At 40.7% G+C, this 70325-nt stretch overlaps 4 protein-coding genes across 9 annotated transcripts in view; 3 read left to right on the top strand and 1 right to left on the bottom strand.

The window, feature by feature from the left end:
* Positions 1-8546: 8546 nt before the first annotated feature.
* On the top strand, positions 8547-14513 carry LOC140301922 (eukaryotic translation initiation factor 4 gamma 2-like). The gene is made up of 19 exons (XM_072380605.1): positions 8547-8653; positions 9155-9280; positions 9432-9534; positions 9621-9749; positions 9833-9899; positions 9990-10141; positions 10252-10362; positions 10455-10637; positions 10727-10865; positions 10957-11120; positions 11217-11324; positions 11461-11565; positions 11652-11747; positions 11835-12050; positions 12153-12411; positions 12535-12739; positions 12893-13101; positions 13203-13324; positions 13435-14513. Exons 6-19 carry the CDS (start codon positions 10058-10060, stop codon positions 13498-13500), a joined length of 2067 nt encoding a protein of 688 aa, XP_072236706.1. The 5' UTR covers positions 8547-8653; positions 9155-9280; positions 9432-9534; positions 9621-9749; positions 9833-9899; positions 9990-10057; the 3' UTR covers positions 13501-14513.
* Positions 14514-14636: 123 nt separating this feature from the next.
* On the bottom strand, positions 14637-23709 carry ctr9 (CTR9 homolog, Paf1/RNA polymerase II complex component). Of its 2 annotated transcripts, none has more exons than XM_072380606.1 (23): positions 23562-23709; positions 22338-22436; positions 21832-22071; positions 21617-21734; positions 21439-21528; positions 20146-20402; positions 19943-20050; positions 19606-19842; positions 19259-19477; positions 18934-19117; positions 18757-18845; positions 18485-18670; positions 17622-17709; positions 17389-17537; positions 17175-17291; positions 16944-17089; positions 16764-16835; positions 16343-16478; positions 16061-16213; positions 15815-15963; positions 15633-15726; positions 15410-15522; positions 14637-15322 (listed from the first exon to the last, which is right to left on the bottom strand). In XM_072380606.1, exons 1-23 carry the CDS (start codon positions 23604-23606, stop codon positions 14926-14928), a joined length of 3486 nt encoding a protein of 1161 aa, XP_072236707.1. In that variant the 5' UTR covers positions 23607-23709; the 3' UTR covers positions 14637-14925. The 2 variants fall into 2 exon arrangements, with proteins under 2 accessions (XP_072236707.1, XP_072236708.1); XM_072380607.1 differs by having other exon boundaries at positions 15815-15953; positions 16057-16213.
* A 10407-nt stretch (positions 23710-34116) lies between these two features.
* mrvi1 (murine retrovirus integration site 1 homolog) lies at positions 34117-66228 on the top strand. 5 transcript variants are annotated; one of them, XM_072380611.1, is made up of 22 exons: positions 37930-38177; positions 41856-42074; positions 46334-46440; positions 46541-46602; positions 51844-52017; positions 53649-53726; positions 54078-54127; positions 54340-54396; positions 56294-56731; positions 56850-56928; positions 57367-57487; positions 57578-57608; positions 59960-60100; positions 60286-60417; positions 61714-61867; positions 62163-62212; positions 62362-62496; positions 62883-62944; positions 63605-63727; positions 64444-64572; positions 64763-64814; positions 65287-65368. In XM_072380611.1, the coding sequence occupies exons 2-21, from the start codon at positions 42003-42005 to the stop codon at positions 64809-64811; spliced, it is 2244 nt and encodes a 747-aa protein (XP_072236712.1). In that variant the 5' UTR covers positions 37930-38177; positions 41856-42002; the 3' UTR covers positions 64812-64814; positions 65287-65368. The 5 variants fall into 5 exon arrangements, with proteins under 5 accessions (XP_072236713.1, XP_072236712.1, XP_072236709.1 ...); XM_072380612.1 differs by lacking the exons at positions 37930-38177; positions 64763-64814 and adding an exon at positions 34117-34199 and having other exon boundaries at positions 65287-66228; XM_072380608.1 differs by lacking the exon at positions 64763-64814 and having other exon boundaries at positions 65287-66228.
* Positions 66229-68430: 2202 nt separating this feature from the next.
* Positions 68431-70325, top strand: part of lyve1a (lymphatic vessel endothelial hyaluronic receptor 1a) — a 2174-nt gene continuing 279 nt past the window's right edge. Inside the window, exons 1-5 of the mRNA XM_072380614.1 lie at positions 68431-68608; positions 68727-68910; positions 68989-69128; positions 69578-69772; positions 69872-69944. Coding sequence (XP_072236715.1) covers positions 68527-68608; positions 68727-68910; positions 68989-69128; positions 69578-69772; positions 69872-69944 — 674 coding nt within the window. The 5' untranslated portion in view covers positions 68431-68526. The remainder of the gene's footprint in view (positions 68609-68726; positions 68911-68988; positions 69129-69577; positions 69773-69871; positions 69945-70325) is intronic.

A 70325-nucleotide genomic window follows, 5' to 3' on the forward strand; every position in this document is an offset into this window, starting at 1 on the left:
GGGGACCAAATCATTAAATACACTTCTGTTTATAATGCAGTCCAGTGAAACACCAGCATCCACCACCACCTCGATAATAAACGTAAAGTAGAATTATCACCTTTCTGACATTATTAAAAACTGTGGGGGCTTCTATGAAATTTATAGCAGATCTGCTGTATTGGAATCCTTTAAACTTCCCAGTTGTTCTCAATAAAGAGATGGTTGCGTGTAAATCATAAGCTCAGTTGTTCCTTGTTGATTAGATGCAATGCAAAGGTAGTGCAAAACGTTGAAGGAAATGCAATATTTACAGCGAAAATAATGTATCAATAAAAAAGGCTTATGTATGTGATAGTTCTATTCTGATGTGATGCCTTCATCTCCTCAGGACGATACTATTTGTCAGCAAATCACCATGGAAACACAAATCAATTGATTGAAAGGCAAACCAATGTAATTAATAAAGTATTTGCACACAGTGGGTTGGGTTAAAAGACTCACTTTAATAATGTTAAGATGTACACTTACCAGACAGCGCTTGCTTTTACAACTTTTATGCCCCACTCTACCTTTTGGTAGAGCATATTTTTCAGTGACTTTACTGTTTCTTATTAAACGTTTTAGAAGTAAGTCTGTCTGAGTCATGAGTGTGTAATTAGGTATGTAAAGCTGTAAGTAAGTATATGTTATGCCTATGCTTTTTCAAATTTTTATACTTTTACCATTAACTGTTATGCCAGGCATGGAGTCTAATTTAAAAAAAAAAGCCGAATTAACATTTCTCTATGTTTATTTATTCATTTTTTAGTGCAGACATTAAAGGGTTATTATGCCTATACCTGCCTGAGAGGAGTGAGTTGACATTTCAGTGTAATATCCAGTAAGACCAATACCTAAAGTACACAACTAAAACAAAGTCACTGGTAAACGGTATTTGATGCGATATCAAACTCCTTTTGGGAATCAAAAACTAAATGATTAGCAAGTTGTCTCGTGTCCCCTTTTGGCTTATTACAGAGAGAACACTTCGACTTGTCTCCAGTGAATGCTCTTGTCACCAACAAATGTCATGATAGTAGCACCAGATCCAGGTGGAGCCCATCTGGAGTGTAAGCAGAGCTAAAATCAGACACAGGGCTTGTCACTGATGACTCAGGCAGTCCCTCAAGCCCAACACAATTTGGCACACAGGACAGCCACCATAGCTCTACCTCAGCATATTCATGTAGGGTGTGCTCAGAATATCAAGCACACGTTGAGTCTGAGCAAGTCTGTGAGTCCTGTATGTTAACTTGAAATGCCACACACAATCACTACCATGTACAGATCACTCCATCACCTATAATAAATGCTAATTAGATGGCATGAAAGGAAACTCTGATGTCATAAATATGAGATGTGTCCTGAATGATTGAGGACAGTGGGAGTAAGCTGGAAAACTGCAATAAGTTTTTGACACAATATATACCTTGTTGTACAGGGTGAGGGTGCTATGAGGAGAGCAACTCAGTAGACCAGAATGTATGAATAATTCAGACAAACCACAGTTGTTTTCAATATGATTTGTGTTCTGTATGCGCAGAGTCCAGTCAATTAAATTTGCATTCCAAAGAGGATTTTTTTTCTCCCCTGCTGCTCTGATTCCTTAATGGATGATTTTCACACTTGTAGAGCCATTCTACGTCGTAGCGTTCAACGCGGCAGGTATGGGGTAGTAAAAGTCTTAATCTTAAAGCATTTGCATGTCTCTCTGGGGTGTGCTAATTCTTAAATGTAGATATTTTATGAGATTAAGAGTGAATATTGTGGGAGAGAAAATGTAGATGTACTGTACAACCGAAAGCATGACATCAAACACACATGAATGTTTGCAGTGTGCTTGTTGTGTCTCTCTGTATCACTTTGGCAGCTTTAAAGAAAAAGAAGATTGAATTAAATCAAGCCGGTCCAAACAAAAACAAATGTAGAATCTGTGCCAGCATGCTGTGACACACATAGAAATTTGACCTCCACATTTAACCCTTTTGAAATCAAGAACACACTACGAGCAATTTCAGCTCAAATCTAAAAGCAGTGGGCAGCTGTAGTTACAACACAGAGAGAGAAAATTGGGGCTAAGTATGGGTGCCTTGAGTCAGGGCACCTCATCCCAACACAGATCATCTTCTACCCACATTTTGTTCTGATGGCAGGGAAGCAAACCTGCGCCTTTTGGGTCCCAAGCCACACTTTTAGCCCCTAACCCATCTGCTATTGTGGTTGGCCTGGATTACAACTGACTGTCACATTTCTTCCAATAAATATTTTAACAGAACACATATGCACAAGTGCAACACATGTATGTGAAATGTCTTGCACTCGTTCTACAGCTATCTGTAATCTGGTTAGTCAACTCAATAAATGCTGTTTATATTCACAGCTTTAACGCTGCACATAACATTAAAAACAAAATGTGTCAAAGAGCTCATAGATATCATGTCATACATACTATTATACTACTACTGACACCATACTGTATTCACCACAATTTAATTCAGCTCTGCCTCCCCACCAGAATCCCTTTCATTGTTTGTGGTTTGTTTATTGCACAGTCGAGTCATCCATGTAATGCGACCTTGGGTTTCATGAAAGACACTGTATGAACTTAGGTTATCATTATTGAAAATGATGTACATGGCACCTTTCTTTGGAAGTTCAATCAAAAGAGAAAAAAAGGGTAATGCAGTCAGACCTGAATCAAGGTCACTGCGGTAAGACACTACGTTTAACCACTTCTCAACAACACATTTATTCAAATATTAGAGCTCCTTTTAGTATTAAGCAGAACCATGGGAATAATTAACTATCTGCTGTTTAAAACATAGCAGATTTTTTAATGCAATGTATCAGACCCTGCTTCTCATTTTTATTTGATGAAGCGAAAATATTACAACTACACTTGATTCAGATGTTCAAGTCTCTGCTAAGAGCTTTTTTTGCTACAGCAGCAGCAGATATTTTTACTCGAAAAGCCCAGCTAAAGCAAATTTTCTTAATTATGGCTCATTTATTAGGAGTCCCTGTAAGGCATGACAGTGTGGAAGCCTGCACACTGCAACCATCTGTCAGCCATCTCACTTAAATGGAATGCAGTCGTTTCTATTTGTTATCAATTACACTGATAAGCTGACAAAATGTCAGCTGTAAAAAATGTGTTTTGATCGCTGGAGAACTGACACCATTAACGATGTTTGTTACACCTGTGCTTTTCAGCATATCATATATGAAAATGTACTTAAGAGACGTGCTTAGGTGTACTTTAAATGTACTTAGACACTTAGAAATAACAGCCTACAATACGCTGAGCGAGAGCTAATTATACCCGTACAACAACCTTATCACGTGGATTAATGTTTTTGTTAGTCTGAGTGGTAAAGTTGTTTGTTTTTTGCATTTTAAGAATATCTGACTGCAGTGTTTTTTCACATGGTGTTCAGTCACATGCAAATCCACAGTTTGCTGATCTTTGTATGGTAAATAACATAAATCTTACATTACTTTTTAAGGTCTGACAGGCTGTTTGTACGCCTCTTTCATAATTAAGAAACTTTACTGTTATTGTTTTTCAGTGACCTTTATGCTAAGTTTCAAGAGCACAACTGATGTTTTCTGTATGAGCAAGAGAAAAACTTGCCAGGAAGCACTATAGTACCATCTACTGGCTAAGAAATGATCTTCGATACAACACAGGTTTAATTTGTTCAGCTCAGTATTCCTTCTTACATCGTATTTAATTTTCAAAGCTTAAGCTTAAACTATAAATATATAGCTTGTTATAATTTCTCTTTAGCTACCTTTAATGAGTCTATCCTAGTGGTTTATAATCCTTTTTCATGGCTAAAATGACTGAATTTGAATTCATATTAACTTATTTCTTTTTATATTGTTTGCCCTGATGCATTCTGTTTCAATTCCTTTGTAAATGTTATGTCATTGTTAAGCTTTATCGGTCTAAAGGAAAATACATCTCAGAATGCTTTGATCTGACCTCAGCTTAATGCATTTTATTGTACTGGACAGACTACAAATGTTTTCATACCTTGCATGCTTAAAATCACCTGGTTTAAAACCAATACTCCGGGAGAGGCTCTACTGGAGAATTTCTCAGCATTTAGTGTCAGTTCATGTTTATTCTATCTGTATAAAGATAGAATCGATCATCAGACCTGTGCAGCAATGGTTGGGGGTGAAGCTGGTGAAAGACGGATGCTGTGACTCGCTGCTCCTCCTCAGCAGAGCACTTTGTCTTCCACAGGAGTTATTTTCATTTTCCTTTCATTAAAGGTTATTGGCCCTTTTGGAAGCTGCAGATATATTCTCTTGCCTTTTTCCCCCCTCAGGTCACTTACAAAGATGTTTTATAGCTTTTTTAACCTACTGCTGTACTTCTGGCAAGAGCAACGGTAATTTTGTAAGTTGCTGTCCATTTGTCTTGGTATACCTCTTGATCTGAATGCTTTATGGATCTGGCCTAATTGTGGGTTGTTCCACAATTTATCATTTCCAGGTGTAACTACATGGATTTATGACTGGTCTCATATTAGTTTGGTAGATTTTGCGGAAGTTTGAGGTTGTAATGACACAATGAGGACAGATCTGTTTAACATGTCCAGTAAAATGAAAGAGTATTGTTCATTTTAAATCAAGTTAAAAGGATGTTAATTTGTTTTATTATGGGGATCTTCTACATTTCTTTAACTTTTTCTTTAAATTGTAAAAAAAAAAAAGAAAAGTAAATATTTTTTATATACCACAGTTGCAACCACACCATTTTTAAGACACATTTTTAGTCCTACTAAAGTTTGTATCCATCATCTGTCTGCTTAATATCAAAGATACAAACATGGTTAAAACAGCATCAACGGACCAGTGAAGTCCACTTCAGGGAAAAGCAAATCAAAGCAACACTAACTTCCCACCAGCCCTGACCGGCTACATGACTATTTTGCTGTTTTGCTGACTATACTGGCACGCTGGGCTTAATTAATGTGGAGTGTTTACTGTGAGACAACTGGCTTCATCTTGCATTTGATGAATGATTGATGTCCCATAGGAGGGCAGAAGAAAACAGAGCAGGCATGTAATGAGGTTCAACCCATCTTTGACGATAAAGAAAATAATCAAATATCCACTCAGAGACTCAGGAATTAAGCTGAATGAATACATTTTTAGATCATATTCTAACTGCTTCTTCAGTAAGTTCATGACTTGTAGACATGCCTATATCTGTGGCCGTTCACCAGATTAGCTCTTTTGAAAAGAAAATATTAGAAAGATGGCCTAAATTATTATTAGCCAGAAAGATTAGACTCGTGACTAGGTAAAAAGACTTTCAAAAGTTTTTCTGTTCTGTTGTTTTGCTTTAAAAGAAACAAACAAGCCAAACAGGTTTGAAATCCCTGATGTAGTTACGAGGAAAGTATCCCTTTTGACCATTAAAGTTAAATTTGTTCCAGACACATGTGGGTATCATATAGCAAAACACGCCGTTAAAAGAAAAAGGCCAGGCAGTCTGGATATGCAGGTCCGACCACATCACAAGTAACTAGAGTGTACAGATTTAACATTGTGTTTCCACAAGAGTAATTCAAAGGCATACAAAGAAGTCATAAATTCTGGAAACTCACTTTATGAAAACCTTTGTAACACGCGTTGTGTCTTATCTGGATTGTTTTTGTCATCGTGCTAGCCAAGGTTATGCCTGCCCTTATCTTTCATAATGGGCTGCACAGAGTAAACTGAGTCAGAAAGAGGCATTACCTGTCTAATCTTACCCATCCCTCATTTACTGGCAGCAGGTGAGTCATCCTGCCATGTTCGTGTGTCAAGAAGATGTAATCATATTCTCACAAAAACACACACTCCACAGTACTTCTTATAGCCCGCACACCACCTTGGCTGGAAAAATAAAATAAGGTTATACAGCCCAGCGTTGGGGTTAAAATCATGCAGTCCTTCCTGAACTCTGAGCTGAAAAGATTTTTTAAAAGCTGCTCTAAAGAAGGAAAATGGGGGGAATTTCTCCAAATGGTGGTACGACCGAAAAGATCAGGTGATCACTGCCAAGGTTCTAATTCCTCCTCTGAGGCACAGAAATACTCACTGGACATTTTATGGAAATGTTTCATTAGTTTTGGAAAGGTCGGATGGTCAGAAAACTCAGGAGGACTCCTCAGGCGGTAATTCATGTCTCTATATTATTCTTCGCAACCCCACACTTGAGGACTTGAGGAGGAAGGAGTGTGCAGGTCAGTAAATATAATTCTATCAATCATTTATGTGCCTGTCACAGCAGATTCAAACTTCTACTATTAGCTGGCTCATAGAGCATTTGGGCATCAGTGAGAGAGGCGATATGTTTGAGTCCTTTATCAGCATCTGTCCTCTTCGTACGGCTTCTTCAGGTACGGCTTCTTCCCCTAAGCCTTGCACTCAGGGGAATAAAACAGAATCTCCCTGAAATGATCAAAACATTATAGAGTTTTGGTAGCGACCATTTTTGTTCCATTTGGTACATGTTATTATTACAACACAAAATCATACAATTAACCCATTTTTTTAACCAATACTGCATAAATGGCCTTCAGTTGTTTCCTTCAATATCTAAATTTGATCTCTGGAAATATTTTCCCCTTCTTCATCAACCAACTCACTCCCATGTGCTAAAAATGATCTGTGTGTGAGTTTGGAAAGATGAAAATGAACGGGACTGTTTTGCTTTGTGTGCAGACTGACACAGAATCAATGATTTTTGTGAGGTGAGTTGTCTGTGCAGAGCCAGTCCGCACAACCTGCAGCCATCTGAAAACTAATATCTGCTGGTATACAGCACCATCGGACAACCTCCTCTTTATGCAAATGAGTTAATCATTTATTTATTCATTTGTAAACTTTTTCACTCACTTCTGATCAATTTTCAGGCATATATAGGTCTGCAGGATGTCTGTAAATAGGTTCCATAATCTCCATAATATTGTATGATTATCAAAGTTAAAATATACATATTGAATATTTGTTCCGAAAAGTCTTCCAAGTATTCAAATAAGTACTTTAGGCTTGGTTTGAACGTACGTATGTGTGATGTATTACTACTGAACTCCCAGTTCATGTAACTTGGTCGGTAATTGTTCATTTGTCCTCCGAACAACGTGTAAAAGAATCTACCCTACCTGTTTGGACAGGATTGGGAAATAATTGAGTTGCGAAATGTTCCGACTTGACTGCACGTTACGTTGTTGGCGTCGATGACGTTTGAGACAGCCCCCCCATACAAATACCGGCGTTCACATGACGTACAAGAACAGTCAGCAGTCCTTCTTCGTGGTGGACACATCTGAGCCTTAGTGTGTCTGATCCTATAACAATATTACGAAACTCAGTGGTGTCATCACATATTCTTTTAGTTTCAAATCTGTTTTTATTTTTTATCTTTTGGTTGACGAGCCAACTATTAAGCTGACGTTCCTTTTGTAAAGGTAAGATATGTCCGTGTTTTCCTGGGCTAGCTAACGTGAGCTAACCAACTGGTCTAGTAGGAAGTTCGTCGAGGGTTTTTTCAGCTAACGAAGCGGAAAAAACCCCACAAAGTTGTAGTTTTTTGTTTTTTGCTGTTTTAGCTTTCACTCTCTTCGTTTAACTCCATGTCGTGTTGGTTTAGCGTAGTGGTAAAGTCGAAGTGGGTGTCGGGAGATGTTTACAGCTTTTTAGCTATTAGCTTACCGGCGGCCTCGAGAACAACCCCCCCCCCCCTTCCCTAAGATGTCGCGATGTGGACATCCGGTGTCTGAACAAAGACCTCATAAAACCAGCTGATGTGACTCCCCGTCTTGACTTGATTTGCCACAGAAATCTTTAACATCTTTGTTCCCGAAGATTTCCTCAAAACTAAAGAACGAACACGCCGATGAAAACGAGGTTTTAACCGGATCTCAGCGTTTTGATCACAATAAATCTCAACAGTTGGGTATATTAGCCTGAAACTGGTATTTGCAAGTAAACAGAAAACTGTTCTGCATCACGTTAATAACGATCACTGGGATTTTAAAAAAAATCCCCTTAATTCAGTCAGAGTATTTGATATCTTTTTCTCTTTTTTTATCGACTTTTAGGGACGGCGTTTCCTGTTGAGCGGCCTCTCATGATTGGTGTGAGGTTTAACTGGGTCACTGAGATTACGTGATTTCCAGTTATAGGTGATTTATGTTTAGGAGAACCGGGGGAAAAATGGAGGTTGAGATTAGCGAATCTCGCAGCTGCTGGGAATCTGGCGTTGACACGTAATCGTGTTGTTTTGTGGCTGGCTGTGTGCTAAGCTAATATGCTAGCGCTCGCTCACACAGGCACGTGTCGGCGCTCACGTACTCAACTATTCGGTGAAAATCCATTAAATGCTCACTGGAAAAAACTGACCTATGCCGGTCGATATTATGCCACTAAAAATGATAGACATGACTGTGTTTGTCTTCACTTTCTGTTTTGTTTATCGTTGGCTAACTCGTTACCGTGTACCTGTCTGTCCCCTCTAGGTCGCTCTTTCCTGCCCCACACCTAGAACTCGATTCTTTTCAGATATTCTTTGTCAAGCCGCCAAAGTGGAGAGTGTCGTTGCACCAGGGGGACCTTCTCGTTTCCGGTATTTAACATACACACTGCACAGTCAGCATTTTCACACACACATGTCCCTCTTTAAGAGCTCAACCTAAACAATAGAACTCAAATGTCTTAAATGACTCAGAATATGTAAAGCAAAGTAAACTTCGTTTGTGTCTCACAGTGTAGAGGGGGGAGGTGGGGGTGCACCCCAGCACTATCCCAAGACTGTCTGCAACGGGTAATTTACCCCTTTTTTAAATGATCTCTTTAACTTGTGAATTATGCACAGGTGTAACTCCTTCCCATCAGTACATGTTGTCCGTTCAGAATGGATTTGTCAGCCCCATTTAACATAACAGTATGACTCCTCACCCAGATACTGCTGTGGTTTTCAATAAAGTCATAAGTTTCCCATTTCAGCACTTAAGATAAATGTTGTTGTTTATAAACAGCAGTTGGCTTGTCAGCTTTGCCAGCACATCACAAAGGTTATGGAGATGTTGCAGATATTGTGACACTGACCATGTTTTGTCCATAACAGCGAGTTCCTGGGGAAAACCCCAGGTCCCAACGTTCAGAAATGGGTACCTTCTCGAAGCACTAGACGAGATGCCAACTCCTCCAACGAGAAAGGGCAAAATGATTCAATTTTCAGGAAAGTGAGAGGGTAAGTTCCCATTGCAACTCCCAAATTACAACGGTCGTTTTAAAGAAACTTAAGTTTGTTTGAATTGTAAGTTTGTCTCTAAAATTACCAGGAGTGTTTGAGCAGTGTCATGCAAATCATGGTTTTGAACCTTGTTATTCTTCTTCGTTAGCATACTTAACAAGTTGACTCCTGAAAAGTTTGACAAACTATGCCTGGAGCTCCTCAATGTAGGTGTAGATTCAAAACTTGTCTTAAAAGGAATCATCTTGTTGGTGAGTATTCTCGTCTTTTTTCTCCAAGTTGTCCTGTAATGTATTCAGACAGCCTATTCATTTGTTGCTTTTTCCCTCCTTTGTAGATTGTTGACAAAGCCCTTGAAGAGCCCAAGTACAGCCAGCTTTATGCGCAACTATGTCTTCGCTTGGCAGAGGATGCACCAAACTTTGAGGACCCATCAGAAAGTCAAGGAACACAAAAGCAGAATACTGTAAGTTAATTTTAAATGATAAAAATAATACTTCTTTTTTTTCTCTGCAATATCAATTTGTCTTTACTTTTGACTTATTCCAGACCTTCAGAAGGCTTCTGATATCCAAGCTTCAAGATGAATTTGAGAACCGTGCCAGGAATGTGGACCGTGAGTGCATCATTTCTGATACCTGTGGTCCATTAAGAAATTCCGTTGTTGCGTTTTGCTCCAATTTTCCTTGTTTTCTCATTTGTCCAGTCTTTGACAAAACTGATGGCCCACTCACCTCTGAGGAGGAGGAGCAGCGTGCTATTGCAAAAATCAAGATGCTTGGAAACATCAAATTCATCGGTGAACTTGGCAAACTCAATCTTATCCACGAATCCATCCTTCATAAGTGCATCAAAACAGTAAGTTCTTTCAGCTAACGGTTTACATGGAAATGTGCGTTCCCAAAATTGGACAGTCGGTCCTGAAATAGTTGTAAATGCGAGTAAATGGAATGCGTTTTCTTCTTCAGCTTCTGGAAAAGAAGAAGAGAGTTCAACTCAAGGATATGGGTGAAGATTTGGAATGCCTCTGTCAGATAATGAAAACAGTGGGACCTAAAATCGATCATGATAAGGCTAAGGTCAGTGCGCTGAAGCAAAGGGGATAAGTAATCAATATTGTACCTGTGAAATATTTTTGCACGTTCGACTGACAAATGGGTTTTCTGTCCAGTCTTTGATAGATCAGTACTTTAGCCGCATGCGATCCTTGGCGGGCAACAAGGAACTGCCAGCCAGGATTCGCTTCCTTCTGCAGAACACCGTGGAGCTGCGAGACAACAACTGGGTTCCTCGCAAAGCTTATATCGACAACGGGCCGAAGACCATCAGCCAAGTTCGCCAGGAGGCAGTGAGAGTAAGTTTACTTTCTCCATTCACCACAGACCCGTAAGAACTGAAGGCAAGCAGTCCATAGTCTAACTGCAGTCTGTCTGGGTTTTGCAGGATTTGGGTGTTTTTATTCCACCTTCAAATGATATGAGGAACGACTTCTTCATGGACAACACCTCCTTCCTGCCAACAAAGATTAAGTTTGACAGGGAACCTCTCGGTGGGCTTGCTGACATGTTTGGACAAATGCCAGGTGCGTTAGAGCTTTTTCGTCCAATAAAGTTTTGCTACTTCCTGACTGAATCTCAGGAGCGTTTTCATGACTCTGCGTTTTGTGTCGATAGGGATTGGCATTGGGACTGGTCCAGGAGTAATTCAGGACCACTATTCCCCCACCATGGGTCGTCATCGTACCACCCCGCTCTTCAATGGCCATATTGGAAATGGCAACAGCTCACATCAGCCTCAGTTTGAAGCAGGAAGCAAGCCGTTCGTAAAACAAAACCAGGTAAATGCAACAGTTTGCCTCTTTTTTTTCTTTTTTTTTTTCTTGCTTGTTGATATTCTGCATTTATCATTGACTCTTGTATGAACTATCTTAAAGGGGCAGAATTCACCAGTTTTCAGCCATAAGCAGAATCACTCGGTCCAGATGCAGTCAAAGGATATGGCTCCAAGGTTCAGCAAGAAGGGGAAACTGAATGCTGATGAGGTACAAGCACTTACACTGACAACAATTACAACCGTTGTCATTGGCTCTATCTAAACTGGGGTTGACAATTAAAAAGCTGAAGTGGCAATCTAATGGTATAACGAAGTAATAATCTCGGTGTCTTTGCTGTGTTTAGATCAGCCTGAGGCCAGCACAGTCCTTCATCTTAAATAAAAACCAAGTGCCAAAACTGCCACCACAGATGACTATGGTTCCTCAAAACGGTTCCCCCATCGGACAGGTAACTTATTGACGAGTTGTAAACGAATATATTGAGCTGATGTGGCAGTTGCACATTCTCACTTTGCTTTCTCTTTTGTCCCACAGCTTGGCCTCAAAACAAATCCTCCACCTATTCAAGAAAAACCTGCAAAGTCCAATAAAAAAGCTCCACCTACAAAGGAAGAGCTGCGTAAAATGACGGTAAGTTCTTCGAGCACACACTCTTTTCTGTCTAACTTGTCTCGCGTACCAAATCTGACAGCATGTGGGGGGGTTGTCTTGTTTCAGGAAACACTAGTGGCAGACTACCTGAACAGCAGCAACATCGATGAAGCAGTGAACGCTGTGCGGGAGATGAAACCTCCCAAGCACTTTCTGAGTGAGATGCTCAACAAGATCATTGTCTACTCCCTCGATCGTTCGGATGAAGATAAAGAACATGCAAGCGACCTCTTCCACGCGCTCTACGCTGAGGGGATAATCACGGGTGAAAATCTGATGCAGGTGAGTAACTTTTTAAAAATGATCGGTGTATTAAGTGCACGCTTTAGCACCTAAACATGGAGCAGTTCTCCAGCATTTAGCATGTTCATGCTGTTTCTCTAGGCTGTGCTGGGTGTTCTCGACCAGTGTCCCAAGATCGAGGAAGAGATCCCTCTGGTGAAGTCTTACTTGGCTCAGTTTGCAGCACGAGCTATAATTGCTGACCTGGTCAGCATTGGTGATTTGGCCCATCAGCTGGAGGACGGGGCGCATTTCCCACTGTTTCTGCTCTGCCTGCAGCAGATGGTCAAACTGAAGGACCGCGAGTGGCTGAGCGACCTGTTCCAGCAGAGCAAGGTCAACATGCAGAAGATGCTGCCTGGTAAGCCCAAGACTCCACACTGTCCTCGTGACGATTTTGATTCGTTAAGAGCCAGATTTGGTTTTAAGTAGTTTAACAGAAAGTCTCGTGCTCCTTCTGATTGGTTGTTATTTACGCTGTCAGAAATTGACCAGAACAAGGACAGGATGCTGGAGATTCTGGAGGGCAAAGGCCTCAGCTTTTTGTTCCCACTGATGAAACTAGAGAAGGAGCTGCTGAAGCAGATCAAAGTAGATCCCTCTCCACAGTCCATCTACAAGTGGATCAAAGACAACATCTCTCCTAAACTCCACACCGACAGAGGCTTCGTCAACATCCTTGTGACCAGGTACGGCAGTGAACCGTCCGCCCGACTGCATCAGTCTGCTGATGAAGCGGTTGCCTTTTATCAGCAGCCTCCTATTGTGTTCATCTAACGCATCGCTGAGCATTTTAGGCAGAAACATTTCCCAGTGGTGCTCACCGTCCTGTTGTCTCTCAGCTTTCTGCAGTTCATTGCTTACGAAATTAACCCCGAGGACGACGAAGAGCAGTTTGCAACTCCTAGTAAGGAGCAGCTGGATGAAGAGAAGAAGCTGTTGTTGTCTTTCAAGCCCGTGATGCAGAAGTTCCTCCACGATCACGTTGACCTGCAGGTCGGAGCGCTGTATGCTCTGCAAGTGCACTGCAATGCCAAGGGATTCCCCAAAGGTGCTTTTTTTTTTTTTTTTTTTTATTTAATATTTATTTTTGTATTAATTGTTGTCACGTGGTGACTTCCGGTGTTTCATGTTCGTTTTTCTTGTTCGTAGGCATGTTGCTGCGCTACTTTGTGAACCTTTATGACATGGAGATAATTGAAGAAGAAGCCTTCCTCTCATGGAAAGAAGACGTTACCCAAGAGTATCCTGGGAAGGGCAAAGCATTATTTCAGGTAGTTTTTTGTTTTGTTTTGGACCACAGCTGTTGTAGATTTTCTTTAAAAAGCTTTCCCATAACCTGTTGCGGTTGTTCATAAATGGAGGTTTTGCCTTTGTTTTCCAGGTGAACCAGTGGCTGACCTGGCTGGAGACTGCTGAGGAAGAAGAGTCAGAGGATGAAGATTATTAAGAAACGGGCCAAAGCCATGTTATCAGGATGCAATGAGTGAACTTTTCTTTCTTTTTTTTTTCTCTTTTCTTTTTTGGTTGTTGTAGTTGTATCATCATGTGTACTTTGTCTCTTTACCTCTCATGTCATAACTGTTACAGTTTATTCCACCATGAAATGTTTTGCCAAATCAAACCAGCATCACCATCTTACTGTATTGGAGTTATTCACTTTCAGTCCAATTCGATGTTCTCCTACATTTCAGTCATCTTCGGGTTACGTTTGAACAGTAAGCAGTATTTTGCAGGGAAATGCGTCCGAACGCGATCCACTTTTAATCACCTTTAACTTCTGGTAGAAGTCACCAAGTGCTGCCACGATGATTTCCTTGAACTGTTTACAGGAGAAAAGAACAAATGACCAAAACTTTTCTCATTTTAGCTGCATTTGTAAATCGGTTTGTAGATGCACTTTTGCTCAACATCATGACATTGCAATGGTGAAAAACTTAGTCTCCTTGATTTGTTTTAACTGTTGCAGTTTGATGCTGATGGGGTTTCATTCACCTGAAAATTTGACTATTTTCTCTAAACTTTTTTTTTTTTTTAAATTCTTGATTTTTAACAGTTGAGGCCGTGTTTTTTTTTTTTTGTGCACATTGATTCAATTTCCCATCTAGTTAAATCAAGATATTTTTTAATGTAGTGTTTTGTGCTATTAGGAATGAATCTGTGGCCTTTTTTAATTTATCAATTCATGGATATACCTCTTCTGTATCTCTGACTATACTTGAATGTCTTGGTTTTTTGACATTGAGACAGCCAAAGCTCAGTTTACTTTGCTGCGGTCGTCAACCACTTGTGGAAATTATACATCTGTTTGCAATATTTGTCGAGGTCTTAAATGGTCTTTTTATCTTCATAAAATTGCAGAGAATGTACTGTATGTGTACACTTCAATCTTTAGAGATGTCACTGTAATGTTAAGTCGAGTGTACAACTACAGCTCAGTCTCAAATAAAGTTTAACATCTAACTTCTTTTCTCCTACGTCTTTCTTTAAAAGTTTGGGTATAACTCAAACAGAGTCTCAGACTTCGTGTATCATAGCGACGACATTGTGGATCTTAATCGAGTGACAGAAGCAGTTTGACGGTGTTGAATGCTTTTAATTTCATTGAAGCATATTCCCATTTTTTTTTTTGGGTTAAATGTCTCATGAGTCCATCTGAGAAAACAGTTTTTACACTTCAAACTATCCATTTTTAACAAAAAGTCTTCCAAAAAAGGTAGTTCAAATACACGAATGACCCCATAAAGGAAAAACACTGATGTAACCCCAGACAGACTGAAATCCCTGCCTCTGGTACATACAAAAGGAGAAAAAAAAAAAGGGGGGGGTGTTTTTTTTGGGGGGTTTGAGTCAGTGATTATTTTATTTTTTTTCTTTAATCGCTGTCGTCCTCCTCGTTGTTGGAACCTTCCTGTTCCGAACCGTTGTCAGAGTGGCGCGGGGAGCCCTCGTTGTCCGAGCCAGCCTCAGATCCTCTGTCCGACGCTGCTGCAGCTGGTGCTGGTGAACCGGCCCTCGACTCGTCGTCTGATCCCGACCGACTCCTCTTGCTCTCGTTGTCCGACTGCTCCGAGTCGGACTGCCGCTGCACCCTCCTCTTCTTTACTGGACGGTCGCTGCCGGACTCGTCATCGTCCGAGCCAGCGGAGCGCCGAGGGCTGGCCGCCTCACTGCCGGAGCGGTTCCTTCCGCCATCTGAGTCGCTGTCAGACGCAATCCGCTTCCTGTGGGCGCCCTCGTCGTCAGATCCCGAGTCACTGTCCCTTTGTTGTCTGTACGAACAAGGTGCAAATATGACCATTTAGCAGAAATGTGTGTATGTTGTCAGTTCAGGGTAAACTCTCACTTTAAGCTCTTACCTGTCCTCAGCTATTTTCAGTCCATCCTCGTCTGAAGAGGACTCGGATGAGGAGATGATGGCCTTAGATTTAATCTTTCCTTTAAAAGATGGCGGCAGACGCTCAGGCTGGGGCTAAAATGAAGAGAGAAAAAAAGGTTTATTTCTCGCAACTAGACCCGAATGCGTATTTTAGGATTTTAAGAAGATAAATCGCGATGGGAGAGCTAACTAACGTTTAGTACCTTTTCAATCCTTTTGCGTCCCTCTTTGGGTTTGCGCTGTTTCTTTTGACGAGGAGCTCCTTCCTCATCGTCGCTGTCATCTCCTTTAGTAGGTCTGAAACACAGAGTTTGACCCACAGATCTAGCTTAAACCTGCAGTCTAAACAAAAGAAAGTGTTTATTCCACGGAGCAGCAGCCTCACCTCCTTCTCTTCTTTTTCTTCTCTCCGTCTTCAGTCTCCTCCTGCTCGCTGCCACTGGCGCTGCCCTTTCTCTTCTTCTTCTTCTTCAGTGGTAGGTCCTCATCAGAGTCGTCGTTAACAAAATCCTCCATGTCACCTCCTTTCTTACGCTTAAATAGAAACAACAGAAAGCATGTTGTTGATGTGCTATGTGCCGACCTGTAATAAAAGACAGTTTCTGAGCTTGCCGTCGCTGCCGACACTCACACGTCCTCCACCACCTCCTCCCTTCTTTTTTTCTTTGGCCGCTTCCTTCGATCCCTCGGCGAAGGTGAGCAGGTTCTTGGTCTTCTCCACAAACAAAGCTCTCTGCTCCAGGAGCTTCTTCTGCTCCACCGCCTCTCGGTTCCGTTTTTCCTCCTACATGATGATTGTAGGGAAACAAACTCATCATTGAATGTGAAACTTGTGATTGTCGGAGAGAAATCTGAAGCAAAACCAGATTTAATGCAAACAACCCTTTTTTTTGGACAGTAACACCATAGTTACCTGTTCTTTTAACAACTGCTGGCGCAGCAGGTCCCTCTCCTGTTCTTGTTTGGCACGAAGCTCCTTCTCCTCTTCATCCTGCTTTCTGGCCCTGGCCACATGGTACTGAGCCTGACTCAGCAGATCAGAGCACTGCCTGGATTCCCACAACACGCCGACAGCCACAGTTAGATTGCAACACAAATGAACACAACTCCATGTAATTAAAAGTAAACAACAATCTAATTGCCGGCAATTATCCGTGGTGTCTGCTGATGTAAACTAAAATAGAGGGAGCTGCTTTTAGGGACCAGAGCTGACAGTTACGAGATCTCTGCCAAACAATATTACTTGAAACATAATAGCATGTTCGTAGCATGGAACTAAAACAAAAAAAAAAACACAGTGTACCTTATTTTAACAGAAATAAATTGAGTCTGACCTGGCCTCAGATGCAGCAAGAGCGAGGTCAAACCTCATCTTGTCTCCAGCCTTGCTGAGGTAACTGAAATACCTGTGTGAGGAGGAGGAGGAGGAGAGGAAGGGTGAGAGGAGGAGGAGGAAACTCCAGGTTTAGACCGTGGAACAGACCGAGAGGCTGGGCTGTAAATCATATCACTACCTGTGAGCCAGTTCAAGCTCTTTGACAGCACTGAGCACAGCCTTCAAGTTGCTCTTCTCATCTTTCAGCACAAGAGTGGCCAGTCTCTGAAGCACCAGGGCCACGTTGAACATCAGCACCGTGTCACTGGGGGCCACGTGGCGGGCCTTGACGAGCGCGAAAGACGATGTTATATTATCGTACGTCGCGGAGTAAAACTAAAGCTGTGAATTGGTCCCCACCCCACGTTACCTTCAGCAGCATCTGCTTGCACTCTTGGAGTTTCCCACATTTGAAGAGAGCTCTTGCGAGGTACAGCAGCACCTCCGTGTTCTGGTATTTATAAAATTTCTTCAGGCAGTTCTCGTACTATAAGGCCACAGGGGGAGAAAAACCAAGAGAAAAAAAAACTGTCAACTGAACCGAAACGAAACAAAGACAAACACGTTAAGATGTTTGTCCTCACCATCTGCACAGCGCTGATGTACTGCTTCTGCTCCACGTAGATGTGAGCCAGGTTAAGCCAGACGTCACTGATGTCCGCCGTGGCCTCCCTCACTTGAGCAAACACGTCACGCGCCTCACGATAATACCCCTTATGAGCGAGCACGGCACCTGGAGAGACCGTTTGATGCTTAGATCAGGTTAAACCTACAGAAGGACCAAAGGACAACCAAACTGACTGAAGCTTGAACGTACCGATGCCATTAGCAGCATAGAGGTTCTTGGCATCGTTTCGCAGGACTTGTTTGTAAATCGCCAGGGCTCGGTCCTGGTGTCTCTTTTCCTGTGGAGACAGAAACACCGTTAATTTGTTTGAGTATTGTTATTATTTCACGTCACTTGCAATGAAAAACAATATCGACTCAGGATTTCCTTTAATGCTTTATCAGGAAGCAGCCCCACCCGGCCTGAAATGGAATGTGCATCTTCTAATATTAGAAGTGATACAGTGTCTCAATGCATGAGGCTCCTTGAACTATGAGAGACCCGTATGTATCAATGCGATTTAACTCAGTGGATTACTGATCATGCCACATGTTCTGCATAGAATAGACCATAAACATCTTCCAGTTCTTCTAAAAGTAGACAAAAGGATATGAATTTTTAAAAAAATTAAAGATTTTACCGATCCATCGTGATATCAGTCAGTGGAAAACTAAGTAAACTTAAAATTGATGGTTTCCCTGTTTGTCACTCTCAGATATTCAATATTGGGTCATTTTCCTCAGTAATTAAACTGATCGTGTAGTATTTTTCCCTCATTTCTTAGTTATATGAATTCTCAACCTAATCTAAATGTGTAAAAAATGTGAGGATGTTTGAGGTCGTATTTGTGTTGCAATACGCAATATACAAAGTGTTAAAAAAAACCCTGTCAGGCACCAACAGTTGAGGAAAAAAACCTTAATAAGAATCAACAACTGATGATTTTACTTAACAGCCTCCAGTTAGTTAACAGCAACACCTCTGCAATTATACGGTCTGGTTTGCATCTGTTGTTCATCTGTCTTCCTCTTGTCAGCTGATGGAATAAATAAATGACTCAAACGTATCTGCACCTTTTCCCGGTCTCTGGTGGGCTGGTGCAGAGTCTGTAGCCACACGTTGCCCAGAGCCAGCATGGAGTAAGTGTCGTTCTGTGTGGACGGCTGTTTCAGGATGCGCTCAAACTTCTTCTGACCCGGCCCCCATTCCTGTTTGGCCAAGTGAAGGTTTCCGATCAAGGACCAGGCGTCCGGGTGATCCTGCGCCAAACAGAAGTAGCGTCAGATCACGTGGATGAGTGTCGCTTCAGGCTGAAGTGACACTGACACACGCCGGCAGGTTGTACCTGATTAATCTGCAGGGCTTCTTTGAACCAATCGGAGGCTTCGTAGAAGTTGCCTTTGTCACGAGCCATCGCTCCAAGGCGCAAATAACCTGTCAGTCAACAGACAAATAAAACGATTATTTTCACTGCTCCTCCTCATGGCCTCACCCTTTTTATTGCATAATGCTGCATGCTTACAGTCCACATAGTTGGGATGCTCTCTCAGGATGTTTTTGTAGAGTTTCTCCGCCTCGTGGAACTCACACATGGCCTCGTACAAACGGGCCAGGTTGTAGGAGGTGGTGACGGAAATGGCATTGTAGTAATGCTCGTCGTGCTCTCCCTCAGCTTTGGCCCGGTCCAGGGATGCTAGAAAATATTTCTGCAGGGGAGACGATGTTGAAACAGCACGAGTGTTTAGGTGAACTTCTGCACGCTTTGTGGCCGTAAGAAATGTATTGGACCCGCATCGCGTTCAGCATATGCCGGGAAAAAAATCGCCACCCTGTGTGTCGTCTGCTACCTTTGCTTCCCCGAGGTTGCCGAGTCTGAAGTGCAGAGCCCCCAGGTTGTTGAGGATCTCGGGGGGGACGTCGGCCTGCACCTTCTCCTGCAGGATGCGGGTGGCTGTGCCGTAAGCTGACAGCGCTCCTTGGATGTCTGTCTGCTCCAGGATCTGAGCCAGCTCGATCCAGGCTTCCACATCGTCGGGATACTGCTCCGTTACCTTCTTTAAGTGGCCCTTGAAACAGAAAAAAAAAACCACATTCATTTAACAATAACTAGAAAACCACAATTTAATGTATTTCTCAAAAATCTGACACGGTCTTACGTGTCATGTGCTGAAACGAGGACACACGGGAAACCTACTTTTGCAATGTCTCTCTTCTCCTGATCGTCCGACGTTGCATAAAGAGACCCCAGGATTTTCATGGTTTCGTAGTTGTTGGGGTAAGCCTTCAAAACCTTTTCAAAGCACTGTGCCGCGTTCTCCTTGTCTCTTCGATACACATACATTTGTCCCAGACCGAAGAAGGGCAGCACGAAGGTGGATGAGGCGAACTGAGTGGCCTGGTAGTAGTACTGAAATGCCTGGTCGTAGTCCTCCTGAAGAAAGGAAAAAAAAAAACCCAGAAACCCCGTTAACATAAAGTAAAACCTGTGGGAAACAACCTGCAGGCTTACACGGGGTTGGTTAGGAGCTTACCTGCACATGGAATGAGCGAGCCAACTGATAGCAGCTCTCAGCCTGCATGGCCTCGACTTCTGTGTTGTGGAACGCATGCAGGGCGAGATGCTGGACTTTACTGTAGTCCTGACAGAGAACACGCAGGCGCAAACAGTTAGAAGACCTGTAGATTTCAGCTTGTTTCAGTAAAAACAAAGGACGGCAGACTACCGAGTGAGTACCTTTTTGAAGAAGAAGTGATTGGCGAGGTGGTTAAGCACCATGGGGTTGCTTGGGTCGATGGTGTAGGCGCGTGAAAGGAGCTGCACGCCGTTCTTGATGGAGTCTGCCTCTTTGTTGTTCAGCTCTAAAACGGCTAAGCCAACAAGCGCTCCCACACATTTTGAATTAAGTTCCAGGGCTCGGCCGAAAGCCAAGCGAGCCTTCTCCAGTTTGTTGAGTTTGACGAAACAGTGGCCCATCCCCAGCCTCACCTCAGCTGCACAGAGACACGAGGACAAAAAAAATACAGATTAGGAATAACTGTCGGAGCTTTAATCCCACACGATTTTGATCTAACAAACATGTTTACAAGCAGTTTAAAACTCCAGTTGGAGTCGGATTTACACGATCGTTCATTTTCTTCCAGCGTCATAGAAACATGCTGACAGATATTTGGGAGTGAGCGTCGGGGTTGACAGACGGGGAATAGAAGAATAATCAGATTTCGTTTTCAGTTAGGCAATTTTGGCTTAAACTATTAAACCAAGATACCAGAGATAAAAACAACTATTGTGCTCGAAACCATTTCTCAATGATGCCCTTGTTTTGGTCAAGTGTTTTAAATCCAGCACATCCCTCTCCATTGGAGTAGTGAGCTTTCAGCCTCCTGAAGACTTTTTAAACTCGCGATGCAACATTCGTGTCTCCACCAGAACCCCTTCACCAAAACCATCTTTTTATTAGTTTTTAAATCAGATTAATTAATGACTGCCAGTAGATCCACTGCTAAAAAGTTAAGCTAAGTTCAATAAATGCATGATGATTACAAAGCCCGGTAAATAAGCGTGTTAAATAATCATGATCTCAACTTGACCAGTTTAATTGGATTCTAATCCATCAGCCTCATCTATGGCTGTCATTTTTCTGTACGTATCAACAGCTGCTTTTCCTCCTTTCATAACACCGTAAACGTGTCTCTCTGGGATTAAAAAGACCACATGTTTTGCTCTCCCTATTTAATTTTCTACCCGTGACAGTCATTTTCAAAAAGCACTTTGTATCCCTTAACTTTGTGTTCATATTTGACATTTATCTAGTCATGAGCTGCTTTAAAAGATAACACATTTAAAAATGAATTGACATAAATTACATTTGACTTTCAGTGGTTATATTACACAGCAAATCACATTTTTAACACCACTTTTTATACCCCTAAAGAATAAATATTGACACCGACTTAGACTGTAAATGAGCATGTAGTAAAGTCACACAAATCAAGCGTACAGGAAGTGTTTAACTGCAACATTTTTTACCTGGACAGCCGGGGTTAGTACGCAAAGCCTTCTTGTAGTAAGCCAGTGCTCCTCTGTAGTCCTTTTTATTGAAGGAGATGCAGGCTTTACCTGTTTAACAACAACAGTATTTTATTTCAATAGGTCAGTCACAGCAGCTAAGACCATTTTCCCCCCGAATCTTTTAGATTCAACTTGCCAAGCAAAGCAGGGATGTTATTGGTGGACTGGTTTAGGACAAAGTGAAACTGAGCATCAGCCTGGTCCATCTTGTCTCCCTCCAGCAAGCAGAAACAGGCTCTTCCCAACAAATGGTTCTGATTGAAACAACATATTATATTCACTTAAAATGAGAAATACCAGCACCACACCAGCTCTATAACGTTACCACCTGCTCTGAGACATTCCCCCTACCTGATCGTACATGATGATCTTGTCTGCCATAGTATACAGCAGAGTGGCTTGTGTGATGAGCTCTTTCTTGGCATCTTTGTTTTTCTCTTTACGTGCTTGCTGAACATAGTAAGCCGCCAGCGTATCCAGACAGGTCATCTGGTCCTTCTCGTGGTCTCTGTAGTCGAGGTTTCCATCAATGCGTGCTGCCTCTAAAAGCTTGACAAAATCCTCCGTTTTGCCTTGTTTGTAGTATTCCAGCTGAAAGAGACAGGATGCATACAGGCTTTAATGTGCGTGCAGATTGTGTTCATCAAGAATACACTTTTCACTCTAAAAAAAATCGAGGATGAAACAATTAGTTAACAGTTTGATGAACAGAGGATAAACAGTTCATTATCTCAATGTGCCACTGACGTTTTGTTGGTTCAGGATTACAAGAAAAGAAATTTTCAGGAAATCAGAGATGCATTTCTTAAGAAGAAAGACAAAGCAATCAATAAGGACAGGTTCCTTTACTGACTCACCGCCAAAGCGATCCAAATGTGCAGCTGTGTGTGTTCCTGCTTCAAGATACTGATGACCTCGTCTCCTTCTGGCAGCTGGTCAAAGTCAAGCTCAATGACCTGCAAAATGCAATTGATGTAAGTTGTGATGCACATAGATCGAATCTTAATTTATGTATTACTCATGAGTGCCACGAATATCAGTTGGGTGCCATCAACATATATATATATTGTGTGAGAGTAAGGAAACGTGTCTGCTATATCAGATTATGGACAGGCCTTTGTATCACCGTTGCCTGTAACAGTTTGGGTATTTCAGGAGGTTAGGAGCTTATTGACCGTTTTGTGGACATATGTATTTTGATACGATTTCGCAGAGTTGAAATAAATCCTCTTTATTTGTCTGATATTCAACATACAGCTAAAAACAAAAAAATCAATAATCAAATTGTCAAAAATAAGCGGCATCTAGTTTAACATTGACTGGGCTTTAAATAGGATATATATTAAGAAACATTATCTGACTGATGTTTTCGTTTCGAAATCCAACCATTATAGACTAACAGGCACATTTCAGGTTACTTTGGAGAGATTTGTGAGGTGTTGAATGATAATAAGTTGCAGTGCTTTTTGCCCATGATCTAATCTTCATAGTCCTTTATAAATAGTCTCACTGTATGCTGCAATGCAACACATAATTCTTTAGCTTAGCACTTAAGTGCAAAATCACATGACCACATAAGATTATTTACAGTGAAAGGTTAATTATAAACGTGGATGACGGTGATCAAATTCAGGTGGGGTTTATGGTGTCTTCATATTTTAAATTCATAACGATGCAGTAGAAAGTTAAGACTATGACACATACTACTGCAGCTTGGAATTTTTATTTTATTCTGTGTGACATAAGTTGTCCGAAAGTCCGCTGTGAACTTTAATGTGGACTGATGCGCTGACAGACAACAACACAATACCGGAGCAGTACTATGTACAAGAGCCTGAGCTCGTGTTTAAGGAGACAGTTGCAACGTTTGCTAATGTTCTCAAAAAGCATTGCAGGGATTTACATTTCAGACTGACTTGCAGATATACCAAGCCAACGTAACAACGGCACATTATATCTGCCGCTGTAAGTGCCTCCGAACATTAGCTCATGCTAGCTAAAGTTAGCACGAACGACTAGCATCACAGCGAGGTACACTTACAAACATCTGCAACAAATCAGCTTTAAATATCAAGTTTTACCTCATCTGTGTCCCGTAAAGGGATCTCTATGGAACCCCGAGACATCTTGGAAATGAAGGGCAAATCCCTCTGAAGTTGTATTAACAATAAGAAATATCCAGTTCGTTGTCGAGTGGTAACTTGTGAATGCTTCCTAAAGGAAACAGACACACGGTCGGCCGGTGTAACCGAACTTCCGTCCGGCTGGAATGATAGTAGTAATAGCGCAAAGTTCCTTAAGAAACGTAAACACGGTTCTATGCTGTAGTAATAATTGAACACAAAACATTTTGCATTTTGGGACATTGCTATCTCTAGCAAGAAATACGTGGGATTTCATTAAGCCTAATGCATTTTGGCATCGGTTTACCTTCAAACTTAATCTAATTATTTAAATTAGGCAATAATCAAAGAGCTGCAGCTCCAGTAGCAGTTGATTGAGAGTAGGGTTGTCTGTTACACACCGTGATCGTCAAAGGAAATTTACCACTAACGTATTCTGTATTTAACATATAAATGTGAGGGGTGTAAAAAAAACGTCTGGTAGACAACATTTGATGTGTTAAACTGAAGAATTCAAATTAAAATCCACTTGGTGCACCATGTGTCCAACCTCCACAGGACAGTGTTTTGGCAGGAGGAGGGAGAAGGAGGATGGAAGAGGTGGGCAGAAGGATGTCAGCTGGTTTTGATGTGAAGCAGTGACAACAAGCATAAAGGCATCTTCACGAACACATGTAGCATCACAGGGAAGCAGGGAATGATTAGATCAATAAGAATGAAAGTTTAGGTCTTAATTTAGCATTTGAGAAAAATATTTTTCTTGGCAGAAGAGCTGGACTGAAAAGTAAGAATTCAATTCTATAACTTCTTTCTTTCAAAAAATGGGTTGTTAGTTTATTGATTTTGACAGCAACAACATAAATACCCTATCATCTCAAATTTGGAAGGTGCATCTTCATCCTTGAAAATGTTTTGGTTTTTAACTCTGCTGTTCAAGAGCTGATAGACCTTACATAGACCCATTTGTACCACACTGTAAGATTCAATAAATCAGTGCAGTCAAAGCAGACAGACCTGGAGCGAACTATTTGATATTTGATTGTTAAATAAAATATCAGGTAATTTAGGAAGAAGCCAATCCATCAGAACTTTACCTCTAAAGAGCTTTGGAAGATATAAAAACACAATGTCCGATGGCCATGCTGGTAAGTGTTGCACGACATCAACTTCTTCTGTGTGTGTATGATTATACGCTAACATTTGCCTGTCTCAGCATTTGAAGCAAGGGGGTCGTCCGGCTGTGGGACAAGGGACATGCTTGAGGAGAGTAAAGACACTAATGGATTCTCTGAACATGAACTCCTTGACATAATGTATAATGCATGTAATAGCCACAAAACAGGTGAGTGGCATAATATAATTTCTTCAAAGCATGATTAAATGATAGTATGAAATCTTGACTCATATTTTCCTATTTCCCTCTTGTTCTCAGTAGAAGTGTTGGCATCCACCATTGTAAAATACTTGGAGACCCTGACAGCTCAGAGTGCAGGGCAGGACATACTGGCTGCCCTGCGACTGCTGTTTGATCCAGACCATCAGGACCCTCATGTGAGCAGAGAGACTTTCCACTCCACGATGAGAGAGTGGATCGCTCAGTGCAGCCAGGACAGGTTAGACTAAGCTTTGCAGAAGGGATCCATGATTAAAGATGTCTTGCGGTTTAACTATTAGAGGTTCACATAACGGACTAAACCACCTTAGAAGGCTTTCAGATGAGCCTTACTGTGACAGCATTAAATTCTTCCCAAATTACAAGGTGTCCTTAAATGTAGTAGAGCAGTCCCCCTAATTCTGATGCACTTGCTCTTAGATATGTACTTCTGCAGAGTTGAAAATTTCAATGCAAAACTTGTACATGTTACAGTTTTTATGTCATGTTATTCTTACAGTACTTACTGCACCCAAACTATTTCAGTACTTCTACCACCAGCAGCTTGGATATCAGTGGAAAATGTAGAAGCCATAATGTTCCCTATACCCATTACAATAAATGTTTATTTAGTTTTACAAACTGAGCGAGATGTGTCCCCTTCAAATGATTTTGCTTCACTTCTGTGTGAATGGTAAACTAAATACTTACTGAAAGCATAACTCACTGACTCTTATGCTTCAGCTCTGATGTGGATGCCAGTCACTCGTCTAAAGTGAATGTAAATGGTAGGCTTTTCCGTGTTTTGCTCATACTCCTATAGAAACATCTTAAATCAATAAAAAGAAGTAAAAAACAAATAACTAAATCTGATGTCCTTCCAGGCCAAGATTTATCATTTTCTGAAAGCATAGCAGCTTCATCAGAGGACCAGCAGTGCTCCTGGTTAGTTATTTCCCTCCTTTAATCATGGATTGTTTGCGCTTCCTATAATCAGTTTGTTGTCATGCTTAACAGTTTCTAACAATTATTTTGTTCAGTGATGGACAGGACCTGCCAGGCGCAGTGGCTGAACTGAAGCATGCTCATCGCAAGCTGAGCGAGCAGAACAGCAGCCTGTTGAGGACATTGGCTCAATGTGAAGATGTCAACCTGCAGCTCAGTCTGGAGATCACTGAGCTACGAGCAAAGTTGATCAGGTAAAGGATAAACTGTCTTTTACCTCTATTCAGTTCAGCTATATCTGCAGAAAAGCAAGTCATTATCATGTATGATTTTATGATTTCATTTCGGATAAAAAAAATAAGCATAATTGATGTTTTACCCATTAAACTGATCACTGTCCTTATGCTATACGTGAGTCCTAAAGAAGACTAAAATACAAGACAGGGAAGGTGGGCATGCCAAATAAAAAGTGAGACTTAACTAGAGCTGGTACAAGTAAAGTCCAAAAATGTAATTTAAAAAAAAGGAGGGAAGCAATGTCATGGTCCTTAATGCAAGATGCAGGCAGCCAGCATAAATCATAAAGGCTAATGGAAGCTATGCAGACAAGAGACACATCCTGGGATCAGTGCATATACACACTGAAAACTAACTGGACAAAAAGAGCTGAAACTGATGAGGATAAGAAAACAAGCAAGAAAAGAGATTAAAGAACAGAAGAAAAACACAGGAAGTGATTACCAAAATAAAGACAGTAAGTGACTACAGAGACGTGGCATGTGAGTGCAAAATAAAGACAAAAGATTGAGAGGCACTACAAAAACAAGGAGAAGAATCTCAGAATAAAACTGAAAGGGAAAACTGATAACACCAAAAAAGACCTTATCATTGAATGCACCATGCCTGGAAACTAGAACAGGGCCTTTAGGATAGAGGGGGTTAATATGTTTTCTCTAGAGTGGCTGGGCTGTGGGAATCTAGCAACTGCTTATTTAAGACTTGACTATTTCTGCCACAGACTGCTTAATGTGAGCACAGTTTTGAAATTTAAAGTACGACACCACAGTAGCTGCAATGTGACCTCATCATTTCCTCTGTGGATATGAGTATAGGTGTGTGTGCATTGTGTTGAGTGGGTTATGATGCTCTGGTGTTAGTTTGACTGTGCGTGTGTGTTTTTGTGTGTGTGAAGAGCTCAGAGGTCAGCAGTCAGAGCCAGATCCCTGACAGAAGAACTGGAGGAGACTCGTCTGGTGTTAAAAGAGGCTCAGGAGAGAGCCGGTCGCACTCAGAGCAGCTTCACCAAACTGGTACATCAAACAATCTGCTATCTCCCACAGAGGGATTACTTAAAGCTGGATTCATTTTGTCATGGCATCTTTTTTACATGTTAATCTTATTTTCAGAGCCAAGAGGTTGAATGTCTGAAGGTTCATATAAGGACGCTTGAAGAAAAGGTAAATCTTAAATGTAAAATCTAATCCCACCTACGTAAGGTTAAAAAGCTAAAGCTGCTGGACTTTGATGTGGTTTCATCCACACAGAATGAAAAACTCGCCTTTGAAAGGACATGTGCTGAAGAAGGCCTCAACAAACTGAGCACGGTCAACATCGAGTTGAAGGTAGGACCAGATCGGAGTTGGTCTTAATGGTATGAGTTCATACTCCGAGTTAAATACCTACTTCTATATTTTTACAGGCTGAACTTGAGGAAACCCTGATTATGTTGACAGTGAGAGACAGAGAAATAACAAAGGTCAGGTTTTTTTTTGTGCTCAGCATGAAGAATATTAGTTTTATGTGTTTTTTAACTTTACTTTTGAATGTTTCTGTTCAGAAAGACATTGTCATGGACAAGATGAAGAGCTCTCATGTGGAGAACCACAAAAGGATTGAGGTATGTTTGATGCTCAAAGTAAAGGGAGCAGAACAAAGTTTAACTTAAAAAAAAAAAGTGAAAGGAGACCTGTCGTTGTTGTTGCTAGTGAATCCTTTTTGACATCCTGTGATTTATTGTGCGAACAAGAAACAAGTTATATTGCCCAATGGGCTTTTATTCAGCACGTCCACTGTGTTCTGGTGTTGCAGGGTCTGCTTTCGGAGGTGATGACGTTACAGGAACACTCACACCAGGTTCTCTTGAGGTATTTTTTAATAAGTAGCATAACTGCGTGTGTGAGTTTACGCTCCATCCAAGAAACGTGGTTGTTTATTAACTGATCATTTGTGTTCAAATGGTGAAATAATTTTCACTGCAGATTCCAAAACTAATTTAGATACAAAGCATCTGAGGTGGGTGTCATGAGTGGCATGGCTTTAACTCAAGAAACAACTCCAATAACAACAGATAAGAGTTTAAAAGCTCAACTACAAAACAGAAATCGCAGCAATATTTCACCTTATGGAAGAGATAGCAACACCTTTTCTTTGTGACTGTACAGAACCCAATGAAGAGTGACTGAGCAGAGTCATTCAGTGAATTAAATCATTTTCTGTAACTGTTTTCAGGAATGCATTAACTAATGTGGACTTTAGTGCTCTCAGGGTTCAGGGAGACATTTCAATGTCTTTACATGTTGAAATCCATTGTGAGAATAACAAGTGAAGTGTCTCTCTTCTGCTCTCTCCTTAAATTAATTGAAACTTTGCTCAGAAACACAGATGACAGTATTTCAAAGCTGTGATTCTCAATCTGTGGGTTTGCAACATCATTTCTAAAAGTTGCCACAAGTTTGAAAAAATAACATTAAAAAGACATTTTTAACAAGACATTTAAGAATAAAATCAAATACAATATGTATTGATCATTCATTTTTGTGAGCGTTAAGGCTCATTTTAGTGGTGGAGCATGGTTGCCACCAACAACCTGACTATTATGGGATGTTCCCGACTGCAGTTTTAAAGACAGGAAATGATCATGACCTCACCAGAGGCAAGAATTTTGTGCAGTCTCAAACAGGAAATGAGTTTATGTTTAAAGTCAAATGATATATTGATCATTTGTTTTGTATTCCAAACTCTTTTTCTATTTTTTTTAAGAACATTTTTTTCTCTTTTGTTCATATGTTTTGCAAGAAGCTGTGTTTTAGTTTTTTTATGGAAATACGTTTCATTCTCTCTTTTATGTTCAGTTACTGCGTTTTTTAAATTCTTGTTGTGTTGTGAGCCTAAAGGCCAGGGCACTATTAACTGAATTTTTATTTCACCAGTGGGTGTGCCGGCTGTGATCATCAGATCCTTTACAGAATCTAAAAAGATTGTGTGTGAACCGTACAAATACTTGCGGAGTGCTGAGGCTAGCTTCATTTTGCTCACAGGTACGACAGACATTGCATCGGACATTTCGATCCTCCAAACTATCGGTCTTTGCAGAGCGAGATGCTGGATCTGCAGCAGGTTGGTACTCCACGGTACAAAACATTAGTTTCATGTTGTTCGTGTACCAAGGTTCTTTGTTTGCGGCAGCATCCCAAAGTTCTGGATGAGAAAAGCGTTCGATTGTACCACACATGCAGTGATGATATTGAGGGAATCATCCACAGGGTCAAGAGCACAGAAATGGCTCATCACCTGCACAACAATTATCCTGTAAGGGTGAGTACTGAAGCCCTGAACAGGGGATGATAATGATCACAGTGAACACAGTAACATGTATGCATTTACCTCTTTTCTGTCTTCTTTTTCACACATACACATACAGGACTCCTGTACTGTGCAGGAAAGGCCTTTTCCTTGCTGCCACCAGCAACAGGCAAGCATCAAACAGCAGCTTGTCAATGTGTATGTGAGTTTTTGCATCCCTTTCTCCTGTTATGGTAACATAGTGGATGTGATCGACGTTAGTCTCAGTTCTGAGAAGTTAAGCTAATAAAAAGGGTGTCTGGTTTTGAGAGTGTATTTATGGGCAACTCCATTGCGCAACCAACAAGAGTTACTATCTTCTTTGACGGGAGACTCCATCAGGGATAAGTGCAGTTTAAGTACCCCTTGGTAACGTCATGACAGCATGTAAAAGAGTTGTTTATAAAGCTGTCGTGGTGGTTTCAGGCTGCAGGAGTTCGAGCTGCGCAAGTGTGTGTGGGAGGAGAAAGGAGACGAGGTGGAGGAGCGGCGGAGTGATTGGGAGACGGAGACTGGGAGTCAGACTCAGATCCAGGAGGCCAAGAAGGTGGCTGTGGTGAACTGGTGTAGAGCCCATATTGTGGAGGGGGCTAAGGCCCGCACAAAAGTAATTAAGTCAATCCATGAGCTCTCTGAGACACCAGCAGAGCTGAACGTCAGTGATATGAGGGAGCAGGTCTGCCACCTGCAAGCCTCTCTACGATCTGAGCAAGAGTGTGCTGAAAATAAACACACGAGAGCAGTTCATCACATTGACAAGGAGAAGGACTCAGAGAGGGAGGAAGCAGACACAACTGTGGAGAAAGTGGTGAAGGATCAGAGGGATGCATTATTGTTTACGGAGCCTGAGGATATCACCGCCTCAGAGCAAGAACACACCCAGCCGCAGGTGACTGCAGACGGGCTTCTGGCGACCCTCAGGAGGATGGAGGCAATGGTCAGCAGGGCCCTGGGGACGGCTGAGCTGGTGAGACAGAGCGAGCGGAGGGTGAGCCAGGTGAAAGAGAGGATGGAGAGCATCGGTCAGAGGGTGGAGGAGGATCTGGAGCAAGGAGCCGAAACCGATGAGCAGCTTAACGCTCCGGAGGCCCAGAGCACGGAAAAAAAAACAACTCAGGTCTGTCCCTGTGAGAAATCTGTTTTTAAAAACTAAAATCCACATAAATACATGTAGAGAATGTTTGTTTTAGAAAAACAGCATCAAATTACTAGAGATTAGAAATCAAATGCAACTTTAACATGGCCGTCTAAAATCATCCATCCAATATGTAGACATGGAAAGCTTGAAGTGCAATCCAGATTTCAGATGTTTAATTACCTGGTGTCGAAAAAAGATGCACAAATCAAAACAGATATGTGTGTTTTTGTGAGTCTGCGTGTGTGTGTGCACTCAGTTTGCAGTTGAACAAAAAATACCTTACCAAAAAAAAAAGCTTTTGACAATTTGAAAATTCATTTTAATCACTCAAAGGGATTTTCTCTTTACTTTCGTTTTCGTTTGTTTGCTCGTTTGTCTCTTATGTTTTTTTGTGGAAACCAAGAAGAGTTTGGAGATTCAAAAGGAGATTTGTTGGTATCTTGTCTTGTTAAGGAGTCATTGCACAAATTTTTCTCTCCATCCACTGCACTCTCGAGCAGTGCGTGCTAGTGTATTTTTTTCGGCTGTGGGATCTCAGATATATTAAAACCATCAACATCATGTTTTGGAGCTCTTTGGTGACATCTAATTAAAACATCACTGCAGGTTCGTCCACAGGCTTGAAAGTTTTTCACTTTTCTCATGTGTCATATCTGCAGATGCTGATAGCTCTTTTGCTCCCAGTGACATTAGCAACACAGTATCAAATCTGTTCGCTCTCTCCATTCTTTTCTGAAGCCTCCAGTTTTCAGTCTGTCAGCTGATCTTGGAACAAGTGCCACAGGTTTTACGGATGATGTTGGAACGAGGGAGAAAGACGGCGCTGAGCGTCCCCTTCTGTCTCCTGAATTCCCAGAAGTCCCAGAGCTACCCATGAATGGTATGGTGACTGCATCACAGAAACACGTCTTCAGTGTTATCTTGGCAATGGGGTACACAGAGAGACAGAGAAGAATTAAAGCTGCTTCCCTCTGTGGCAGTAATCCCAGAGGATGTCTGAAAATAGACTGTGCAGATATTTACATTGCACACAACAGCTGGTTCAGAGGAGGGGGAGTGCATGCTATCTCCCAAAGGGGGCCATAGGGAATATTAGAGGGGATCAAAATTATTTTTATGCAAACACAGAGACAAATATTTTTAGCAACAAGCACTTTTTTTGCAGTGAGTTAACATGAGCTTTTTGTTCCCAGTTCTCAGTGCGTGTGGTTCGCCCCGTTTCATTTTAAGTGAAGTTATTCACAAGTTTGTTATGACTGACAGTGGAGAACTTGTGCAAAACAAATAGAAATTCTTCTTAATCAACTATATGAGAGTTATTGGAGAGATCCAATTCTACATTTTCTGTGTGCACGGGACATGAGATGCTGCCAGTTTGCTCTCTTTGTGCTAAGCTAAGCTAACCACACAGTCCCTGGCTTACACACAATCACAATGCGGGTATTGATCTTCTTATTCGCAACACGAAAGCTGCTACTTCTCAAAATATTAAAACATCTCTAAGACCCGTATGACTTTTCTTGAAATTATACATATATATATATATATATATATATATATTATATATATATAATCTATTTTGGGTGGAGGAGCATTTTCTTGTGTCTTTGCACATTTCTCAGTATTAATCATGTTGCCAAATTAGTTTTGGCCTAAGAAAGGGTCCCTTTTGTTCCACCTCTCTCTTTGGGAGGAGGTCATGTAAAATATTTCCCCGTAAAAACAGTTCTGATGGCCCATAGAGAGAATGTCTTACAAATAACAATTATGAGCAGGTAATGTTTATTTATTTTACAGCCTCCTGTCTAAAGTTGACATTGTGCTGTTCCATGTTGACGTTGGCTGGGTTTTTGCCTTTCAAATTTTCAATCTGCAGCCACAAATGGGACGGACTTTGTCACTTCAGTTGTAAAAGTTGCACTGCAGAGTCCGGTGTGATGCCTGTTACTGTGTATTACAATCGAGTGACTGATGTTGTTAGGAAGGTTTTAACTCTCCACATGGTAAGCAACACATTTTACAATAATTCAGTTGAACTTTACTGTTTGTCAATGACATCATGCATTAATCAATCAGGAAAAAAAGTATACCTTTAAAGTGTAGCACCTGGGGAAAAACATTATGAGGTGCTTGTATAGAAGAACAGCAGGTCTTCTATGAGCTCGTCTCAGATTTCCAGACTTCTCATCAGATTTCACAGACTGACTCCCCAGCTAAGCTGCAAAAAAACCTACTTGAGCTAAGGATTGTTGTTCTTGTTCTTTCAGTCATGAGGATGAGGGCATAATGGTGAGTCTGAGTTTAGGATTAATGTTCCTCTTCTGAAAAGCACAAATGTGTGTGTACATATATTTATGGAAATCCATCTGATTGGAGTTGTGATATATCAGTCTGGACAGCAGTGAACACACAAACAAACTGCCTGTTATTCTTATCAAGTCCTCCGATTTGCAAAATAGTGAACCAAGAGCATTACCAACATTGATAAATATTGAACCTTTACATGCTTGTCAGTGTCCTGCTGTTGTTGTAATTTGGATGCCGTTTAGAGCCCAATAGAGTGCTCCACCTCCATTTTATAGTCTTTCACTAACTTTCCTGCACTAACTTCACACTGATTTGATAATAAATCAACATTATGCATGCCACTGTAACAATTCAAAGGAATAAAGCTTTGCAGTGCTGTTTAAAAAGAGATTCAGTCAGATTGGGTGACGTATAACGATCCACTTAGGGCTGAGTCTAAATAATTTAGAAAAGCCTCTAATGCTTGTGTATGTAAGTGGTGGTTACAAACCGTGCGTTCTGTGAAGGGAAATCTGTAATTGAAAGAAAGTCGAAAATAACAGAAACTCTCTTTCTGGGAAGTTAACTGATCTGTGGTCAGACTGAATGCTTGATATGTGCTGAAGAAACAAAACTCCCATTACAGAATAAGTGTTTTCTGGGGTTTTTTGTCTGATGTTTGAATAATCCTGGTTTATTTGTAGCTCACTAGTTACCGTAAAACTGACACACTGATTTTAAACTCTGATTGTGCTCCGTATAATATACAGGAGTTACTGGTATTCAGTCTTTTGCTTGTTACCACAATACAAGCCTCTTCCTGGGAGCCTCTAAATCAGACGACAAGAGCTTTCAACCAGCGGATCAAGCATCTCGTGTACTTGAGGTGGTTGCCAGGTTATTGTTGCCCCTAGATATAGAAGTAGGGTGGGTGGGATACTTCCTGAAATAAGAGGTACAACAGTTTTCCCAATCAGCTGAATAGCACACATTGAGCATCAGCTTCACAGGAAAGAAAACTGAAAATAGTTCTTCCCTTTTAGGTTATCCTTCTGCATCTGTCACAGACACAAATGCTCTACTCCTCACTGACATTTGTCTGTTGTTTAGTTTTTCTGTCCCATGACATTTGCATTGCACACGCTTTCCTGTTAAATGCAAATCAGCAGTTTTTTCACTGTATGCTTGTGCTCTGATTCTAACAGGTGCAGCAGACCAAGGCAGCAGTAGCGAGGTAAGACCCCTTCTGCTTCATTTCAGTAAGATATATGATATCATGTCTGTTTGTGGAGACAGAGTGCACGCTGTGGTGTGTTGGTGTATCTTTCATGGTTTTTAAAGTGGCCTGTTAAGCAGATGATATATGGTCCATGTTAGGTGAAAATGCAACCGTTCAGTTTTATTGAAGAGTTTTGGCAGCTGTTGAAAGTAACCAAGTATATTCATTTACTTTAAGTATTGTAATAAAGCAAGTAGTTGCTTGTCTTTATCCCAGAAACACTCTTAATCTACTTGTAGACAGTGCATTGTATTTCTTTACTATAAACTGAAACACTTTATTACCCTGCCTCCACCCCCATTTCACTTGAATAAGCAGCACACAAACGTGTACATAACAGTTTATAACACAATGTACATAGAGTAGCTGTAAGTTTAAGCTCATGTGTCTCTCAGCACTCGAAAATCCCATGATCTTTTTTTGGCTCTAACAAGCCATGTTATGTACTTACAACCACACTGCCGCTATAAACTGTTCATTTGAGTTTTAAGTAAAGTGTTGCATGTTTTGGATTATGGCTTCACAGTACACTGCACTTCCATACTTTCACAAATAGCTTTAAGCCCACAAACATAATGACCTAATGTTTCACAATAGATTGAAATTACATGAAAACGAGCACTGAGCAAAATTAACACAAATGTTTGGAGCAGAGCTGTCCTTGTACTTCTTTTAATGACTCTTTGGGAGGCTCGTATTTACTTAATAAGCTGTGGACTGTATTTTAAACACTGCAGCTTGTAAAATGTACTTAGGCAAAGATTCAGTAGTATTAACTATGCTATAAGCAGCATTACATTTAATACTGCTTATAGCATTAATAAAATGGGATGAATGTTGAGACGCTTTGCATTCCTAGCTTGGGAATGTCCTTTTCTACGGAGACCTGCTGCTAGTATACATGCAGAAGGCTGTTTGGCAACCCAGTTTCGTGACCAAACATGAAATAGTCATGAAAGTTTAATCTGGTGATTTGTGTTGACAGTTACAACTTTCCCATTTTTTTCATGCTTCACGCAAAGGGAACCACAAAAAGGTCCCATGGGACTGATGTGGTGATGTCACAGGGGGGTGGCCTGCTGCAGTGGGGGGGTGCTTCTGGTTTTGCCCGGGTCGCTCCCGCCCACTGGTGCTTTTCCACCAAGCCCCGCCAGGATGTTTACCAACTGGATCCCCACGGGGGTTGGTGGCCCCCTCCTGGCTCCTCCTAGCGGACTGGGCCTGCCCCTTTGCCCTGCGTGGGTGTGGGGGGGTGTGTGTGTGTGTGTGTGTGTGGGGGGGGGGGGGGGGGGGGGGGGGGGGTGACGGGCATGTGCCTTGCCCTCGGCAGGGTTGCGATGCGGGTGTGGAGGGGCTGGGGTGCTACTCTCCCCCTACCCTCTGTACCATACCTGCTGGGCCGCTGGTTTACTCAGGATGTCCTGGTACAACACACCAGCACCAGCTGTGATCCAGCCTGTCACTGGCTGTGGTTACTGGTTGATGCTGAGTCAACATCGCTGCTTTATGTCTGACTGCTGGACGGCTTTATTTCTGACTGCTGGACGGCTTTATTTCTGGTGGATATGGGGTTTCTTACAGACCACAACAGAAATTTCTACACATTCATCTATATGCACCACAGCACACCTTACACACACACACACCTGTCTTCTGTCTCTTGTCTTTATCTGTCCTGTCCTTTTCTGTTCCACTGTCAGCAATTCTAGTCCTCTCTGACTAAATCAAGGTTTTTTTAATCAATAAAGCTTGTTAGATTAGATTGTCAAAGAGGGCTGGTGAAGGACACACTCACCATCACTTGTACCTATATACAAGAAAAATAGTTTCTTGCCAGACCTTGGCACCAGCCATTGATATATATGCAGACAGTGGAGAAAAAAATTAAAAAATAGATAAAAGGAACATGATGTCATTGCATTTCATAAATTTAGTCACAAAACACATGTTTCTCATTTAAGATGCAGAGAAGTCTACATTTGGAGGTCAGGGGGCTTGGAAGTGGCATGTGGAAGAGCCACGGTCAAGTTCTGAATTGACCACGATCGTGTTGGCAAGTCACTTTCTAATGAAGTCCCATTCACTCGCTGATTTGTTGCTTTTTTAAAAATTACACACTAACCAGTTAAATTTAGATATTTAAAATGAGGTGGTTAAGGTTTGGAAAGTGCACTTTATAAAGACATAAAATGTACTGGACATATGAACCACACACTCTGCTGAAGTAAATGACTTTGAAGGTCACGCTGAGTGGAAAGAAAGAAATACAGATTTGTTTTCATTTGCTTGAGACCAGTATGTGTTCAGCATTGTCTTGCTGAAATAAGTTGGGCCTTCCTCGTGTTAATAAGCCCCGCTGCACTTTGTCCTGGCGAACAGGAGTGTCCATATTTTTCAAGAAGAATAACACAATTTGATTCATAAGACCACAAGAAAGTTTTTCTCTTCACCTCAGTCCAGCTGAATGAATGAGCTTAGACCTACAGAAGGCAGCTGTGTTTGGATCTTGTTAATATTATCGGTTTATCTATATTCCTGGATCCTCCTACTGAATAGAGTCATATTTTCTGAATCTTTTCTGATATTATGCTTCATGTCTGATGAAATCCCTACATTCTTGGCCATGTTACTTTGAGAAATGTTATTCCAAAATTGTTTACCTATTTGTCAATGATGTTATTCATAGATATTTTTTTCTCTCTAATCTCTGAAAGATTCAACCTCTCTTGGCTCTTTATCTTGTGACCTGTTTTGAATTAACCTAATTTGTTCTGAAATGGTCCACCAGGCTGTTCTTTGGTATTACACAACCTCTCCACTTTGCCTCTGTTCAAACTTCTTTGAACCATTTTGCCGGCATCAAATCAAAATTAGCCTACATTTTTCAAAAGAACAATAAATCTTCTGTTTCTGAGTTATTTTGAAATATTTCTACCATTAACAGCTGAGCTAAACAGTTTGCAAATCACTGATTTCAGTTTTCCTTGTCTTTTACACAATGCCAGCTATTTGTAAACTGAGTTGTGCAATCTAACTCATTTCCAAGAATAAAGGAGTGTAACTTGTTTAAGTAGATTAAACGTTTCGTTGTAAAGAATCTGGATACTCGGAAGAAAATGCCAAATTGAATTGAATGTTGATGATGAACATGTGACTTTCTGATACAAATTGCTCCTTTCATTAACAGCGTCCTTCATGCTGAAGTGCCTAAGATGACCATCTAAGTGTAATTTAAAATGTGATGCTGTGATTTGCTGTAGTTCAGCTCTCCTCCTCCAAACAATGTAGCTGCTGTTCTTCTTTAATTTGATTGCAGCCTTCACAAACTAAACCTCTCACCAGTAAAAAGGAGCACAAATGACATAAGTTTTGACAGAGCAAATTATCAAACAATAATGGATCTCAAGAGTTTGCAAGTGGATGCGTAGATTCCTTCGAGGCAGCAGAGTAAACACAGATCCGACCAAAATTATTTGTATCTGTCTCGCACAAACACGCCTTTGTACACAACAGCAGGCAAAAGCGTTTCCTACACCTCCAGCAGAAATTAAAACAAACCCAACAGAGAAAAATAATACACTTTTCTAACTTTCTTCAGGTCTGAGCTGAGGGATGATCAGAGGAGCCTAAGAACACACACACACACATACACAAACACACAGTCACACACACACACACTCTCCACAGCAGCCTAAAGAGGCGCACAGAGTCCTTCTCCTTAAATGGTCAAAGCTCCCAGGAGTGAAAGAGAGCTGCTGCTGAAAAAAGACAGGGAACGAAGGGGACGGGAGAAGGAAGGAGAAGCCCTGAGGATTGAAGAGTTTTCTGGGGAAAAGGCTGAGAGTGACAGTTCGGCTGTGGGAAGTCAGTCTGAGAGGGAGACATTGGCCAGAGTGCGTGTGTTTCACCAGAGCACTGTAGCGGCGAACTCAGGTAATGAGCGTGCTCTCTGTGGACAGGTTCAGATAGATGGTTGGTTGCATGGAGCTGTGGGGTTTTAGTGGGTGATCAGACGCATGCAGCCTCTGCTCTGTCTTTGCAGCTTCGTTTAACCTGCACAAAGCTTTGTTGACAGTTGTTTGTCTGATTTATAACTGCTGGTTAGAGTTTATACAAGACTGCCTGCATGTGTGACTCATCTTTCTATCTTCTTGATGTGAGAACATGCATTTTCTTTTATGTTTGTGGAACTGATCTGCTCTCTCACCCGACTGTACATCTCTGAGTCCATCATGTCTTTTTCTTTCTCCCACTTCCTCTCCCATGTTATCTTAGACCGTGCCTCTGTGGTAACCACTTCCTCTACTGGCTCTGCACTCTGCTTTACACAACCAAATTTTAAACAAATCTGGCATGGGGGAGTGGGCTTATGTAACAGAGGAGGGGAGGAGGGGAAGAGGGTGCCGGTTCCCTCGCCTCCCTCAGAGACAGCTGGATTGTGCCACAGTAAGAAGTTAATTCTGATTCTGACGGTAGTGACAGACAATTCAATTTTCTTCTTTCCTTGTTTGAAGGAACAAGAAAGGAGTTGTGCTCAAGAGGTTATCTGAGCTCAGGGCTGTATGTTCTGTCCTATTTCCCCACAGGAAATAAACTGAGTGATTCAATTACTCCGTAAAATTTATCTCAGTGCTCTGCTGGAGAAGCACCGTGCGCCACCGAGCCTCTTGCATTGCAGGTTAGCACCTTTGTTTAAGCTGAATCATTTTCAAGTTGTACAAAGCTTTTTTTTGTCTGTCGGTGATGTGTCAGGGTCACACGAAAGCAGGATTCTGTTAAACTAAGTGTATTTGCGTTTTGTTTGGTTGCTTAGTAATGCATTTTCCTGCATGTACAGCGCTAATCCAAAGGTCTGTTCACTGTCTGTACTGTAAATGAAAACAGAATGCAGTGATCTGAAAATATCACATAAACCAATATTGAACTAACCGTAGAGCAGAGAAAACATATCAAAGGTTGAAAGTGAGAATCTGGAATTTTATTGCAGTAGCATGTCCACGTTTAACACTGTGTAGCATCATCTCTTCTTTTAACAACAGTCTGTGAACATCTGGGCACTGAGAAGACCAGATACTGGACCTTTAGGAGAGAAATGTTGTCCCATTATTGTCTGATATAGGATTCAAGCTTCTCAATAGTCCTGGGTCTTAATTGTCATATTTTGTGTTTCTTGATGTTTTCAGTTGGCAAAACTGCAGACAGACCAGTCCAGCACCTGGACTCCTCTGCTACGATGCCATGCTTTTATAGAAGATGCATTATGTGATCTAGCATTATCTTGCTGAAATATGCAAGACCTTCATTGAAAAAGAAAATGAGAATCAAAAATGCAGGCTTTTGAACCGAGTGCTGATAGCAAGCAGGATGGTCTCTCCCCTCCTTAGTCTGGAGGATGTGGTGTCTATGGTTTCTAAAAAAAAGTCACATTTTGATTAATACAGACAGTTTTCAGAATAGTTTTCTGTGTTGCCTGAGTCCATTTTGAATTAGCTTTGGTTCAGAGAGAACGGCAGAGTTTCTGGATCATGTTCACTTAAGGCTTCCTCTTTGCATGAGAGAGCTTTCAAAAGTATCTGTGGATTGCTCTGCGAACGTGCTCACTGACGATAATTTTTAAAGAGAACTTCTGAGCGAATCTGACTCTTTAAGGTACTGTTTTTGTCGCTTATATTTTCATGAACTGGTAAAATGTCTGACTTTATACATCTGAGATGGTTTTTTTAACTGTATTTTTTTTTGCATTTTAAATAGCATCCCAAGTTTTTTGGAATTAGCATTGTAAAACAGTTCAATATTCTCATATGAAAGACACAACCATTTACCATTCAAGTGAGCAGCCAAACAGTCAGGGGAAGAGAGCTGAATTTACTCCTGTATGACACTATTTTTGCAATCAGGATATGTCCCTACAGCTCACTGAGAGATAGTTAAACAACCCATTTCCTCCCCAGTGACTCACAGCCTCTCTGTACCTATATTTTCCCAAGAACTTGTCATGTTTATGATGACACTGAGCAGCACTCAACATACTTTAGTATTCAGTTTTCAGAGGATTTGTCCAGTGTTAATTTCGTGCCATACCTCCAAAACACACCGTGGGTAATCCGATCTTTTACCTCTGTAACAGGCATTGAATTTGAGAACAAGGACTGGTGACAGGAGCAGCCACACCTGTGGTGTTCATACATATGTAGATCTTCCTGTTTGTGGTTAAATCAAACAAATATGAAGCACAGTAACCTCTAACACCAGTTTGTACACATCCCCAGTATGTTGTTCCCCTTCAAAGGGGTTCAAAGAGTTCTGCATTCAGATTTGCTGAAATTTGCGACTTAAAAGGGAAGAGTTGTGTGTTGAGGCAATGATTTACAATGGCTGCACAAAGAATTTTTCTGATTTAATTGGATGATGTTTGCCTTTAGTTCGGTGAGCCACATAACTGCTGCAGTACTGATGATAAAATTTAATGGATGACCGACATGGATATATAAGTCTTAGATTTGTAAAGTTCAAAGGAATACTGTGCAGAAAATTTATCAATTTAGGATAACTGTTTCCTGATGACTTGTATTCTTCTTTCTTTTAACCAATTTCTTTGTTGTAAGCTCTCATGCCTGCTTCACTTTCTCCCAAGTTTAACTTTGGTAAACGCAGCTTTATTAAATTCAGCGCTGATTGGCTTTATGTGTGGACGTCATAGTGATGATTCATCCATGCATTATACATAGTTTTTTTTTCATATTCTCTCCCTACAAGCCCCTCTGTTTGTTTTACACTGTCCCTCAGGAGCTCATTGCCTCAGTCAGCCTGTGAGAGCAAGCTACACTGTGTTGCCAGCAAGTGTTTGTGACAAGAACAGCACGATGAAAGTCACAGTGTGGGAAGAAAAACACACGAAGCTTGGCTTTTATTTATTATCGATCTCTGTCACTCATGTTGTAAAGAAGATGGGCTGTTTTAGTGTGTCCCTCCACTGAGTTATACGCAAATGCTGCCTTTCCATGTTTCACTTGTTTCCACAGCTGACGCTATCATTTATTTCTCCATCCAAGACCAAAAAAAAAATCACTTAAAGGTGACCTGATGGGTTTTCTTGCAACCAAAATTACATTTTATAAAGGTTTTTCCTCACTCAAACACAGACGTACATCGAGCTCCAACAAATGAGTTGAATCCATCTTATTCCTCATAAGTAATTTCTGCATTTTTCTTCACATTTTTCTTTTGGTTTTGTTCTTTAGGTGTGTTACTGCTACTACTGTGTACATGCAGGAGCTGCACTGCACTGTCGCTGTTTGCATGCATCTTCTTGTATGTGCGCTGTACCATCAAAACATAGATGCCATCAAAGTATTCTTTAGCAGTTTAGGCAAAGGTTTTATTTCTAATGAGTTTGTTACAGTCTGTTTAAAGGCAATGGGAAATGTAGCTATTTTGTGATTTGTTTACGGTGTGCTTCTGTGGTTACCTCCTTAAACTGTGGTTGGAGTTTTCCTCTGCAGCGAATAGTTCAATAACGACTGCAGATTAGGATTTGTTATGTCAGATTATTATGTCTGCTCAGATTTGAAATAAAATATCTTTTTTTTATTTATGTTTATGATCTTGCAGCCCCAACAAGAGGAGAAACTTTTACTGCACAGGTTACCTCTTGAACAAAGTGACCTTAACTCCAAGTGGTCCTGTAACACCCTCAGCATTGTTGAGACACCTTTTATCTTTCCACTCACCCGCTCTCGCCCTTCACTGCCCCCCATCATGCCCACACTGCCTGAGGAAGAAGAGGACTCTCCTGAAGAACTGGACAGTTCCTCCAGCTCTCCCAGAACTGTAAGTGCTCAGTCTGTCACTTCTGGATGCACAAGAATAATTTTTACAAATATATAAATATATATATAATCTATAATCTATTCAGCCGTGAGAGGAAATTCCATAAATGTTGCTGATAAAGTCCACCCTTACAAATCTGTTTTTCTTCAACATGCTGCTTTCAGGTAACAAGAAAAAGCTTCTTGATTAATCTCTCTCAAGGGAAACCCACTGTTCCGTTATCAACCACTTTCCCGTTAATAATGCTGTTAAAAATCAAACTGAGGCTGAGCTGTGCTAAGAAAAACAGACGTTACCAATCCTGCAAACTGAAATATTATTTGATGTGGCACATGAATTCCTTTTTGGGCTCTGTACTCAGTTAGCTCCCCCAAAAAGTCTCATTCTGCTGATTCCTGAATGTTTTATGAGTATTTGTTGGCCACTTGGTTTCATTATGAATCATCCAATGTTGAACCCACTGAGATCTTTAAAGATGTGTGGAATTTCAAAGCAAAGCCCCCCAAATTTAGCTCATGGTGAAGACTGTTCTTTATTTTCCACTGAGGCCATTCCTGTTCTGTCTACTGAAAACCATCATGTCTCAGCAAAATGTTATCATTAAGTCATTTAAGACATATTTGTGATTCGTGGTCCGAGCTAAAATAGTTTCTTCCCAGGCTAAATAAATAATAAATGGACAGGCTTGACATAAGATTGTTTAATAAGAAAAGGATACTTTCACTAAGAAAATATCTCAAATGCCCTCTTTACTTTTGAAGATTTATTTTTGAACAGATACCCAATAGATAGCCTACCTGATATTTTTGAATAGATAGTATTCAGATCATTACTGATGTGTTAACTAAAAAGAACGGTAAAAACTCCAAGATGTTCTTTAATCTCTTAATGAAAACAAGCCTGTTAGCAAGCTAAGCTAACATTAGTTTAGCTTGCCAAACCAATGTTAAACCAATGTTAAGTAACAAAAGTGGTTGGTCTCAAAAACACATCATGGTTCAAAGTCCATCCACCTTCTTTCTTACAAGGACTTTGTGACTTCTTAAACAACAGACTTGAGAAAGAAGTCTGCTCTGATGTGGAAACATTCATATGAGTCTTATTTCTCCTCTGACGCATGTAGGCACAGTTCTTTACAGGATGCCATTATGAACAAAATGACTGATGACCGTTTCAGTGGGAGGACATGTTGAATAAAACACAGCTTGTGTCTTCACTGCAGTAAAGTGCAGTCAGTATGCTCTAAGTCTGAAGAATCAGAGAATTTCATGGGTGAGCCATCCAAACGGTTCATTCAGACCAAGTCATCTAAAACAACTCATACCTCAAAATTTCAGTCCACGTGAACAGTGTCATGGGAATTTTTACATTACATCATTTTTGCATCGGTTAATTCATTTGTCACTATTTTACTGACCGAAAAATAACCTCCATTTTGCTTTGCATCATTGCATATTGACCGTCTGATTTACTCTGGCACTGATCAGCTGTGACTGATGGGTGGTTAGTAAAGCAACAACATCATATTTTCTGAGGAGAAAAATAGATATCTGTATGAGCCAAAATATAAAGGAAAAGGACTGAGAGCAGTGGAACAGAAAGTCTGAGCTGCCACTATTCACTGATGCATAGCAACACGAATGGTCTTTGGTCAGAAAAAATTACGAAGTAAATAAATGCAATTGTGACGCAATGTAAAGAACCACAATAAAGCATTTGAATGAACCACAATGAATTAGGCTTTTGTTTCTTTAGTTGGCTGAAATTCTCTCTTTTTGTCACATTTCATGGTTGAAGGACGACCCAAGTCCGAGTTTAGGACGGCAAAAGAAAGTTGATTAGGAAGCTAAATTAGATTTTATCTAAACTAAATAAAACCCGCAGAGGCAGGTAAATAACCCAAAAACAGAATTTCAGAACAGAAAACAGCACACGGCAAAAGTAATTTAGGTAATTTAAATTAGGCAAAGTCAACCGACCAATGACAGCAAACAATGACAAAGATCTTGGACTGAAAAATAAACAACAAGCATATGTGCTTCATACAGTACAGGTGTGGCTGAAGGCCACAAGTCTAACTGGAATAAACAAAGCATGCATTAACAAGATTATAAAACAGGAAGTAAAGTAAACTAGAGCAGGGCAAAATGCACTGACCACAGACAGAAGTAAGTCCACACCTATTAACATTTTAAAACTAAGGCTAACTTTACTTAACTAGAGTTATTAACTGAATATGACATAAATCCAAGAAACCAAAGAATAACATCCTAACCAAAGCAGGAAGCTGTTAATTATATTAGTTCATCAGGAATTCTCACAAACTGAGATCGCTCTGACCGCTGTGTGCCACAAGTAAGACTCCGACTACTCATAAGTCATTCACAGTCAGCCTATCTCTACGACCCCTGTCACAGCAGTTCAAAGGAGGCGATTTTGTTTCTGTTTGTCACAGCTGAAAATTTCCATTTAAAAAAAGCTGCCATACCAATGGCAGCTCTGTATGAACATAATTTTCTTGTGGTGCGAGTTCCAGTAACAGCGAGGTCCAGAATACTCACAGCACCACTTCCTTTTTAAACGAACTGTTTAATTAATTAATTAATTAATTGTTTTTGTAAGCACCACAAGCTACGACACACTCATCCATATTGTAACATGAAGGCAGCAGCTTTGAAAACCCGAAAACCTTGGCAGACAAAACAGAAGTCACAAATAAAGCAGTTCCAGTAAATCTGTTTTGCCATTCGGCTGAACTGAACCTCTAAATCATCCTTCACAAGATTAGGATACAGTTTTTCAAGCGTGTCTTAACCATATGAATGATGAGATCTTACTGGGATCGTATTCAGAATTTGATCATCTAAAAATCCACAGACAATAAAGTTTGAACAGTGGAGGACATTGTGTGGCCACAGTCACTTATGAGCACTGGATAAGACATCTCAGCAGAATGTAATGAAACTGTTTTGTCTCATCCTCAGGCACAAGCCAACACCATAAAAGTACCTATTTTCATTGCTGCCTATCTCTGTTATTACATGAGGGATTCATTTTTTTTTTTTGTCTTAGGGGATATTTTACAAATAAACTCTTTTATAGGAGTTTTATGGGAGCACACTTGCCTTTGCTAGACTTGTGAGAATGTGCAGTAAAAGCGAATGACTGTTAAATGGGTTTTTGATGATTTTCATCATAACTCATCATGACTTATTTGTATTTCCAATTACTTATGAGAATAGCAATCAGCTGATGTTGATGCATAATCCCGCCCCCTTGTCCCTTGGATAAGGCTGGATGGGCTTAGGCGCCCCCTTTCCTTTGGAAACAAGAGGTAGAGGTCACATTGCCTTTCGGCTGGGGCTTAGTGGAGTTGAGATTGGCAGGGCATTGGGATAGTTAGATATTCAAAAGAAAAAGGACACCATACGTAAAAGACAGCTGTTTTGGTATCCAGACCTGGAGGCCTCAGTAGATTGTCCCATAAGATCTTATAAAGAGTCAGTCCAAGCTTTCATTTCTAACAGGCGGGTCCTGAGACTTTGTTTAACCACTGATGAACGATGAATGCAGCACTGCCAAAATGGTGAAAGGTGGCTCAATTATCGTTACATCACAACTTCTTTAATGAGACAGACTTTCAATCAGCCGTTTCTGAATCATTTAGAACTCTTTTTCTTTATTTTGCATCAATTTTCACAGCCTTAATTTGAACTCAATACCTCCTCATTTATCCTTTAACCTTTGTTCCATCTCATACTATAAAGCACCTTTTTTTTAGCAGTTACATCATTTGATCAATTCCCATCATTGAGACTCTTTAGGGTACTTTTACTTTTTTTCCAAAGTATTGTTGGTGGTTTTAATAATGACAGTTGGTCCATTGAGTTGTGAGATTCCATTATTATAGAAATATGTCCCAGTCAAACCTTACTCAGGATAGACTATGAGAAGCCTCCAGGCTGTTTACAGCTGTTTCCTGTAATGGGATTATTGGCAGTTTGTTTGGGGACATGCAGCACAACATACAGTTAATTACATTTTACTTAATCTTGAGTCCTTGAGACTGGAGTCTTGTTGAGTGGCCTTAATGTTTTATCAAATTACCACAGATCAGGTAGTGTACAGTACAATGCCACGATGCAGAGACAATGCGAAGAACCAGAGGGTCAAAACAAACTCGCAGCTCAATTTTTCATCAGGGCCCCAGAGCAGCTTAATGCAATCCTGCTTTTACTTTGTTCTGTTGCTTTGCACAGTCTACACCATGTGAAAGCCGAGCTGTCGTCATGACTGCTCCCACAATCGTCTACCCGCAGCAGGCCATTATTGTCCAACAAGATGGGCGGCCTCTGGAGCAGGCCAGGTAAACGCCCACTTTATCAAAACATGTAATTGTTTTCTTGTTGCCTGTTTATCTGTAAACAAATATAGTGGGTTTGAGTCATTACTGTTTCCTCTCTCAGGCCACACAGTCCCAGAGCTCGCCTGGCAAGAAACTCCTCTGGAGGACCCATCACCAAAGTCGGTGGGTAATTCCCACAAACACACACACACACGCACGCACACACACATGCTGCAGCTGTAATTACTAAAAATAAACACCATGAGAACTGTTTGGTTACATTTCTTTAGCCGAGCAATTTTTTTTCCGAGAGCCAGCTGATAAGTGGGCGTTTGTAACACTATCAGCATGACCTGCTTCTCCATGAACCTGCTTTATCTACAGCATCTTTGCTTCAATCTTACTGAAATATAAACCAGGACAAACCAGGCATTTTGGCTCTGTCCTAAATAACTCTTGTATCAGAATCTACCATAAGATGTTTTCAAACTGGATTTAGATCAGACCCACTGACCGCCATATTTGGCGTTGCGGGAAATAATACTCAGAAAGGTGAAAGGAACTCGGCATGTGCCTCATGTTGAGCTCTGTTACTGTCTTTGCTGTTGTTGAGCTTAATTTAGGACTCTACAAACATCTCTACTGCTACAGTAAGCGCTTCATGTTAGACCTTGCCACTCTTTGAAAAGCTCTCCTACTTGCTTTCTTTTCCACTCAGTAAAAAGGTTTAATAAGTTAAACAACGCTACAAACAACGCTAAAATGCTTCCATTGCTCTCTGTCACGCTCAGATTTTTCCTCTGCTCATTATTTTGGGTGATGTTCGTGTTCATCCTGGACCTATTCTAAGTTCCATTTTGAAGACCTCTATTGGATTGATCTCAAATTGAGACTTGCTCCAGCTACCTTAACAAGTATTACAACAGTTGGACTCTTTAAGCCTTCATCAGCTCTAATCCTATCCCTCTAGGTATCACCCCTATAACCCTGAAAGGACTACACTGATTGACGCAGTCTTTACAAGTTCTCCCCATACGTACAAGTCTAGTGTATTCTGATAGGATACTTCTGACCGCTGTTTTATAGCCGTGTTCAGGCTTATTGTCATTTGAAGCTACCTGTCTGAATTAGTTTTAAACAAATTCTAAAAAAAATCTTCAAGCCTTTGTACCCGATCTTTGTACCCGATCTGAGCTGGAAGTTCTCTGGACTTTGTCTTGCGACCTGTTTACTGCCGTTGTGAAAAATACTAAGAATAAAAGCACGATTCAGTCCTTGGTCCTTGGATTGACTGTGACCTTGTTATGTTTCTTCAACAAAACAAAATGCTGCCTGGCGTACAGCAATGTGTGCTCGATCTTCTGCAGACCACTCGTTATTTAAACAAATTAGAAATAAAGCCATGCAAGATGTTCGACAAGAAAAATGTTGTTATTTTAAAGAACAATTTTCCCTTTATGGCTCTGACCCAAAGATATTCTAGAGGACCGTAGAACTTAATCTTCTACTTTCCAGCTGTCACTTAAGTACTGATAACAAATGTTCTTAATCAACAGTCTTACTTCCGGCACCATCACGGGCCTGCCAGAATCGCTCCTTACTTATTTTTACACTTATTTTTATACATCATCTATTTGATGCTCTGCTGTATATTGTAATTGTAATTTTGGAGCTATCTGGGACAGGAATTTCCTTTTGGATTAATAAAGTTCTATCCTATCTGATCTTATCTTATCTTTATTGAAATCTGCTTTTATTTTCAAACCTTTTGCTTAAATATTAGCTAAAAAGAACAGGTGAGATAGATCCTTTTTCCCTTAGATTGCAGCCCCTGTAATTGCAGCTCTCATTGGGGACCTTTTGAATCTGTTAAAGGTTATATACAAAAAATAAGAGTAAGAACAAAAGGTTTTATCTTTAATAAAAAAAGTTTGCAATCTATTATATTCGATTGCAATCCAGTGGATGAGAGAAGTGATGCAGCATCCTCAAATGTGAGAAGTTCAGATTTGTAATAATGGACAAACAAGAGCATTTGGAAACTGCTCATAGAATATATCAGAAACAAGCTAAAGTTATCTAAAAATTACTTCCCCATTTAGAAAAATGTTCACTTTTTATAAGCCCATTTTCTCTCTCTCTCTTTTTCTCTTATTAAATTAGATTATAATAGATTCAATAGTATCACAGCTGCCAGGGTTATTTCAAGACACTTAAAAATGTCTCCATATAAGTACGGCGGGGAAAATAAGTATTTGACACGTCAACACTTTTTTTCAGTAAATGTATTTCTAATGGGTTGACACGACATTTTCACCACATGTCAATGTCAACTCAAGTATTCCATTCATACAACGACATCTAAACATTTAAGTCCATAAATTGAGTTATGTGTAATGAAGTGAAATTACACAGGGAAAAAGTATTGAACACATGAAGATAACAAGGTGCAAAATGGCATAGAAAGCCAGGAAATCACCTGAAATCTGTCAGTACTGAGAGAGAAACCCTGACCCTATCAGAGCTAATTGATATCAGCTGGTTTAGTCCAACTTGATGGCCTATAAAGGCTTCTCATTATCCAGGAGTCACACAGGAAAGATTTCATGATAGAGAAAAGCAAAGAGCTCCCCCAAGACCTTTGTAATCTTGTTGTTGAAAAGCATACTGATGGTATTGGTTATAGGTGCATTTCCAGAATTCTGAATGTTCCTGTCAGTACTGTGGGAGCCATTATCCAGAAATGGAAAGAGCATAATTTCACCATGAACCGGCTTATGATCAGGTGCTCCACGTAAGGAGTCCAGAAATTAATCAGAAGGGTTCTCCAAGAGCCAAGAACCACTTGGGGAGAGCTTCAGAAAGACCTTGCATCAGTAGGCACTGTTTTTTTCAAAGAAAACCAAAAGCATTGCACTAAACCACCACAGCATCCATGCACACTCACCATGCAAGACCCCATCGCTGAATAAAAAGCATGTTGAGGCTTGTTTAAAGTTTGCAAAACAACATTTGGGGAAGCCTGTGGATGACTGGGAGACTATTGTACGGTCAGATGAAACAAAAATTTAACTTTTCTGGCTATCATTCTACACTTCATGAATGGAGAAATGTATCGGGACACTGTCGAAGCTGAAAATGAAAAGTGCTTGGGATCATTGTCTTTCTGAAATGTCCACCCTCAGGGCCAAGGAAACGATTAATTGGTTTCAAAGAAAGAAAATCAAGGTGCTAGAATGGCCCAGTCAATAACCCAGAGAACTGAAGATCAGAGATCATAAAAGTGGACAGTTTGTGTGGAAGAATGGGCCTGAGCAGGCGACTGGTCTCTCCATACAGGAGGTGTCTAGAGGCTGTAATTACCAGCAATGTATGAATTGAATACTTGGCTTGATGGCAATATCTGGTGCAGATTTCGTGTCAATAGCCCACTTAGAAATACCTTTCCTGAAAAAAATGTTGATGTGTCAAAAACGTATTCTCCCTGCTGTATATTCAAAGGACTGAGTCACATTAACGGTTAGGACTGAACTTTAATGCTTGATCGATTAAAAGTCGGTGTTAAAAAAAACAGATGGGACCAACCCATGAACTCTTTAGTCTTATCTAGATTCAAACCTTTAGAGTGTTCACAGAGAACAAAGCAACGGTTATTTTTAATTTATCTGTGGAAAGAATGAGAATCAGTGTTTAATTTATGATTGAAATTTCACCTTATGGTAAAAGTATCAAAATTTGAAAAAGCAATGTCATTACTTATACTCACGTTTAACATTACATACTTAAACCAAGCGGTAGACATGGCTCAGATAGGCTTACTTCCACAATATCTTAATGAGATGACAGCATAGTCACTGAAAACTGTGCTCTTCCAAAGGGTTAATGGAGTTCAGTTCCCCACTTGTATGAGCATACCTTGTCTTTTGTAAAGAAAAAATTTAATTAGAAAAAGAAAAAACTATTTTCATGTTGTGCAGTTACACAAGAACCTTCTCAACATTTAGACAAAGTCTGGTGATCTCCCTCCTGACAGAGGAATCTGAAATGCCTGAAATGCTTTTGCTGATCTGATTACTTTTGATGTTCAGCTTACAGTACCGACCCTATTTGATGAAACAGGAGATTACAAAACCCCTGACTTTGCTAACACTCAGTTTATTTATTGGCTTTCATCGATCGTAAATTATGCCTTACCTTGAGACTTCAGAATGAAGAATTTTGTTGAAATGCAACTAAAATAACTCTAGTCCAACAGCACTCAAATGACAGTCAAGATTCTTGTGCTAAAAACTTTCCTAACAATGCTGTGTCATTTCAAAACGTAATTTCTATGTGACCAGGGCAGCTGTACACCCCTGACAATACGCCACTCCGGGACTTTCACCCAGAGAAAACCACACTGAAAACAGGTTCTTATGTTTTAAGGAAAAAGGGAGCAGAAAGGTGAATTTCTAGTTTTAAACAATGTTCAGTTTTTATTTACAGGTAAGTTTCACATTGGTTAAATAACAGGAGGTCACAGCTTAAAAAATAAGACTTTTATTACAAAATATACTCTATGCTAAAAAAAAAAAAGCTACACTGAAGTGTTTTACCAGCACAAGGTGACTGTATCAGGGAGGCCCACAGCAGTGGGGGAGTGAAGGGGAGAGGGGCCACCACCAGGTACCAGAAAGGAAAAGTCACACACACTGCAAAGCAAAAGACACAAATTAGAACACAACAAATATTAAGCATGCAAAATAAACTAAGAGTGAGGAAGCCCTCCACCTTGTGAGCCACCACCTATAAACCTATGACCAGCCCACCTGTACTGGCATTGAGAGGAGTCCAGAACAGAACTAGCTCAAGTTGGTTTACAAGAAAAAAGAAAAGAACAAAACAAAGAAACAACTAAACAAAACTAACTTGACTGGGGAGAACACAACAATTAACTAACAATTCATAATCAAAATACTAAATAGAACAGGATAACCATAAGTACACAAGATATTATTGCAAAGGGGCAAAAACAGCAGTGGCTAGAGCTCAGCTGCAGCACCAGAAGCCGACATCACGTCCCCGTTCCTGGGAATTGCACATGATACAGCCACACATGGTGAGCGCTGCACAGACGGGGGGGAGCATTGAGACTAGTCCCCTTTAGTCCTGCACCTTGACTAGACGTAGTCATTCCTGGGACAAGTGTGGAGCTGGGAAAGCCTGGGGCAAAACACACATTTAAAGAGAACCAGGAAGTGATCCAGCCTCACCTGTTAGGAATCACTGATTAGGGGTGTGTGGCCAAACAGTTGGAGGAGGGAGAAGGAGCGCTACCCATCACAATCTGGATGTTTTGCTTGTAAAACGAATGGAGCGTACTGAGCAACAGTGCAAAAAAAAAAAAAAATCATATAAAGAATAGGTTTCTTCTGTGTTCTTCAGACAGCACAGTTAATGTGATCGACCTGGTGAAGGCTCAGCTGCCGGAGCTGCAGCTCTCTGAGGAGGATCGACAGAAGAACCTGGAGCTGTTGGAACAGGCCAAGAGGGTCAGCGACCGCTTTCTTACGCGACGAGGGCGCCGATCCACAAGCAGCCTCACCGACTCACCCGCAGGTAGCGTGTGCACAGGCACACATCAGACTTTTCAGTGTTGGAGTGCTGTGTCGTGCATACTGTGAGACATGGTTTTTCACCAGAATTGATCTCAGACTGGTCTAGCTGGTCTGTCTCACGTCATTAACGTCACACTATGATCCATGTATAGTAGTTGTATCTGTTGTTAATGAGAACTGGCAGTTTTTGTCCAGGACTCCTCTCTCTCAGGTCTGTAATGTTATTGCATGTTAGAAAAGTCAAAGAGACACTGGTGTTCTCACCAACGTTTCACCAGATTCTGATCAGTTTGCTGAGTTCAGGAGGAATGCATTTTCTTCATGCTTGTTGTACTTTTGTTTGCTGTATTCTTTGCGCTGTCATTGGCTGTCGCTCTAGCTGAATATCTGGATCCATATCTTGTAGTGCGGGCGTTATCGTTAGTTATCCAGTACCTTGGAACCGAAAAATTACAATAAAAACTTGCCCACATAATTTCAAACATAGTCGGGCTTAATCTGTTTTTTTTTTTGTTAATGTGACAGTAGTATCCACTTACTCCTTGTAGTAACTGAGACTTTGAGTATGTAGCGTTGGATTACAAATTTGCCCCCCTTTTTACAGCTGCAGGCAGAGGTGGACGGCCTGCACAGCAAACCAAGTGACAGTGGGCAACATAAAGTAGTCAACTGTGACTTTACTACCCAAAGAGCCACCTAGTTGTTAATCAAGATGGTGAAGCAGGAACATGACCGGGTGGACAAGAAGCCTTGTGTCTTTATTGGCCTTAGTTTTAGGAGAGATTTACTACCACACATGATACACATGATGTGTTAGTGGAGTCACCGCTAGCTATAAATCAGACCCAAGAGCAGACACTGGAAACATAAAAGTTAACAGAGTTTATTGAACGGAGGATGTGATTGTAGACTGTAGGGAGAATCCAGGTAAGGCGGTACTCTGAGGGAGGAGAGAGATGATTAGGAGGGTTCCGAATAATGATCATTCCAGAGGTAATTGCTTGTTTATCCTTACAATGGCCGGGAGGGAATCCAGGAAGGAGGGGAGGGTGCTGGCTGTGGTGCTGTGGCTTTGAGTCGGCAGCAGAGCAAGCAGGCAGGTAAATGAAGTAGATAGATGTCAAGAATCCAACTGTGGGTGTCAATCCAGGCATGAGAAACCAGAGCGCTGAGAGTGGACGACGGGAGCAATACTGCAGATGACAAGAAAGATAGGTAAGCGCAAGGAAAAACATGCTATGGAACATAGGAGTCGGCTGTAATACCACTTCGGAAGTGAGACAATCTGGCAAAGACTGGTTGCTCCTGCAGTTTCTAAAAGGGCGTCTTGATGAGGGAAGATGAGGTGCAGGTATGAGAGCAGGAGCAATCCTGACTCTGCCCTGGGCTCCCAGGAAACCTGCCCAACCTCCACCTAAGACTCAGAAACCAAAGCAACACCAACACAGCCAAGCATGATCCATTACTTTCTTATTGCTACACGGCATTTTACTGGTGTGAGGTTCTCTGTGAAGTTTTATTGGTTTTTAAACATGTTTTCAATGTACTGTACATAATGCCTGCAACTTTTTTTTCTCTACTTGTTGGATATTTTTAAGAGAACTGTTTCATTTTCAATATTTTTTTCTACAGGTCTTTCTCCAACTCCAACACCATCATCTTCACCATGTTCATCGAGAAGCAGCTCGCTCATCGTGGTCCCTCAGACTGGTCTGTACTCCTCTGTCTGTCTGGGTTCTTCAAATGGATTGCAACAGTCTATTTACCACTAAAATAATTTACACTTCTTTGTTTTATTTCTGTATATCTGTTTTTTTTTTTAATTATTCTGCTGCTGAGTTTCAACCAACAGAGAGCTGGTTTGATTCTTGTCTGAACATCAGTTCTGCTCAGATCTGACCGGCTTCTGGTTCTTGTTGGGAACCAAATTAGATTGACTTGAAAATGTTTTGTTTTTTTAATGCCTAAATTTTGTTCATGAACAAGAATGGAATGGGTTCTCTTTTGGTCTAAAAGATCTCCCAGTAATAGTGAGTTATAAGTTGTTTTCTGCTGTTTCAGCTGCAGGATCCTCAGACACAACTCAGGTCAACTCACAGTCGACTGGTCAGGTAAAGAATTAGTTGCCGTCTCTCAGAATAACACAAAATGTAACGCTTTTTTTTCTTGTTTGTTAAAATGTTGTACCAATTCTGTAATTCTAAGAAGATATTTATCTCTATGCCGCATTGCCTCAGAAATAGAAACATTTCTTAACCAACTCAATAACTACTGATTCACCTAATCGTCATTAACACATGAAAACTGGGATGTTCTCTTGTAGCATCTGGAGGTGTCTTCAGTGAGTGAGCAGCCCGATTTAACCAACAAGGATCAGGAGGTCAGATTAACAGACTAACTGCATGTCTTCATATCAACACGTAAATGACAACCATAAACAGAGTGCAAAAGTTTTACTTAAACCTTTGTCAAACAAGTTCTAACAACGCTAATTAAGCTTATCTCCAACAGGCAAATCTCTTAGTAAACACTGTACAACTTCATTTTAACCAATCAACCTGTAAGCATCGAATAGTTGGCCAGTTAAAGAGGAGGGAAACTGTAGAAACGCAGCTGACAACTAACTGACACTGTGCCTCATGTCACATTCTTCAGTTGGTACACTCAGGAAAATTATGAACCAAACTAACAGGAAGAGCCGGTGGTGATGTTGACACATGCCCCCTGTTGTGTCGCACAGAGCCACCGTTTGGGGAGAAAAATAAAAGCGCCTGAACACATCACAAAGAGGATCTGTCTGTTATGATGCACGATCTACACATGTTGTACATGTGTTATTAGAAAAGGAAACCCGGAAGAACTTGTTGATAAGTAACTTATACAAAGCTGTGTTTGCTTTGTTCATTTTTAATTATCATTTGGCTTTTAGTTATTTTTGCTCCACATGACCATATTGATGATGAAAGATGATGAAAAATGAGAAGAGTTCACGTGTGACCTATTGATTTAATGGTTATCACTCTGTTGTCATGGCCGCTTTCCTTCCTGTGCTCTCATTTGCGTCACTGAGCAGCCAATCAGAGTGATCTCTCACTCATAGACACGATTATACACACTGACTCGGCTGGGGGGAAAAAAACGTTGACGGTATTTGACAGTTCAAACAGCGTTTTACTGTTTCACACACCGATAAAGAGCGCAAGAGCGACAGATGTTTACAAATGCGACAGATGTTCCGAGCATCCGATTTTCAGCTTGGTGTATAAAAGCTTTTACATGCGTTATACTGAAATGAATGAACATCACAACATTTTATCATGATTGTTGACTCAGCCGCAGCATTTTGCAAACAGACTCTGACCGCAAATGTAATACTACAGAGAAGATGACAATTTAACATGTATAAACACCCTTTTTGCTGATAATGTGACATTTCAGTAGGCACATGTTCATATACACATACTCTCTCTGTTTAAGCCGTGTTATTATGTTTTGGCTATTTAAGAAAATGCCTCAAAGCATGGGCCCCCAATGTCTGATAACATTCTGCTGATGTAGGCCGTCTAGCTTGTATTTAGCTTCCATCAATTCAGTGGGAAGTCAGAATCTTTTATCTCCTGCCAGGAAAAATGTATGAAAACTCCACAAAACCTCAGATTTCCTGATCTCACCTTTATCATATTCTCCAAAAAGACCATACATCTGCTGATGAACATTTATTTTTTTAAGGAAAGCAACGGAGCAAAATACTTTAGATATACATCAAATCCATCATTAACCTCATCTGCAGTGTTCACATTGTGGGAATTGGCTGGTCCTTCCTCTTTCACAGCATAGCCAAAATGGAGACCATGAAGGATGAAAAGTAGCTATAACCATCAGAGGTCTTTTGAAACAGATGAGTGAGCCTTGGATCTGACTGAGAACCACCAAAGTATTCAGTGGGCGCCTATAGCATTAAAACCTAAATGAAGGGAGGTAAAATCACACTTTATAGATAATTGAACTTATCATCTTAGTCTATCATCAGTTCAAACTTAGAATTTGTCCTGTTGTCCCATTCACTTTGTTTTACTCTTTTACTCAGAATGTTATTGAAAATACAGCAACAGAGGGGCCACTGAGTATAAAATACGTGTTGGTGGCCCCTGTCAGATGCTGAACATCTCAGTATTTTTGATTGATTGGTTGCTTTCGAGACTAATGCCTGATGAAGTGTGTGAGAGTTTTTCTCAAGTAAACACAACAAGAGTGCTAACTATTTTATTATTTTATAGGACCAGCCCTTTATGAACTGGAAGCCTGCTGAAAAAAGAAAAGTATCCTCCGGGACTCTAAAGCCCCGGTTTGCCGTTCAGAAGGAGAACTGTGATCTGGCCGTGCCTAAGAGTCCTTCGACAGTCAGTAAAGCTGAGGAGGCTTCAGGTCGAAACCCACACCAGGCCCCAGCAACAGGGGTGGCCAAGCCCGTTCCCAGACCTGCTACTCAGCAGGCCCCCTGCACAGCTGAGATTAAGACGATTGGAGCCTTTCCTCCCCTGATGAGAGCTGTTTCCTGGGATGCTGTAGGCGGCCTCAATTCAAGAAGTGGAGCCCCAAGTTTCCCTCCTACAGTCGAGGACACTCTCTCAGAAAAGCCCAGAGATGCTGCATACAAGTACAAGGACTTCCCCATCCAGCCGGGAAGTGTGCAGAAACTGTCTAAACTCAGAGAGGTAAAACATCCACTCACCAGGCTACACTTTGCTGTCATCATTCTTCTTATCAAGTGTCCTCTGCTGAAATGATATAAAAATACAAATCTTCTGCTCCTGTGTGTGTTTGCATGCGCAGGAGCACAAGCTGATGCGTAACCAGACCATTGTAGGATCCAAGTTACCAGACTTGAGTGAAGCTGCAGAACAGGAAAAAGGTAACAATCCACATTTGTCCTATTGGGTATCACCCAGGGTGTACACTTCCTCTCAGAAATGTTTTTCCCACTGAATGTGGAAAAGACTGAATGTGTTCTAGTGTAATGTTTTTGGGGTTTTTTCTTCGTATCACCCAAGTACTGGCAAACAAGGAAAGACGTGTGTTTTCATGTTCCATCAGCAGATGGCATGATTGTTAAAGCATGTAAGCAAAAGACCACCTGATGGCATGAGGAAATTATTCTGTGTAATTTTCATGGTTTTTTGGGAGTCTGAGCTTCATACCAGTGAAATTACTTGAGATTTTTTCTTGGACTTTCTTTGACACAACATAAGAGGCAGCGAATAAACTTATTATTGTTATTATCACTTGAAACTCAAGTTCTCTACAGACAGACCCGGTGATTCTCTTGAGGCCTTTTTTAATGTGTCCACAGGATGTTCACCTTCTCTGAAGTCAGCCAGTGGCGAAGAGACGAAGCAGAAGTCTGACGCCATGCCAAACATTTCAGACATCATGCTGAGAAAACTCAAGCTTCACCGTGGTCTGCCAGGCTGGTGTGTAACAAACTGCTGCTTTAGCTCAATTTACTGTGTATGAATATGTACATTACTTATTTAACAAACCGTTATTCTCTTTCATTCCAGTGCACCTCCACTCACTGAAAAAGAAGTTGAGGTTGGTGTTTCATATCTGCATGTTTTTGGTCGAATCCTTTTCAAATATTTAGATGCAAAGCTTCAAAAACATTCTCTACCCCAATGAAGCCACTTAGCTTATCTTAACATAAAGACTGTAAACAAGGAGAATAGGCTAACCTTGTCTGTCAACAGATGACAACTAAATCAACTGAATCCAAAGGTCAATAATTATGTTTTAGGCTCCTGACGCTTGGTCTGGAGCCTGCTAAGATGGTTTTGATTGTAGAGGAAACCCCTAAAGCATCACTTTTGTATGTTGTGCTAACGTCAAGATGGCAACTTCAGAAACAGTAGCAAAGCTTTCCAGTTTAAAAGTTTATTTTTAACGCCTTAACATGAAGTTTACCTGTTCTTAACCAAGTACTTGTATCACAGTATCACAGTCATTGAGCAAAAGAAGTCTGAATGAAGACATAAAAAGGAAGGTAAAAGAGCAGTGCCAACTGGAGCCCCTTCCACTTCCAATATCCAATATCCATCCATCTCCTCTCCTCTAACCTCTTTACACAGTCTGTATTAACTTGCTGATAAACCAGTAGAAATTAATGTTTTCCTGTTTACTATTGGCACAGCTGGTGCGCCACAGAAGGCAAACGTTCAGCAGGTCCTTGTGCACCAGAAAGTGACATGGTGCCCCATGTGATGAAAACTGTCACTAAGTGCTCTTGACCAAGTGAATCCTCAGTATGTGATGAGTTGCAGTCAAATTTTTAGTAAGAAGATGCTGAACTGATTACTAACTGTTTTAAAATTGCTGTCTCAATAATCAGAAGTTATTGGCTTCTCTGCAACTACCCAGTACTCTGAAATAACCACTTTCAGGAAGTCATTCCCTCACGATAGATCATGTTATTAAGAAATGGCAATAGGAACGATGGAGATAAAGTTATATGTATACACACACACATATATATATATATATATATATAAAAGGCAAACAATTTCATGAAAGGACACAGTTCTCATACTATTCAGCAGAGAGGTGGATCGATCACGCTACAGGGGGCGTTCCACTGTTACAAGGAAGAACAGAGTCAATTAAAAACAATACAATTTAGATTTCAGCATCATACTGTCTATGAAAACATTTAAGATGAAAAGATGGTGTTTCCACTGTAGTGATCCTAATCCCCAATCGAAGGCACAAATAGAGGGCTTTGCCATGTGACCAAAACAATCATTATAAATCTATGTATAAACCTCACCAGAGGAATGCATGAAAGACAGTCCATGAATCTCACAGAAATGGGAAACTTTTTCAGGAACAATGAGCCTGAAAACAAAGCCTGTGATCTGTGATAATTGCCAGAGGGATTTTAATATCTGCAAAATCTCGCTTCAAGCTTTTTGAATCCATTAAAGATGAACATAAAAGAAAAATCTTAGTATTAAGGATATGTGTCATCTTTAACTCGAAAACTAGTTCATGTTTTACCTGACAGCTATTTTTGACCCCTGGTTGCATAAACGTTTCCATGCATAGCCTTATGTGTTAAGCCCGTAAGGTTGTAAGACTCAGCACAAATACACAAATATTGTTGCATAAATAGCAATAAACTAAGAATATGCTTTATATAATGTTCTCCTTTTACATTTAATGTTCTCAGTTGCGTTAAAAGTGATGAATACGATCCACAATAATTAAGTGTCCATATGTCTTATAAAAACAAGTCATAAAATTGTGTGCCAACAGTAATTTGTGTACCTTGAACAGTGCATTGTGTTCAAACCACTCGCTCTGGAAACAGATGGCTTCTTCCACTTACGTCTGAACCTTTTCCACATGTTTATAATAACCTGTTCTCCTGCCAAAGGGCTTAATTACACGCTGGTCACAGAATCGCTTGGCTGGATTTGACGGTATACTGTCAACAGGAAAGTGTTTTTATGTTCCTGATCAGACCGAAGAGAGTTTGAGCGATTTCCTGCGGAGAAAATGCAAACATTTGGGATGTTGTCAGGCTTGGGCTGTAGCCGCGTTCCCTCTGGGATGCGTCTGGATCAGGACAGTCAGAGGTCATAAATTTCCTCCCACTGGTGGCCCATATGTTGGAAAACCGTGCAGACTAGCTTTGATCAGCATAGCAAAACATCAAGAGGTCAAATGTCAGCCTCACAGCTTGTTCCCCATGTTCATCTCATGGCTGCTTGATTCTCCCCCACATGTTGCATATCAGTATTATCCTCACTTAGCTGTGTGTTTGCTGTACTGTGTTGAGATTTCTTGGAAACATTCTACAGGTTTTGTGTGTTTCCATCATTTGCATTTGAATGAGTCTTTTAATGTGCCAGTCTGAGTGTTATATTGAAGAAACATCCTCTCCACAGAATGCTTTTGTCCAGCTGTCACTGGCATTTCGTAATGACAACTACACCATGGAGACCCGAATCAAACAGGCCGAGAGGGAGAGGAACCTGACTGAGGAAGACACGGAGAAAGAACTTGAAGAATTCAAAGGGGCGCTGAAGGTTTGTCCTTGAAAATATGAGTTCATTAAATTGTAAAACTTGTTTTTCTGGTTAATGTTACCTGGAAGTGTCCCTGCAGTGGTTTTCATCTTGTGTGGCTAAGAGTCCAAATCCAGCTACAAAAGAAACATTGATGTACACTTTGTTCTCCTGATATTTGTCATATGATGCTGTGTTTCTTGCAGATGACCGCACCACAGTGGCAGAACCTGGAGCAGCGTGAATCCTATCAGCGCCTCATAGAGACTGTGGCGGTGCTGCACCGACTGGCAACACGACTCTCCAGTAGAGCTGAGATAGTCGGAGCTGTTCGACAGGTGCAGTTTGACAATATACCCTAATACCTACCACACTAACCTGGTAGAGTCTAATGCTCCACTGCACAAATATACCAGGCATCTTATCACATCAGTTTGTCACTTTTGTCTTTTGCATTTTTGGTTGCTTGAAAGATTCTGCCTTCTTCAGGGTGGATGGCTGGAATGCCTGTTTGTCAGTAATATAGAAAAAACTGAGAAGCATTTTCTCTGATGTCACGGCTGATCTCATGCCAACCAAAGCAAACATCTGAGAAAGAAAAATAAAGCAGCACAAAGGTCTATCGCTGAAACTATTTCAACCCTAAATCTCTGACGCATCCCATCGAATAACAACCTAATTGTATTTGCACCAATAATGTAGGTTCCCATAAATGGACATTTTTTATTCCTTTTGGATCCACAGAATTTGTCCCTTTTTACATGTTGTAATGTAATTAAAGAACAGCCTAATTCACATCGGAGATGCTTTTCCAGGACTGTACCGCACTTTCCTTCAGTTGTTGCTTGTTTGTGGGTTTCTGTGGCTTCAGTTGTGTCTTCCGTGAGTGAGATGCATGCTCAGCTTGATTGAGATCAGATGACTGACTCTACCCGATAATATTCAACTAATTTGCCTCAAGAAGCTCTTTGTTGACTTTGCTGTATGTTTTTCTGTCTTTATATATCTGTGATGTGAAGTGACGTCCTGCTCGCTGCAGTGTGACTAAAACAGAGCACAGACTGTAACTCTGTATATTGCAGAACTTATCCTTTTACTCCTAGAAGTCACATAGTTAATAAACTGTTTCACTGACAGCCAGACAGGCCTTTGCCATCACACCGCCTCCACCATGATATTTGAATTGAGAGACCTCCCTGGTACAATATCATCTGAGTTTCATGCGTTCAATAAACTGTTGTCAGATGATGCAAACTGTAGGTAAACCATCTGTGTTCACACTTGTGAAGGTATCGACTTTGACTACGGGTGTTCTTAACAGGTCGAGATGTTGTTCAAGGGTTTATCTTCGGCAAGGAAACCGTCGAGTTCATCAGTGCAAGAATGTGCCAAGCTGTTTATTTTGCCTTGGCTGTAGCTTCTACTCTCTTTGATAAGGTTGTTGAATTTTTAGATTGCTACAGACCACTTTTAAAAGTGCCTGTGAACAACAGCTGAACTGTAAACCCACTTAAATTACTTTGGATTTCTTCCTTTAGCAGAGCAAATTACCGTGAATCTGACTGTTGGAAGTTCCTGTTTCTGTGCTCATACATTGAGGGGGCCTGATGTCATTTATTTTTATTGTCAAACAGGAGAAACGCATGAACAAGGCCACTGAGGTAATGATGCAATATGTGGAAAATCTGAAGAGGACATATGAGAAGGATCACGCAGAGCTGATGGAGTTTAAGAAGCTGGCCAACCAGAACTCAAACCGCTGCTATGGAGGATCTATAGACACTGGAGGTAAGTTGTCACTAACATTCCCCAAGTGCAGGGGAATCAAATCTGCTCAACATATCATCAGTATTTCCTTCTAAAAAAAACATTAGATAATGACGTTTTTGCAGTCAGAGGTTTGATGAAATATGCACCTATTTTAGGCTCACTTCTGGCTCGCTCTTTTAGTGTATTTTTAGCTATGAACTGGAGAATGTTTCTGCTGACCAGAAACACTGTGTGTTCAGGAAAAAAAATATACCAGCATGAAATTGATGCTTTCTTTTCCAATAATACTTCAATGTTCGCTTTCTTCATAAAGATGATGGAGTTACACGGCCATCAAGATCAATGTCTCTTACCCTTGGAAAGGTAAACAATGAAGTTTTCAGGATTGTTGCTTTTATTTCTCTCCCGGATTCATTTTCAAAACGGAGCCTTTATCTCGGTGATGTCTTCATGCCTTTGTAATTGTAAACAACAAACTTGCTTGTTCTGTTTCTCCACACTGTCATCTGTAGGCTTTGCCCAGGCGCAGGGTGAGCGTAGCCGTCGTGCCTAAGTTTAACCTACTCAACATCCCGGGTCAGACCCCAGCCACTGCTGGCCCGGGCCCCAACGCAGGACCCACAACAGGCGCTGCTCTTCCTGTTCTGGTAGGTCTTCCTGTCCTGCTCGGAAATACTGGGAAATGAGGTATGAAGCATTTGACGTAGTGATACCCAGAGTGACTTCTGAATGAAAGTTCATCTGTGGGTTAGAAGCAGATTCAGCTCTTTTCGGATAAAATCATTTATAGTTGTTTTTTTTAATATTACTGATAAGTTCTTGTCTGATAAGGACTAACGCTGTTTCAAAATGCCTAACCTTTGTCTAGCATTGCTAGAATTCGTTAGTCATTTAATAATTACATGAAATGTGGTCTATTTTTTTCCCTCCAAAATATAGAATTACACAGTATTTGACATGAAATAATCAAAGATGATTGTTAACTGATTTATTGTTAGATAACAATGACATTCTTAAACACTCTCCACTGCAGTGTGAAGCGAATGATGTGAAAGGCAGCACTTCACCAGAAGCAGCACAATCACCAGCAGATAGGTAATGTTAACATGTATGCACACACAAACACACACACACACACATATACACCAGCTGCATAGAAATCCCGTGTCACTGTTTGATTTATCAAGGCCATTCCACAGGCATAGAAACAATGGTTCAGGAGAAATCCTGAACTTCTAAACATTCTTATCAAAGCATTTTGTGCTGCGTAGGGAACTTTGTCTTGTTTGTGTGACCTGTAGGATGTGTTTTACAGTGCACAGACAGCCCCAGCGAGCTAAAACTTATCCTGGAAGCATGAAAAAAATCATCAAACCCTGCTGCAGATGAGGGCTGTGCTATCCTGGGTAATCTAAACATTTATGAAAGAGTCTGACACAGTCCAGACGCTAGGCTCAGATCATATTGTGGTTATAAAGTGAGCTTCAGTCGAGCCCTCGAGTGTCTGAGTTGGACGTTCTGTGGGGAGAGCAGCAATAACAAATGTGCCAGCTCCATTCCTTCTGTTTGCTCTCACCATGCCTGTGGTGGTGTCAGTAATGCACGCCGTCATTCATCCAGCGCTGAGCAGCGAGTCCATTACAAAGACGAGCCATAATGTTTTGACGGAACCTAACTGTGAAGTGTTTTATAACGTCTGCTGTGATAGTTGTGGTGTCCAAGGCTGACTGTTCTTTCCAATCTGAAACAATGCAGTGGAAAGAGTGTGACGGAGCAGGAAAGTGAGCCAGCCAAACCTTCAAGAAACGTGGAGGCGATTAGAGCTGAGATCAGAGCTGAGATGAAGGCACAGATCGAGGAGGAAGCGTACAACAAAGGGTAAGGCCTTCTCTCCTGCTCATTAATGTGCAAAGTCTCTGTATGATGGCATTGTTATTGCTCATGAATCATCACATTTGTGTGACTATACAGCAAACAAGAATCCACTGCATGAATTACTTAGAAAACATTTGATCTTCATCTAAATGACAATAATAGTAAACGCAAACAGATTAAACTGATACCAAACAAACAGCTGCTTTTGTGAGAACATACAAGCGAGAATTGTATGTTACCTTGGATCAAGCTGTTCGTATCTGCAAATGGCGCTGGTCCTCTATGACCTGTGGTTTCTTCTCAGCAAAGACACTCTTGCTGCAGCTCCTTGTGTACACACATACAGGTTTATTGAACACCAACCACTTGGATTAAACAACACAAATCATGGGGAAGTCTTTACCGATGCTTATCTTGGAGGAGACGCAAACCCAGCTCTGTCTCCATATTGTCACAGTTCATAAAAGGTACTCGGCCTGATCGAAAACCATTTTGAGGGAAGGAGTGGTCCCAAAGTCTCAAAAGCCTCCACAACAAACACGCGATGGAGGTTGTTACTTTTTCCAGCCGGCACCGCGTTGCCATGATTTGTCGCGTTACCGGATATTAATCTGATAGAAATTGTCCCTAAGATGAAGATCAGACTAGTTTTGTGTAATTAATGCAGGAATCTTGTTGTTTTTTTTTTCAATTTTAAATGTGCAAAATTTCAACCGCAGCTACCAAGAGGGGCTAAAGCAAAGCAAAGCACTTCTGGAAGAGAAATGTGAAGAGGAGAAAGATGCAGAGAAACTGCTCCTGTCAAGAAATAAGGATGAAGAGAGTGGAAAAAGGTTAGAGAGCAGCAGGTAAACTGAATCTGTTCCTTTACAATTAGACATGTATTGTATGTGTATTTTGATAGTATTATAGTAACTTTATTAAATGTTCCAAACTGTACTTTTGGATCCTAATATTTTTCAAAGACCTGGATGAGTCATATCTGTTATTATTCAGTTTAAATAGAAAATCTGTCTTAATCTGTGCTCTTTTTTTAAGTTTATCTAGAACAAAAGCAGCATCAGAGGTTCATTGCCAGGTTACTTGATTGGTATGACTTACAATCACTGAATCTTGACACACATTTTACAACAACACAGGTCAGGAATTATATAGTACACAAAGTGAAAGGATAGCTTCAAAGATAGAAGCTCAACTTGTGACAAAAGCACAACGAGGTTTTTGTGTTTTTTCTTCTTTTTTTCTTATATAAAAATGGGACAGTTTTCTAAAGCAGAGAATTGCTGGAGCTTGCTTCTGTCCACAGCCTCATAAGTAGCTTCAGAATTCAGCTTTGGGTTTATAATCGTTTTAAGATGTCTGTAAGACTGCACATATTCCAACAGCTAACTAACTCTTAATGGATGTGGATTAATCTGTAGGAGCACGCCCTCTAACATTAATGATCTTAATCTTTTACCACTGACACATGACAAATATAAGTCAGAGAAGTAATTGATACTGCCATGAGATCAGAAATATCAAGAATCTACTGTGTACTGAACAAGTTCTGATCCTCACAGGAGGATCGATGAGGTCCTGGCTCTTCTCACTCGGTTTTGTCCCAAGATCTCCATCAGCCGACGGCTTCTTTGGATGGCCCTGATGCTGTTTGTGGTGATGTGCGTGGTTATCAGTATTTTCACGTTCTTCAGTGACTACTACAACCGGCACGGGGACACGTAAGGAGAGAGTGACTTCGTACCAATCACGACCGAGATCTTTGGACTGAGTGTGAGAGCACGACTTAAGAACTCCACAGCAGAGACCACAGTCATCACGTCTCTGGCACTTTTACCATATCACCACATCCGGACTCACATGAGTGGACTGACCCCAAAGGTCGAGGCTCAAAGGCATTTTGGGAGGCTCTTTGGAAGATGTTGAAGATGTTTTTTATGATTGACTGCATGAAGACATTCTTTTGTTTAGAATGCAGTGAGTATTAGGATGGGGACCAACTGCATAGTGTGATGAAACGTATATTTAATTAATTTAGATGCTTATGTAATGATATATTTTGGTTCTGGAGTACTTTCAATAGAGACCATGGCACTTTCCTTTAAATGGCACCATCGAAGAAGTGTATATTTATCTACACTCTAAAGTTGCAGTTTAATGTCTCAGGTCCAACTGAGGACGAAGGCCTTAAGAGGTTTTGACTTCATATTTAAAGATTGTCTTTCTTGTTGTTTAGTTAATATAAAGGATATTTATAGATTAAAATGTAAACGCATTCCAAAGCAGTTCCTTAAGTGCAGTCATTTGCAGCTGACGGTTCTCGTTTGTCTAATTTTGGATTCAGAGCACTGACTGATTTTTTTTTTTTTTTTTCTTGTATGCGAGCACTTTTTAGATGGCATGAGGCGTATCTTTATCTTTCTGAGTGCCTGTGTTTGTGTGTTCATTGTTGATTGTTTGCTCTACCACTTCACCTTTAAATAAAAGGTGCCTGAAGACATTCAGTCATTTCAGTAGTGACAATTGATGGGTCATAGATTGGTCTTAGATTCCTCCTCAGGGACATTTAAAGGAATATGCGTGTTCACTTCTTTGAGGACGGTTGTGGGTTTTGGTGGATTTATGGTAAATGGACTGCACCACAATCAAAATACAAAACAGTTTGGTTAATTTAATTATTAATGATATTGATGTTATGATTTGTTCATGAAGCTCTGCTTTATTAAGACACACACACACAAAGTATGGGTGGTTGTGTTATGGGTGGCCACAGACAGTTGGCTGTTAATTCAGATAGTTTTAGGCTGGACTTCATTGATTGTTTTACAACGCTACTAGTTCATCGTTTCAGAAATCAAAGCTTGAATTTGTAGAAAAAGTAACAATCAACGATAAATTACCTTACATGAATATGTTGTCCAGACAAGTGTAACAACTTTCAACAAACCAAGCCATGATAAAATGTAACCTGCACAGTTCATGCACTTAATGGAAAAAAGGCACATACAAAGTTGTATTAAAGCTAATTTGATTTTATAGGTGAGCCTAGTGACGTGAGAGGTGAGTGTCTGTATCATATAGAGATAAAATGGTCAACATGCAAGTAAATTACATTAAAAGAAATAAAAACGCTTCATGTAAAATCACAGCCAGTGAAAAGTATCACGTATAAGTTATATCTAAAAAGTATTGAACGATGGAGTATTCATCAATATATCAGCAATGAACAGGTAACACTTTCTTAAAGGGAAACTTTTGAGGAATTAAAAGTGATCCTTTGTTGTCGTAATGTCTTAAAAAAATGTGAGTTCCAAGTGAGTTGGCACGCGATGACCCTCCCAGAACATGATAATCCTACAGGGTAGGATTTATTCCTCTAGCTTAACATTTCATAAGCACGTCTAACAGTTAGAATCAGCTTTTCAGTGAAATGTGATGAACACATATGTGGAGTGTACGAAAGTTAAACAGATCAGGAGCTTTCTTATTCAGAATAAATATTAACACTTTTGGTGCTTTAAGTGCATTTGACGACAACACAATATATACCTGTCGTAGTGTTTGTTCACGGGATGGTAATCCTAGTTTTACTTGAGGAGCTGCATAATATTTCCACTGCTGCTAACTGTTAGTATTCATTTGTTTAGCTGGATGGTGGAAATGTGAGGTAGCAGTCCTGTCATCAGCAATGAGAATGTTAACGCAGAGACATAAAGCTCTTCCAGCGGGTGCCTGATACTCAATGAAGGATACAGAAAGTTAAGATACTCATCTCAGTCTCAGCAGAAGGGATATTCAGAAAAATGTTCAATTATTTCTCACAATTATGAGTTCAGAGGAAAGCACTTTGACATGCCAAAGACGGAGGAGAACGTGTGTAAATAGTAAAAATAGGGGTGACTGAATTCTATTTAGCTGCTTCAGTTTTAGGATGCAGGCTTGTTGTCACATTGTCATATTCTACTAGAACCAAATAGAGCCATTATTACTGTTTTTATTGCAGGAGAGTAATCTGTAGTCAAAATGGCTTGTGTGGAGGGGAACAAAAAACTTCTTGCTCTCTCCTTTCAACACATATCAATTCTATTACATTCTCATTTGAGTGGTTTTATTTGTCTCAAGAAGTGGAACGTCTGTTTAAGTTTGTGTTGCCATGTGTTGTCATTTTCAACCCTCATTCACCTCACTGACACCTCACATCAGCTGCCGAGTCGTTGTCAGCACTCTTGGCGTCATTTCCTGCTATTGGTGCTTGTGGAAAGATGTTTTTGTGGAAGTGGGACGTCGTTGTGTGCCAAAGGCTCATCGGAGGATACCAGAGATAACGAGCACGTTTATGATTGAATAATGTCTCGCGGGAGGAAATCCTGGGGACAGCACGGCCGTTCAGAAGTGGGAAACGGTCAAAATCGCTTGAGCCACACATAGAAAGATATTATTTCTCAGAAGTCTGCTTCCACCCTAAATTTCAAACGTCTCTCTCACCGGCTCTTGTTTTAGTCAAACACTGATAATGTCTGGAACATCTTGCTTTCCACTGATTTTCTTCAAAGCTTTCTTTTTGTTGACATTTACTGATATCTCTTTGTCTCCTGAGTAATGCTCCTAGAACATATGATGGCCCTTGATCTGACTCGTGTGCAGTACTTCCTCCTTCCTTTTCCTTTACGCTCTGGCAATGACAGAGTCCACACACCCCTGTGAACAGAACCGTCACTATTTAACCGAGTCATTTGGCTCAGACACATGAACTCTGCATTTCTATTACTCCCTGGCACTTGTTATCTCTGCTCCCAGCAGTCATGAACATCATCTGGGTGTGCGTCGCATCAGCGTTGGCCATCGCTTCAGTTTCCTCTGATCAAAACATGACCCACATCAGCTGTAAGTCATTCCGGGTGATTTTTCTATGTAACTATGCTTAATTCATCGGGTCAACAGTAAAATGAGATGTTTTATCTTATCTTAAACTAAATCTGAAACTGTTTCATGCTCTTTCCAGTTTTCCCATCAGTGAACCAAAGCGTAGCTGGTGTAATCCAGGTTAGCAGCTTAAATGACCGCAACCAGCTACATTATGCCTTCAATGCCTCTGAAGCCCGGAGGCTATGCCATTCTCTCAGACTGAGCATTGCCTCAAAAGCACAGGTAGAGGAAGCACTGACCAGAGGTTTAGAAACATGCAGGTAAGACATGCTTCACAATACCTCCTTAGTGAAAATTTGATTAAAAAAATACATGATGTCATGTTTTGCTTCTTTTAGATTTGGATGGATCGATGAACATTTTGTGGTCGTTCCCCGGGTCCATGCACTTGCTAATTGTGGCAAAAACCTGACAGGGCTGGTGAAATGGCGAGCTTCTGTAACGAGCAAGTTTGACGTCTTTTGCTTCAATGAATCCGGTATGAAACATTTAATCTGCAACTACCAATGATGAGACCACAGTTATTTCAAGTTGCCCTCCCTGCTTTTTATTGGCTCTTGAAAAGATGGAGAGTTGATATAACTGAGAAACTCTAAACTCAGATTAAAGGGAGTGAACATGACTGACTTACTGCGCTTGTATTTTAACTAAATTTGAATTCAGGTGTATTTTCGATACATTCTACACAACTCCCTCATACAAAAGCTTGAAAATGTTCTTATGTGGAGAGCGTAACTACATTTTTAAAGAACTGTTGGATAAATGCATGGGCTTTTTTCCCCCATTTTCTTAGAATACATAAGAGTATATGGTGGCAAATGAGAGGCAGCAACAAAGTCAAAATAATTAAAAATGACACACAAACTGACATTTCATGGTGCGACACGAACGTATCTGATTACTCGTCATTTTTATGTCCAAACACAGATGCAGAGTCACAACTGAAGGATACAGCGACTGGCAGCCCTTTGAGCAGCAGGTATAACTCGGAGCCTACTTTCAGGGCAACAAAGTCTACCCTGACAATACAGTCTACATCCACTTCCTCTCATACTCCTACAACCACAAACAATGAGACAGAACCAGCCTGCTTTGTCGTCAGTGTGCATAACTCTACGGGAGGTAGGAGACTTTGCTTCGGAGGAGCTTCTAGTCTTATTCAGTTCTGTGCAGAGGACGCAGTAACGACTAATGAAATGACCCTTCTTTATTTTGTTACAGCAAAGGCGGTGCTCATCACCTGCTCCTGTGGCCTTCTTCTGATTTCAGTAACCATCCTGGCATATTTAAAACTGTGAGTAGCATAAACACAATGATAGAAAAACAAAAAAGTATTTGTCATAGGTTAACTAATGCCAGGTGTAAGTGAGATACATTTTCAACAGGATTACTAAATGAAGATGATCAACAGATGTAGGAAAGACTTTTAAAGCAAAGCCTCACTCGTGCGTGACAAAATCCAGATGTTACACTGCAAAATCTCACCTGCCATTCATTTTTTTTAAAACATTACTTTTAAAAGTATTAACTGACTTTGAACCAGTCATAAAATATCATTAACAGCTTAGAATATCTTACATAGATGCCTTGATTTAACATGTTTCATCCAACTCAGATTTCGGTGTTTGTTATGATTTCTTAATCTCAATCTCTTGGATGATTTTTCCTTTCTCTT

This window comes from Leuresthes tenuis, unplaced genomic scaffold (genome assembly GCF_036924035.1).
Source record: "Leuresthes tenuis unplaced genomic scaffold, fLeuTen1.0.hap1 SCAF_2, whole genome shotgun sequence".
In the NCBI taxonomy this organism is placed as follows: domain Eukaryota; kingdom Metazoa; phylum Chordata; class Actinopteri; order Atheriniformes; family Atherinopsidae; genus Leuresthes; species Leuresthes tenuis.

Coding starts and splice junctions, on each gene's coding strand:
- LOC140301922 (XM_072380605.1), top strand. CDS start 10,058: ATGCTTGGAAACATCAAATTCATCGGTGAACTTGGCAAACTCAATCTT. Junction 11,121..11,216: donor CGTTCGTAAAACAAAACCAG/GTAAATGCAACA, acceptor ACTATCTTAAAG/GGGCAGAATTCACCAGTTTT. Junction 11,325..11,460: donor GGAAACTGAATGCTGATGAG/GTACAAGCACTT, acceptor TGCTGTGTTTAG/ATCAGCCTGAGGCCAGCACA.
- ctr9 (XM_072380606.1), bottom strand. CDS start 23,606: ATGTCTCGGGGTTCCATAGAGATCCCTTTACGGGACACAGATGAG. Junction 17,710..18,484: donor CCACCAGAGACCGGGAAAAG/GTGCAGATACGT, acceptor CTGTCTCCACAG/GAAAAGAGACACCAGGACCG. Junction 17,538..17,621: donor CTATGCTGCTAATGGCATCG/GTACGTTCAAGC, acceptor CGGTCTCTCCAG/GTGCCGTGCTCGCTCATAAG.
- mrvi1 (XM_072380612.1), top strand. CDS start 42,003: ATGCCCACACTGCCTGAGGAAGAAGAGGACTCTCCTGAAGAACTGGAC. Junction 56,929..57,366: donor AGCTGCAGAACAGGAAAAAG/GTAACAATCCAC, acceptor ATGTGTCCACAG/GATGTTCACCTTCTCTGAAG. Junction 60,418..61,713: donor TAGTCGGAGCTGTTCGACAG/GTGCAGTTTGAC, acceptor ATTGTCAAACAG/GAGAAACGCATGAACAAGGC.